Source organism: Amblyomma mixtum, chromosome 7 (genome assembly GCF_055824585.1).
Source record: "Amblyomma mixtum isolate Tamu chromosome 7, ASM5582458v1, whole genome shotgun sequence".
Classification (NCBI taxonomy): domain Eukaryota; kingdom Metazoa; phylum Arthropoda; class Arachnida; order Ixodida; family Ixodidae; genus Amblyomma; species Amblyomma mixtum.
In genome coordinates, this window is record NC_143018.1 from 38,053,925 (window position 1) to 38,126,013 (window position 72,089).

At 47.4% G+C, this 72,089-nt stretch overlaps 1 long non-coding RNA gene and 1 pseudogene across 1 annotated transcript; one reads left to right on the forward strand and one right to left on the reverse strand.

Moving 5' to 3' along the window:
- Positions 1-13,093: 13,093 nt before the first annotated feature.
- On the reverse strand, positions 13,094-38,154 carry LOC149335692 (uncharacterized). Its single transcript, XR_016284089.1, has 3 exons — positions 37,945-38,154; positions 36,545-36,645; positions 13,094-16,536 (listed from the first exon to the last, which is right to left on the reverse strand). It is a non-coding gene; the product is annotated as an uncharacterized LOC149335692 (long non-coding RNA).
- Positions 38,155-53,593: 15,439 nt separating this feature from the next.
- LOC149335693 (uncharacterized) lies at positions 53,594-61,644 on the forward strand (annotated as a pseudogene).
- The last annotated feature ends 10,445 nt before the right edge of the window (positions 61,645-72,089 follow it).

Below are 72,089 nucleotides of genomic sequence, written 5' to 3' on the forward strand. Positions count from 1 at the left end.
TAAATATGTTTCCTTTCACGAAGCGTATACTTCGCTATAAACAGTCTTCGCTATAAACAGGCATGAAGTAGTTGACTGCTTACAAGAATATATAGCGAAGTATACGCTTCGTTAAAGGAAACATATTTATTCGACTCGACGTTTCGATCGGAAGACCGATCTTCACTCCTGAAGAAGATCGGTCTTCCGATCGAAACGTCGAGTCGAATAAATATGTTTCCTTTCACGAAGCGTATACTTCGCTATAAACAGTCTAGCCTGTTTATAACGAAACCATTTATAGCGAAATAGCGGTTATAACGAAGGGATTTCAATTTCCCATTCCCATTTTTGCATTTTCAATACATTTTGGGTCCGGTTTTAACGAAGTAAATAAGAGCGCGTCAGCGGATATAACGAAGAGGTTTAATACCAACCGAAAAAATAATCTGCCAATCAACACATTTTTGCGTCCTTAAGGCGATTTTTTCTGCGAAAATAAGAGCGTAATTCGGCTGGCAGTGTCCTTTCGTGGCGTCGTCTGCTCTCCTGCGGAGCGAAAGGTTGCTTCACTGCATCGCATGGCACGCCGGTCTCGTGTTGCGCCGTCCTTGAACGGCGTCACGCCGTAGAGCGGTAGAGCACGCCGCGCAGGGGAAAAATGTAAAAAAGAACAGAGACGATTTTTTTTTTCGATGACATCGCAGGGAGCGGCCGTCTTGGCCAATCGCGGTTCTCTATTTCTCCCAGGCAGTCGGCGCCACGGCTGGACTGCAGTCTGCAGGAGGTGTGGCAGCGCGCGCTTTGTTTTATGCCGGTGCCGCGGTGCGCAAGGCAGGGAGAAAGCGCGGCAGCACTGTGCATGTTGGAAGCGTGGCTCATTTTTATCGTTATCGCGTATCGTTGTATGCTGTTTATAAGGACAGAGTTATTCGACTTGATCTAGCTGGTGAACGGACAACTGAGCGCAGAGCGCCTCCGACAGCGAATGCGACGATGCTAGTTGTGCCCCTAAGCCGGTCACCTCCGCAGCGGCCATCGCAGCTGTTGACACGCTACGGATGTACCTCGGGAGTCCGGAGTTCGACCAGATCTTTGGTTCGCAGTTGGATGGTATGGAAGCCGCAATCCTGAAGTCCGCACTCGCGAAACGTGTGCAGGGGACGCTGGACGACTTCTTTCAGTGGCAATAAATCGGTATGCCGATGTTTGCATTTTTTTTTCGTAGTCCGCATATAACGAAATAGCGGATATAGCGAAGTGATTTCCGATTCCCGCCGACTTCGTTACAACCGGGCTAGACTGTATGTATATATATATATATATATATATATATATATATATATATATATATATATATATATATATATATATATATATATATATATATATATATATATATATATAGTAGTTGCAGCGGGTCTTGTTGTTCAATGGGCCAGGAAGACTTGTAGAAGAAGGGGTCACAACATTGCAGTTATCTTCATTTAATACCGACAGTTTCGAACGGAGGACCGTCCTTCCTGAGGGGGTCACAACATTGCAGTTATCTTCATTTAATACCGACAGTTTCGAACGCAGGACCGTCCTTCCTGAGGGGGTCACAACATTGCAGTTATCTTCATTTAATACCGACAGTTTCGAACGCAGGACCGTCCTTCCTCAGGAAGGACGGTCCTCCGTTCGAAACTGTCGGTATTAAATGAAGATAACTGCAATGTTGTGACCCCTTCTTATATATATATATATATATATATATATATATATATAAGAAGGGGTCACAACATTGCAGTTATCTTATATATATATATATATATATATATATATATATATATATATATATATATATATATATACATATATATATATATATATATATATATATATACACACGATCAGTCTGTTCTCGCCCTGCATACGTGTACAGTCTGTGTATGCAGAAATAGCCAGAAGTAGCCACAAGCCCGCGTATGGCAGTGCTGGCTACTTCTGCATGTCCACCATACAAATTGTGTCCACTGATCATTAGTGAGAAAATACTGAATAAAGTACAAACTGCTGTCTCACTATACATTGTGACTCTACCATGTCCTAGGGCACTTCTTGGACTGGCTGGAAACGCATCTCTCAGGACATTCAAAGTAGATTCGAAACTTCTAAAATAAGACTAGTAATCAGCGTCATCATCACTTAAAGGTATCCGTAGTACACGCGGGGTAATAGGGCCGGTCATTCTTTCTGAGCACCCCGCCGCTGCCGTCTTCAGTAGACCCCCCCCCCCCCTCCCCCCTCTCCGTCGGGAGTGGTCGGTGGGGTGTGTTCGAAGGAAGTGTCACGTTTCTTGGAACGATGCGCGCGCGCGAAGGCGCCGGGCCGCACAGGTGTCCATCCCCCTTTGGGGCCGATTCGCGCTGGCTATCCAAAGAGCGCTGAGAGCCGCAGCTGAGAGCCACATCGCTGAGAGCCATATCAGATGTGACACAAACTCGCGACGAATGTCTGGTTCGAAAGGTCTGCAGACCTTCTGAAGGTTAAGCACTGCCGGTGTCAGGGCGCTGTTGACGAGGGGGGCAATAAAATGAGGAATAGCCAGCGACAGCACGGCTAGCCAAGGACAGCGAAGGCCAGATTTGAGTGACGCGACTGACCGATGTCGGTGAGGCGCTGAGTAAATAGCCTTGGGCAAGCTAAGTCGCCTAGGAACGCAGGTCCGAGCTCGCAAAGGCTGTCACAGCGGTAACTGCCCGTTTAAGCCTGATAATTCCCAATTCTCGGACGAAGCCAAGGTCGAGGGTCATCGGGGAAACCGAACGCACGTGCTGGCACGACTATATACTTCCATTTGCTTTTTCTTTTATTTTTGCGAGGGAGAGAATGTTTTACCTTGGACGTGCTGGCACGACTGTGTATTTGTATTTGTTTTTGCTTTTATTTTGAGGCGGAGAGAATGTTTTACCCTACACGAGCTGGAGGGCTAGCCATGCTCGCGATAAACCAATCATGCGAAGAGTGTAACATGATTAGATGCTACCACATGTGGGCCGGGCCCTTAGGGCTTTAAAACCGGGCCCCGCAGCCGGAAAAAGGGTTCTGGGCTAAGGTCAGATGCACGCATTTCCGGCTATGCCGAGTAGGGGCCTCCCTCAATGTTAGCCAGTTCCGCTTTTTGTTGTTTGATCTTTTTGCTGCTTAATATGTCTCTAGTGCCTAAACTTGTATGTGATGTAAATTTCTGCACGTAAACTTCAAGTATTCCCTTCATCCCTGCATCGTAATTCATCGCAAGACCGTCTCTCACGAGGCACCTCTGGTGCGAAGAAAACGCTTCAGTCTTCCAGGTCAACAAAGTGTCGCAGTAGGAAGCAGCAGCGTTCCAGAAGGAACCTGCGGAGAGACGGCAGCACGGACCACGGCAGTAGTCGAGCGACGCGAGACTGCATCCGGCCAGGAAAAGCAGCGTGTCGAGGCGGAAACTCGACGGTCACTGGCGCCTCGAAGCAAGGTGACAGCAGCGGGCACAGGACCAGCGGCATGTGACAGCTCATCGCAGCGTGCGGTGAATGTGGCGGTGGCCGCCGACACAAGGAAGCTGGCAATGCGGATCGACGCATCGAAACCGTGAGTTTCCTTGGTCGCATTGCTCACGTCCCTGTGTTCGAGCCGGTAGTACCGTTGAGAGGTACGGAAGGCGGTATGGAGGGTTATCTATGCCGACCCACACACGATGTGAGGTACCAGGTGCAGGTAGCGAAGGCGTGCTTAGCGTACCTCCAGGCCCAACTCGCAAAAGTGAATGGTGGAAAGGCGGTGCTCCGCGAGGAAATACCTCAGGATTTGAAGGTGGTAGTAGGAAAGCGCCAGCAGCTAGAGCTTGAGCTGGCTAAGCTTAAGGAGTCTAGAAGAGCTAGTGAATCAGCCAGAGGGAACCGCTCCGAGTCCCGAGAGGAGAGGCCACCTGTGCTGTAAGGCAAAGGCTTATGCTTGTCAAGCGGAGGTCAAGAAAACAGCAGTCGGGACGCTGAAAGCAATCAGCCTGTATGCGGGAACACCCCTTCGTTCGGATAGGCCGCAAAAAGCGCAGGAGGCGAGTGCCGGATGCCTGGGGTGCTCGAAGGTATCACAGCTTTTCCGCCACCGCGGGCAGCTAGCAACGAAAAGGAGCAGCCAAATTCTGATGATCCGGGGGCAGTAGAGACCAAGTTGTCCGATGGCAAGCTGGACAGCGATCTAATTATTGCAGGCTCGATGACTGATATTGTGACCACCGACACGGAGCTAGTGACAGGAGGAAATCTAATGTTGCCGCAACGGCTCATTGTGTCGGGCATAGGGCAGGAAGTGCCCCGTAGCGTTATTGATGGCAAGAGCCCTTCATACGAGACAGAGAACGGAAGTGGGCCTGCTGGGCCGATCAGGCGGAGCGCCGCGCAGTTGTCGAACGCACCCGATGTGTGTCCGATCAGGTCATTTGAGGACAGGCGATTGCAAATTCGGATCAGGTGACTGCGAGGGAGCTCATGCAGCCACAGACGATGCGACGAAGCCGGCAAGCACCGATCAAGCAGGGAGCGGCAATTTCAAGGATTGCCCGTGCAGGAAAGCTGCAAATGGCTCTCAGCGAGGCAGAGTAGCAGGAGGCAGGTGCGTGGCTTTCACGTTGAAAGTCGGCGCGTGGAACAGTACGTTCCGTGCTGCAGTACGCCAAATCAAGTGTAGAGAAACCGACCGCAGTAGTATGGTTAGGCTGCGCAAGGGCTATGGTCCTTACGCAGCACGCGGTTCGTACTGGCGCGCCGGAGAAAGCGTGCCCTCAAGTGCATCACATGGTCAGGAATTTGGACCCATCGAGGACCAGGACGTCTTTAAGGCGAAAGCCTTTAATGCCTCATGCTGTCGTTAGCAATCCGTGTCGGCTGCCGTGTCGACAGATGTGTCCTCGTTTTGACGGGTGTCCACCGAGATATGTGAGACAGTTACTGCGTAATTTCCTTTCCTCAAATACAATTTTCAGTTTCTTCATTACGGCCCCTCTTTCTTCTTTCACTGCCACTTCCTCCATTCCTGTACGGTGCGGTTAAGGTGTCCACCGAGATGACTGAGAATTACAGCGCCATTTCCTTTCCTCAAAAAGGGTTGCGTTCAAAGGGCAAGGCATCGCGCCGAACGGATGGTGGCGTTCCGTGGACTCCCTGGCAGCGCTACAACACGCTGTCGCGTTCCACTCCTAAAGGCGAAGCTTAAGCGTCATTAATTAGCAGTCAATTAGTACTTAGTCATTAATCAGCAATTAGTCATTAAATAGTAATTTGTCATTACTTCGTCATCAATTATGTTTGACGTCATCCAGTGGTGACGTCACCAGTGTCACATAGGCAAAGTGGTGCGGGAAACGCTTTCGCCTCTGCGCACTTTAGACAGTCAAAGTGCCCCCTGAATTTTTTTATCTTGGAGGGCACAAGCTGTTCTCGCCCTGATGTGGCACCAGCCTAATAATTTGGGTGACCGTTAGGCGTTAATCGTGTTCATTGAGACACGTGGTGGCTCGAACGCACACAGGGACGCTCGGTGCGACTAAAGGCCCATCTCCATGGGCCCATCCGAGGAGCATGAGCGCAGCGCCTACGCGTACCAGCGTCCGCCGGGGCCGGTCTGCGCATGCGCGGGGCGCAGACGCGAGCTGGCGCTGGCGCTTGGCAGATATCTGTCCATGTCAGATATTCGCGCCTCGCTAGCGCCGCGCTCGCATCGGCGCTGGAAGTGGCTGGCTGGTTTGCTGTCGGTGTAACCAATCAGAGAACGCAGTTCTCTCGGCATCCGGTACAGCCCTTCACGCCGTTTTCTTCGCTAGGCTGAGCTGAGCGCGAAGCTCCCACCTTCCTCCCTTCCCTTACGGCGCGGTTGAGGTGTCCGCCGAGATATGTGAGACAGATACTGCTCCATTTCCTTTCCTCAAAAACCAATGTACCAATTCATCTGAGCTGAGCGCGAGTACCAGCGACAGGAGGCGACAAGCCATCGAGTTGCGTATGTTTTCCGACGCTTGCCGCGGTGTGGCGCTAGGCGCGCTTCGCTGCCTGGAGGATTGGTGGCTGAAAAGCAGAGATGTGGCATAAGGTTAGAATAGTAGGAAACCGTAGGCAAAGTTGATGAAGAATCTTAATGAGAATTGCCAACACAGTAAACAAAAAAAATAATAAATAAAGAAAAGCTGAGCATGGTGGCAATTGCCACCACCCCGTTTCAAAGGGGGCGCTCCTATCCATCCATCCATCCATCCATCCATGCCGTGGTTGTTTCTTTCAGTAGGAAGGCATGAAAAAAAAAGGCGAAAAATGATTTGGCATTAGTTTCTCCAGGAAAACTGATTGGAGTGAAATGTACAATTGATCTTCATTTCCAACCAGGCTTCGCTTTATGACTCTCTAATCCGTTGCATAGTCACCGCGATGGAACGATCTCAAGCCGAATCGGTTCGAAAGAGATTTTTTTTTTTTGTACAAAAACGTCTTAGACAATCGCCGCTGTGTCCTTTCGGTGGGAACTTCCGCGTAAAGCTGACTGATGTTCATCCGCGCGGCACTCTGTGGTCAACTTCCGGTTTCGGGTTAAATAAAGAAAGTTCACTCTCATACACTATTAGCAAAAAAACACCCAAAAGGGACTAAATGGCTTGTCCTCTAACGCCCACCCAAAAGGAGGTTTTTTTTTACTCTATATGTATGGTGTTCTTTATTTACTTCCTTATATAACGGAGTTATTTTGGAGTATAAGGGAATAAATTTTTTATTACCCACATATATGGAGCCTAAAATGGCGTCATGTTTATTTATTCTCATTCAGGCTCATTCCTACAGCAGTGACAGCGGCAGAAACGGGCAGTAGCTCTGCTGGCCGCCGGCAACCCAACTTGGGAAACTGCGTTGTCCTAATGTGACCCCGCGTAACGCATTCTTTTCGCCGTCTGCAAGCCCAGCGGCGGCGTAGGCGGGAGTCGTCTGCTTGTCGTCTCCTTTTGCTGTACGAGCTCGTTTGGTTGGCCATGTTCCCAGATAAAGGGATGTAAAATTATAATCAATAGTAGAAAACTGAAAATGAGTCGCTGGGTAGTTTTCACGGTCATACACCACGCTATATGTGACTAAAAACCAGAGCAGAAATGTTGAAAACACCCCTGATGGTAGTTTGGAATGGCCGGGTTTGCCTTCATTATCACTACTTTAGGGCTTGGCTTTTAAATATGGCTGAGGAAAAATGTAGCCTCATCAGCTCAGTAAATAGCTCAGCGTTGACACTATGTTCTATCACAGTTCCATGTTCATGCAACACATAATCTGCTGCAACACATTGCGAGAACCACATGAAAAAAGCCTGTGAGAATTAGGCCTAAGCGGGGGCTGTAACGGGGTGGCGACACTAGCAAAGGAAAGTCAGGTATGGTTAGAGCACTGGAGGCTTCACAGGAGCAATTCAATTATGTATCGTACTGTAGCGGAAAACGGCGGGAAGCCAATATCTTCTACCGCGGCAGACCCCCGTGAAGCAGTAGAAGTGAGCAGAGATCCAGCGACGATGGTAGCCAAGCAGTCTTCACTCACCGCCATTATCCCATTATCAGACGACTGACCAGAAGCAGACGAGACGCTAGGTGGCGGGGCGGATTGCTCAAAATGGTGTTTGTTTACTCCATTTTGGCACTGGTGGAGTTTTTGGCACAATTAACTCCCTTTCTAGACAGGAGTAAATGCAGGTAAATCCTCATTTTTGCTCCATTATTCCCTCATGGGAGTAAAATGGAGGACATTCCACCTTTTTACTCCACATTCATGGAGGAAATGTTTTCACAAATGGAGTAAAAAGGGTGGCCGCTACCATTTATACTCTCTTTTGAGTTTATTTTTATTTACAGTGTACTGTGCTTCGTTGTTAAATATTATTTACTATTGTTAAGTGTGGCCGCCGCGGTGGCTCAGCGGTTACGGTGCTCGGCTGCTGACCCGAAAGACGCGGGTTCGATCCCGGCCGCGGCGGCTGGAATTTCTTTGGAGGAGAAATTCTAGAGGCCCGTGTACTGTGCGATGTCAGTGCACGTTAAAGAACCCCAGGTGGTCGAAATTTCCGGAGCCCTCCACTACGGCGTCTCTCATAGCCTTAGTCGTTTTGGGACGTTAAACCCCATAAACCAAACCTATTGTTAAGTGTCAATCAAATAACCTCATTTGACCACTATTAACCAGAGGAGGGGAATAAGCAAACATTGTTATACGATCACCTCGCCCAACGGCTCACTGCGATAGTCACGGTACATCAGTGCATTGCATTGCATTCTATTGTATTGTATTGTGTTGTATTGTGTTGTATTGTATTGTATTGTATTGTACTGTATTGTATTGTATTGTATTGTAACTGCGGCAGTACGACTCCGCTGCTAATTCTGCGAGTCTATAGAGGCGTCCGCATACAAGGGTGCTCTGGTTACCGTCGTTCGCGCTTATCCGATGCCCACCGTCGAGACGAGCACCCCGACAACAGCAGTTTACTGAATACCTTTCCTCCCAGTTTTCCAACGCCTAGATAACTACAGCAAGAAAGCGATTTATTCACTGTGATCTTTGTTAAAAACATTACAATTCATATCACAGCATTGGCCTTTCTTGGAGGCGGGCCGGTAGGAAACTGCAGATTGGGGCACAGGACACAAGTGAGCTTTCTAGACATATTGCAGCGACTCTTTAGCCGCCACTATGCACGCTCCTAGCACGTGAGGTTAGGGCACAGCCCTTATAAAAATGGCCTATATACAGTATAGAGACTTCTTATATAGACTGTATTGCCACCCTATAGTTATATTTATAGTTGCCTATTCATAGTCTACAGACTGCCTATAAAAAAAGTCCACCAAACGTGTATGCCCATAAAACTATAGATTGCCTATTGAGTCTACAGACTGTCATAGAAAAAAGTCAACCAAACGAGTATGCCCATAAATCTATAGAGTGTCTGTAGCATTTGTGTTGCCTATAGACTGTTCTCTAGGATTTGTCTACAGAGAGTGTTAGACTTTATGAACAGAATTGTATGGACAGTCTATAGACTGTCTGAAAAAAAATTTAAGGGACTAACTGCTGAGCCATAGCTACAGCAGAAAGTTGTTCCGAGTGGACTGGAATTATATTCTCGTTAGAGTCTCAAAGTATACTATATTTAGTTGTAGTTTTTATATCCTAAAGTCTTGTGGAAGGCATAACAGAAGGAAATAGATGAAAAACAGCCAAACGTAAAATGTATCGAGAAAAAAAAAAGGCTGAAAGTAAACAAGCACATCAGCATCAGAAGAGAGAAAAAATTGGCTGGGACTTAGCTTTGGTTAAGCCTGGTAGGTTGCGAAAGCAAAAAGCGCAGCGCCTCCAACTGAAGGAACGCAGTGCGCCGCGTCTAGAGGTCACGCGTGGCTACCAGCCGCCGCTGCGCGACGACTCAAACCGTGTTCGGTAATTTTTTGTTTTGTTTTTGATGTTGTTGCGACTGAGAAAGAAAAGATAATATACAGCTGGTATGACGCAGTGGCGGTCCTAGGGGGGGGGGGGGGGGCGGAGGGGGTGGTCACCCTTCCCAAAAGCCTTTGCACATTTTCCAGAACGTGCGTTTACGGGCTCTCACAGGGCGAGGTGTAATTTTTGACGTAGAACTGCAAAGCTTTTTCGTCTGTGATGCGTGAAGTGGTCCCCTACTTTGTACGTTCACCGTGTTAGCGGCTGTCTTATTTCATACAATTCCACGTTCTACACGTGGCAGTTATACGAACACCATTCGTAGTGATGGTCAAGGTACCGTGTTCGTGCCGTGCCCCCACCATTTTATTGCCTTGGCACCGGTGTGGCGACGACGGCGGTGCCATTCACCTGAGGTTGCGGTGGCCAGCAACCTTGTCGGGGCCGCAAGGAGCCACCAATTCATGTCTTTATCCCACCATGGGACACAGCGATGCCAGCCAGGGGATCATCCCTTTTGCTGGCCTGACAAGGAGCGCCGACCAGCTGCCTTGTCGGAGGGGACGAGAGCCCCTTCCCTGAAATGTGCAATAAAGGCCGCCCACTGATCTATACTAGGTGGCTGGATGCCGCATTCCCGCTTTCCGAGACGAGCGCGAGTGAAGCCACCGGAAGTTGGACGGCTTGTCCCGGAAGTCGGGTGTCTGCTGTGTATTTCAATGCAAAAAGTCACATCTTTCGCCCTTTCGTTCTCAGTTTTTTGCGTTGTTCTCGTGTAATGTCTGCTGTTATATGAAAGGAACAAGCAAGCTGAACGCGATAAATGTGAGCATTGTGTGCAGAATTAACCCTGTAATTTCTGCGAAAGCGAAGAAAACAGGCATGCAGGTCTCACCCTGCCTCGGCAAAGGGGTACGTGCATTAAACACTATGTTCTTGTCTGGTTCTTGTCTTCCGAGCGTAAAGGAGAAGTAATGGAATGACGATGAGGCTAGGTCATCTTAAAACCGAATTTTCGTGCAGCAAAGAAAAGGCACAGCGCGAGAGGAACGACTGACAAGAAAGACGAAGGCTGCAGTGCGCGTGAGAAGCGCTGTTAGAAGTCAACTGCACCAAGCACCACGAATTAAAGCCCATTCAGGCTTAACTTGCTCCAATACGAAACAGTACATGACACGCTCCGTCAAAAAAGCAGTACCATACCTTTTGGAGGCGCTAATGTGAACCAACCGAACACCGTCGACACCTCACAAGATAGTAGCCTAGCCCTCGCTCCGGTTCGGTCTAAACAAATTTCGGTAAAATGGTGTTGCAAAGTAAGCTGCCTGGTGAATGTTTCAAGCTTTTCTTTCTTATATTTATCCCCCATTTATAGCATAACTTGTGCTTGAGCGTGGGAACAAGCATCACAGTAAAGAGCAGAGTTGGCGAAGCTAGGCGAACGAGACGACATCCAGCCAAGTAGACGAGGCTCCATACTTGCTGCGTGTAGCGACGTCCTGTCGTCTGTTAGTGTCGTCCCATTGCGATGCAATGGACCCTTATTTTTGAAACGTCTTTCCCGAAGACTTCGCTGGCCTCGCTCAGCTGACGGCGCAACAGGTAGGCATTGTCATGTAAAAAGACAAGAACGACGAAAAGACGAAATGCTAAGTGGGAAAACAAAACTGGAACTGAAAAACCGTGCTGAGGCCCGAATTCATGCACTGACAAAGGCTGACTTCCGGGACAAGGCCGCTTACTTCCGGTGGCTTCACTTTCGGGCACCCGATGCCGCATCCAGCTCCCCTAGTGGAGATCAGTGAGGCCGCCAACCCCGCTCATAAAATGCCCGGGCAGGTGCCCTGACCCCCTGGAAACGCCGTGCTGAGATATCTCAGCCGACGACCTGTTTTCCCCTAGTATCGAAATGAATATTGCTCACGTAATCGTTAACATTCAAGGCAAGAGTTGTGGTATAACATCTATATCGTTCGCCATTTATTTTATTTTTCAACAACAAAGCGCACAGAAATTTTTGTGTAAATAGAATGAATAAAAAACTCGTTTCTATTTTTTTTCTTTTTTTGGTATACGGAAGCCTGCCCCCCCCCCCCCCCCCCCCCCCCCCTAAAATCACTCTCTGGGACCGCCACTGGTATGACGTCACAGCGGCAGTAGCGCCACAGGTGCGCGGCGCGGCGTAACTGCAGCCGGGCTATCTGAAGGAGCGAGTTGGTCGCCCATATTCACTCCGCTAAAGGTCAAACGTAACTGCGGCCGGGTCACGCGAAGGCTTGAAAGTGCGAGTAGTATTGCTTTCGCAATAAAACAAAATAAAGGAAAAAATGACAGCAATGACATGAAAAAGGTTTCAGGTGCACACATGAAGTTAATACTTCATGTTACGTTAGCAAGTGATCTGCGGCAACGATCGGTGTCTTACGTAGTGACTAAAATAGCAGGCAAAAGGTTCCTCTAGTGACAAGTTCTTGGAAGGACGGAATGTGGATACGTGAATGTGCGCTGTAATGAGACATACGGGATGAGCATACTCTGAGTATGCTCAGAGAGAATGCACGGGGCAGGAGTTTACTATACTTAGAGCATACTCCAAAAGGGCATTAAGTACGACATTGCGGGTTAGTTTCCCGTCCGGTCCGGATTCCGGAGCTCCCGTTCTGAGAATATATCCTTTGCAAAGCTGTGCAATTTTCTTGAATCGTGAAAATCGTCGTGCGTCCACTCCCTTTGAGCAACGGTGTGCATACATCCTCGCCAGGGCCACGCCCCCTCTTCGCGTGGTCAGTCGCGACGCCGTCCTTGCCACTGTTTTGCTCGGCGGCCACGCGCGGCCATCGGGGGAGACGGAAAGGCGGGCGAGCGCCACAGGTGGCCACCGATACTCCGCCGAACCGAAACGTCACCGCGCGCGTTGTCAACGCGCGCTACGTTCCTTGCTCATTTGTTTGTCATCCGTTTTGTGCTGCTTCAGCTTTTCGAGGAGGTGCTTGGTTTCGCCAGTGTACGACGTCAAGCTCGAGCAGGGGATCTTGTATACGCTCGCATGCTTTATCCTTTTTCTTTCGCTGCCTTCCCGGGATCAGCAGAGTGAACAGGAACGCTTTCCTCCACGAGTTTCACCTAATGGAAAGTGTTCGGAAACTGCATGCGAAGAGGAAACTTTTTTTCATATTTTTCAAATGTGAAGAGCCTATCAAGATACCATGTTTTGCAACTAGACGCCTGACGATCCAGAAAGGCAGCGCTCAGTACGTTTGCCACCTCAAGTCCGCTGCCGAAAATCGCTGCTACGTTAATACGCCGCCAACTCGGAAAATGTAACAATTTAGGCAATCTCCTTGAGCGCTAAGGCGGTCCATGTCCCGTGATAAGACTGAAAATAATAAAATCGCTGGCATAGTTTACATAACAGGGCCCTCTTGAAACACAGGAAAGGAAGCAACCGATTAGGGCAGGCGAGGTTTCGTTCTCATCACTGTTCGTAATAACGTGACAAAAATTCACGGACCCCAACGGCTGTGCGTTTTCACCTGCTCATTGCCTCTACAGCTTTTCCATATTCATGGCGCGTGAATGCATGGAGAAAATTTGGTCCTTGACGCACTTCCAGTTGTATGTACATATTAACGTAAACAGCCACGATTGCAGTGCCACACTCTTTTTTTCAACCGCATGTGACAACAATTTTTTCAGATACTCACTTAATGAACGCTGTGGGAGTTGTCTCCTCCGGACGATGATGAAGCCTTTCGTCTCGGGGCACCCGAGGTTCACAGCAAGTCTTCGCACACTGAAAAGGTGGCGGCGTTAAGTGCATGCGTGTCTGTGGCATCAAAGGAGAGTTCAATGCTGCTTACCACTATACACGACGACGAAAATCCGGTCTTTTGTACTCTTGCAATACAGCGAAAGAACGAGGGCCGTCGGTGTCGAGAAAACTGATGCTTCACACACGCACCGACATGTCGGCGCGGCGAAACGGTAGCAGCCAACACTTGTACGCTGCGTAGACAATCAATGATCACCCGCTGCTTCTCCACGTATTGCTGGCTTGAGTGAGACGTTCATTGCAGCATGTTGCTGCTAACGTCGATGATGTCCAGTCTCTTAGGTCACGACAAGCGCGCGCAAAGGAGCGGGCGGCAAGCTGGCGGCTGCGGGGAGGTCGACGTGTCACACACCGCCATGTTGGCTCGACTGAGCTAGGCTGGCTAAGCGTCTCGGAACTGCCGTCGCAGGCGATGCAACACCAAGCGTTCTCCGAACACACTGGAGGCTTCGCAGGCACAGTCCGTGCAGCACATTGCTGCGCAAGGCGGCGGTGATCGGGTGTCTTATAACATGACAATTGTGCTTGAAGCAGCAAAACCAGAGGCGAGAAGCGAGCAGGCAGCGACGAGGGAGCCGTCGTCGTCACCTGCAAGTGCAGCGAACCGGCAGCTGCCACTAGGCGGCGCACAGACACTGAGGAGTGCAAAAAAAGCCTGAAGGAGTATTGAAGCCAACATACTCCTGCTCTGAAAAGTAGTAAAATCATGTCAATGCTTTATTTTACTCCTCGATTTCGCGACGGGTGTAAAAAAGGAGCATTTCCTCATTTTCCGGTCGCACATTTTTCGATAAGGGGTTTACGAAAGCGGACAGTAGCCCTTTATACTCCTATTTGGGCTAAATTGGTTTTCAGTAGGGTTCTCCCCAGACCAGTGTGGGCAGAACTGGAGTTTGGAAGTCGCACACGCACAGGCCACGGGAAGCTCGATGACAGCTCGCGTTCGGTTCTTGTACTCCACGGGGAACCGGCGCCTGATTGTGCAGCGGTAGTCGCCGATCGGGAAACATCCCTGTTGCTGCCAGCTGCACTCGACCATGGTCAGGTTCTCGGGAACTCGGAGGTGGTCGTAGTCGAAGCTGGTTCGGGACGAACACAGCGCCCGCCTGTGGATCTCCTCTGACGGGACACCCTTGGAAACAGCACCGGTCCGGTACTGACAGTTTCGCAGATCAGCGAATGTCTTCTTGAGGTTCGTTAGCGCCTTGTCGGTATGGCGGTGTGGGGCTCCGTGTACCGCTAGGAGCGCCGAAGCCGCCAAGGTGCCCATGAAGAACGACAGTCCAAAGCCGCGTCTTCGCATGTCCAAGACTTCACTTCACTTCACTTTACTCACCTTAAAGACCCCCGTCAGGGGGTATTACATAAGGTGTGGGTTAATATATTCAACAATAATAAATACATGTCATCGCAGTATGACACAAGTGGTTACAGAGGATAAGAATGAAGATGGGTACGTGATGGCGGCGACATCGGCGGGGAGGGCATTCCAGTCCACAATGGTGCGGGGAAAAAAGGAACCTGAAAAAGTGGCAGTGCGCGATAGAGGCCGGGCGATCTGAAACGGGTGTGCAGTGCGGTGAGATATGCGGGTCGGATGAGAAATGTAAGGTGTTTGATTCAGAGTGCTATGGAAAAACTTGTGGAGCAAACACATGCAGGCGACGCGACGGCGATCTTCAAGGCTTTCGAGACCGGAATTATTCTTTAGAGATGAAACGCTGATCGTATATGAATATGCAGAATGAACGAAGCGAATGGCGCGGTTTTGAACTGATTCGAGTTCATTTGTTAGGTATTTTTCGTGTGGATTCCAGATGGGACTGGCGTACTCGAGTTTAGGTCTAATAAGGATTTTGCAAGCTAGAAGTTTCACGTGCTGCGGTGCATGACGAAGATGACGTTTCAGGAATCCTAGAGATCTGTCAGCAGATGACATGATTGTGGTAATGTGTGTTCACCAAGAAAGATCGCTACAGAGTGTTACACCGAGGTACTTGAACGATTGGACGCTTTCTATAGATGAGTTGGCAGCTGAAATAATGGGGTTGCGTTGCGTTGAAATGAGACGAGTTTGCATTTTTTAGCGTTTAGTGTCATTAGCCAGAGGTCACACCATTCATGGACGCGGTCGAGGTCATTTTGAAGAGCCACGTGATCAGAAATGTTAGTAACGGTACGATAAAGTACACAGTCGTCGGCGAATATGCGAATTTTACAGGACATTTGTGGCGCCAGATCGTTAATATATATTAAGAATAAAAGCGGGCCGAGCACAGATCACTGCGGAATCCGGAGAGTGCTTGAGTTGTGACTGTTAATAGAAACAAACTGAGAACGGTTAGCTAAGAATTCTTTAATACAGTCTAGAATATTAGGGTGCAAATTTAAAAAGGATAGTTTAAGTAATAAGCGTTGGTGTGGTACCTTGTCAAAAGCCTTCGCGAAATCTAAATATAATGCATCGGTCTGTAGGTTACGGTCGAGGTTAGCATGCAGATCGAAAGTGAAGATTGCCAATTGGGTCTCGCAGGAGAGTCCCTTACGAAACGCGTGCTGAGCTGGATGAAAAAAGTTGGTAGAATCTAGGAAGTTTATGACATGGGAATAGATGACATGTTCCATGATTTTGCAAGGCACACTGGTTAAGGAGATGGGGCGATAATTCAGTGGAGAGTCCTTTAGACCTGATTTGTGTACCGGAATGACCCTCCCAACCTTCCAGTCATCCGGTAGCATTCCTGTTCAAAGCAATTGCGAATACAATAATGAAAGACATATGCCTGAAATGTGTTTGGTGTTTTTCAGTATTTTAGAGTTGATTTCGTCCACTCCAGCAGCTGATGAAAGTTTTATTCTGTCAATATGGTTAGTTATGACTTGCACTGTGATGTCAAGGGGTGGCATTGTTGGTAGACGACGCCGAATAACTGGTGAGCCGCGAAGACGAGAACCATGATGACTTCTCAGGAATCGGTGAACGGGCTCGCCGTCAATCTGCCTAGTCGCTTTACTTCTGTGGTCCGCCATTGCCTCGCTCACCGTTCTATATGAGGCCCGAAGTGCGAAGGAGGGGAAAACCCTTAGGTGTCCTCCACAGGAATCGGATGCACCGGCCGAGATCCGGTCCTGTCCTGACGTCGTCGCACCACGGATCGCATGACCCCTCGCTGAGCGGGATAACGACCAGTGCGGAGCCGGCGCTGTCAGGGCGCCTTCGGCGGCACGCTGCGCCGACTGGGGCAGAGAGGAGGATGTGGGATCGTCCCGCCACGGCAGCGCCCTCTATCACGCGCGTCAAGGCTGGCAGGCCGGCCCGGCTCCGAGGAGCGCACCTCCATCGCCATGACGCTACCGCTCTCAGCGCTGGCATTGGCTGCCGCTTCCAGTCGTTGCGTTTGCCGCCAGCGGCCCGTCACTGCCATCTAGCAGGTTGGACGCGGGCAACGAGCTGCGATTGGACGTTGCAACGCCGTTCGCAACTGCGCGCAGCAGTGAATCGCGCTCGCTTTTCGCACATGCGTCCCCGCCTTAAAACCAGCCTGGTTCCCTCTGCGCGAAGACGATGTACAGCAAAGTATGCGGCCTCACCGCCTCCCCTCTCTTTCGAAGAGAGCCCTTTCCTGAAAGCTGGGGACAATCGTTTAGAGCTACGCTGGCTTCGCATAGCCCAAGCAGGTAGACTGTGCGTAAAGCGAGCGTGACTCACTGCGGCGCGCCGTTGCGAACGGTGTCGCAACGTCTGATCGCCGCTCGTTGCCTGCGTCCAACCTGCTGGGTGTCAACGACGGGCCGCTCGCGGCAAACGCAGCGACGGGAAGCGGGGGCCGATGCGAGCGCGGAGATCGCCAGCGCAATGAAGACGTCGAGTGCGCTCCTCGGAGCCGGGCCGGCCTGCCAGCCTTGATGCCGGCCGCCGGCGTCTGAAAAACGCGATAGCATTGTTTGTTCACGTTCATAGCAAGCCCAGGGATAGATGAATGTAAAAAATGCATCATTTCAGACGATCGTTGGCCAATACCGTGTTGCTGGTCGAGGTGATGAGTGCGATACAAGAACAAGCAAACTTCATCCTAGAGCCGCTTTGTTGCTGCGGCCTAATGCAGTTCGCCTGCCGTCTGCTAGCTCCGTTGCTGAAGGCGTCGCGGAAATTTAACGTGTCTTTTAGTATGGGACGGCTTCACAATAAGAGGGTGTCAGTGTAGCACCTTTACTTGAGCGCTGGCCAGTCCCGAAGCACACTCAGCGACGGCATCGATGCGAAACGAGTTAGGCTTAGTGACGACCAGGGCAGTCAAGAAACAGCGCGCAGTTTGTCCCCCGGCGTTCCCGCAGGCGGCGTTGTTGCCGAAAGCGTCACTCTTGCACAGGCATTAATATCCGGTGCATGTGCTTTCATACTCATGATTGTATATCGTTTTAAAAAAGCAGTAAGTCAGCAAAGACAGGTTGCATGATGGATGGTGTGTCACTCCTTTGACCAATCGCAGCTCAGAACGAAATCAACATTTTTACTCATCACTCTAACGAACATACCAGATGCATTAAAATTATTTCGCCTATAATGTCTGCTTATGAAGACCCTTTTAGTAAAGCAGTAATAAAAGCTTTAAAAGGAACCGTTCTGCTTCAAAGCCAGCTTAAGCTCTATTCGTTAGCGCTGTCATTCATTTTCTAATAGCGTGAGATATACGCCAAGCCGCTTACTTCCCCCGTGTAGTTTCGAATCACGTGTGCTGCTTTTCGAGGAAACCCTTATGTTATGACACGTGTTCCTCACAATGTTCACTGAAATCAGCGCTACACTCTCTCATGAGACAATCAGCCAAATCGCACCTTGCACACGTCAAGAATGTCCACGATAGTGCGTTGCTGGTTACAGTCGCTCGAGTCTTAAATGGAATATTAGCGTGATGTCAAACGAATAACAGAAAGGGTTCAGGTTAGCATGCATGCCAGTTAATAAATCGAAATCGGACGAACGAGCGAGATTTTTGACGCAGTAATTTTATGTTAACTGAAGATATATTGTAAGGTCTCGAATAAATTGCACTCTCATGTTTCTGCTCCATTTCAACAAAAACGAGCCCCACTCGCTGATAAATATGTCTCTTCATCGCTAATACTAACAACGCAGAAAAACAGAAATGCAAGAAACTAGGGAAAGCATAATTCTGCACCTGAACTGCATTGTAAACGTGAGCTGAACTGAATATTCTATATAGCATATACGTACTTTTTTGTTTTGAGCACTTTCACTATGACACGAACCAGATCTCGGAGTCACAGATTTCCTGATCTACTATGAGATCTGAATTTGTACATAAGCTCGGAAACTCCTGAACGCGGCATAGAAGACATTTCGACATTTCCTTTCCAACAAGTTTACGGATCCTTTCTCTCGGCACGAGATAGCGAAGCCCACAGTAATCAGTTTTCTAGATAGCTGCATTTCCTGGTCATGTTTTGGCGCGTACAAATGTTTCACATAGAAGCCGATCTATTTCAGCTTATTTTAAATCGATAAACTGAGAGCGAGGCGACCAACGCAATTTAAGTCTATTACGAACTTCTCTTGCAGCTGAAATTGTGTTGCATGCGTACAAGAGAAAAAATTAGCGTGAACTCAGTGTACGTGTACGTAACTTTTAGCTTTTTGGTTGTTTCATGCAGCTTTAATGCAGTCAAGTAGTATTGATAGGCAGAAATGTAGTTGATTGCCTCCAATTTTTTTTTCGAATTGTAGCACTATGAAAGCATCGAATTGAGCAACAAACCGGGTACCACAGGGCCCGAAGACCCAACCTCGAAAATAAATCAAAATATGGTATATAAACAGACAGATTTTCCTAAATCATCGTAAGCTGCTTCGGATGATTGATACTTTTATCTTGTACGACAAAATAAAATTGAGCTAAAGGACACATTGTATCGCCCCGATGAACCGATCTTTAACAAAAAAAATATATTCAGCTGTGGTAGTTGCCTATATTGAATAAAATGAAAGTGCGTACAGACGAAATCGTCCGAATCACCTGCCGGTTGAAGCGACTTAACGGGTGCTGGGACTGGCATAGCGCTGCCAGTACTCAATTTATGCTTAGTTGACCAATATATGAAAATATTTCGGAAACTTCGCGCCCACTCGAGCGATGAGAACTGCTACATCAGCAGTGGTCGACTGCCGTTTGAAACCCTCTTCGGCGCCATCTTCAAAAGTTCTAATGTCGTGAACCCCTTTTGTTTGCCTAAAACTTCTAATCACTCTGTGCGGCTTCAATAAATCCATACTTCTATACAGCTGTATCTATTTCGCTTGCACTAAATTAATTTGGAACTTAGCAGGTTCTTTGGTTTTTTCGGATTCTCCTAACACGTGCGGCCCCATAATCAAAAAGAAAGCTGAAATATCATATCAATATTACAAGCTCTTATTGTATCTGACGTGGAATCGGTAATGCTCTAGCAATTACATCGCTTTTTCGGCCAGTTCTATGCATGACTTAGAAGTACAGGAAGTTGATTGAGATTTATTTAGCAGCGCTTTCCGTATGCAGCAGCAAATGAGAGCTGACGAGAACGTACTACGCTCCGAACGATGCTCGTAACTTTACGCTGCAGCTACTCTGTAAACTATTCTGTTGCATACACCGCAGATTTACGGCATCGTCTGCGTCATAGCCGGCTGCCCTAAAAGCTTCGGAAGCATACTGCAAGGAGCTCGTTGCCTCCGAGAATGCAAGAGCTGTGATCACGCGGAAAGCGCTTGAAAATACGTGCCACATGGGCATGAGAGGCGCATGCTAAAAGAATGTGAGCAACCCGCACATTGCAAGCATCATGGAGGAAGGAAATGATCAAACACCGAAGGATGTTGCGCCGCACGCGAGCGACGTGACCTTGGAACACTGCCGGTCGCGAAGCGACAGGAGGGCGCCTATTTGTGCACCACGCACGACCGTATAAAGGCGCAATGTGCCAGCATCTTTCCAATGCTTTCTTTCGCTGCAGGCTCTGATTCTTCGTCTCCTGTGCGCAAGAACATTGCCGGTCGTCTCTTCAACGCAACGTATTTGCCCCTGCTTACAACCATTCAGTCAGGTAAGTCCAAAGCACAGTCTCCGTTCCGAAAGGGACGAGTAAATTAGTGTGCGCGCTTCTGTGGCACGTACTGCGCACAGTGCTCACATTTACCGCAGCACGGTATCTGATTTTCATTGGACAGTAATCCTGTTGTAATTTTAGCGTTATGAGACTACTCCTCCTGCCAGGTCGCATTTGTAGGGGAGAATGGACGGCGTCAAATTCTTTTTTACCATGGAGTAGAGAGCAAACGACAAAACAGTAAATGTGGAATGTTGATAGACAAGAAATTAGCAGCTCATTTTTGCTCTGCGTTTCCTAGAATGCGGTCAATTTCGCACACACCTTGCAATATTATTTGCTAACCCAAAGAGCCACTTATCATACGAACAGTTTCACTGCATTCAAATGGCAAGATGCGCGTACTAATGGTGTTAAGTTGATATGTAACTTGCTCTTCACTCAGGCTCAGCACTATTATGATGAAAAGTGGATTTATTTAGTTCTTTTTACTAGTGTAAAGGTCAGCGCTAGTTGGGGACCAAACATTAGATCACAAAAGCGTACAGTCTATGTCGCCTCTTTTTGTGCTCTTCTATTCTCTTAGCTCAATTGTGAGATGAAAGTGAGACTATGTTAGATTGAACTGGAGAATATGCTAGTCTCTAAGCTTTTTCTGTTATGGACAATAAGAATTTTGTCTGGACTAGTTGGTTCATTGTTTATCATTGACAGATTACCACAGCGCTATGGAACGCGGACAAAAGACGACATGCAAGACAGGACAGGCGCTGTTTTACCAAGGCTATAGCCTTATTGAAACTGAGGCTACCAAAAAACTTAGTCTCACTCTCTCACAAGGATTTTGCGCTGAATTGAACTAAGAGAACACAAGAGCACAAACAGAGGTGACGTAGACTATACGCTTTTGCACGCAAGACAAAACAAAGAATGTTTTACCAAAGCTATAGCCTTCGTAAAACTAAAGTTACAGGGCCGGCCCTGTCTTGCCTGCCTTCTTTTTTCTTTGTTCCATAGCGCTGTGGTAATCTGCCGACGAAAAAAATTCTGTTATGAATATTGTCAGTCTCGTAAGCAGTAACAGTATGGTTCTTTCCTCTTTCTGCAGTTGCTGTTAGAAAATATGTTAATTATGTCAGACACTTAGTGACAATTCACTGCTACTCAGCCATTGTGCTGTAGAAGTTTGGCAAGGCTTACTGTGCCAGCGGCTGTCTGGTATGAACTAATGCACTGCGTCAATTACGTCTCTTGTAAATAGGTGGCAAGTGCTGTAATGGATAAAATTTTTATTCAAAAGTTGTAGCTTCTCATTTTCAAAATGTTCATGTTGTTTTTTGAGCATGTGTGCTGCTATTGTGTGGTTTATTGAACATATAGTTTGTGAAGATAGAGATTCTTGGGCTACCCGAGTGTGCGCCTGCTTCAGCCTTTTTTTTTCGTTAGAGAGACCTCCCGTGGGGTGTCCGCGCGCGGAATGCGAGCAGCCGCGCTGCTTGTCCTTCCTTGCAAGGGAAGCTCTTTCGAGAACCGCAGTAAATCACCCTCTCTTCCGTTCTTCCCGCTTCGACCTCGAGTCCCCATTGGGTCACTCCGAGTGACAGTTGGGGGCGTTGCTTCGGAGAGAGGTCCCGAGCGGGAAATGAGCGGGGAGATCGCCACCGACTCGGGCAGCAGAAAGATGCGTAGAGTATGGCTCCTGGGTGCCCCGGTCTCTGCCGTGGTACCAAGAGCGCGGATGTTATGACGTGCGCACCTAGTACGTATGTTTGAGTCCAGGCCCGAATCTCCGGAGTCCTGTCCCCCGCCTCTGCGGCGCTGACGCACTCCGGAATCGGGAGGGCCTGATTTGGCTGGATCTCCGTCATCGCCGGCCATTGCCGGTGACGGCGCGTAATGAGCCATCGACGTGCGACCTGCGTCGTCAAGATGTGCTCCGCGTATACCCCATCCTCCCTCGTGTTGTGCTGCACGCGAATTAATCCTTTGATTAGCCGTGCGGCATGCGATCGCCCTTAGCTGGGCTGTCACGCGCGTATATAGTATGCTTTGCGCGCGCTGCACCGCAGATCCGCTTTCAAGTGCTGCGGCTGTGCTATGGGCTGTACCGAGGTCTGGGGATTTGTGCAGTGTTATGTAATGCAGCTTACTGTGTAATAAACACTTGTGCTTTCGAATAACTGCGCCTTCCTTCGATGCAAGAGCGCAGGCGTGTGCCAAACGCTGGCAGTGCCCTCAGCCCGCTCTGTCCCGAACCGGCGATATGTGGACGAAGTGCCACCTAATAAGCACAAGTTCACTTTGGAACTGGCGTCCCATCAAAGATATCACTGACCGTTACACTAATGCTATCAATGGCGTCTCTCTTGCAGTGCACCTGGCAGAAGGAGGGATGCAAATGTGCGCAAGCACTGTCACTCCTAGCAGCAAAGTTCAACCTGGCTTCTTCAAAACCGCACAAGTGGTCGAGGCTAGATTTGTGTGGTATGTATGTTATTATGCTATTGTCACATTGGTCCAAGTTCATCATTGCTTGATGTCCATCAATGAACATAGTGTGCTATTTTGTGCAGCTAAGGCCATTCTTATTACACAGATTTTTGGAGCTGTTCACTGTTTTCGAGTACTTTTTTGGGAAATAATTTTTGAATAATGCTTTGGTTAATTGTGACGTCTTTTTATTTCGTAAAGTGTGAAGGACTGTGTACGGGAGGCCTAGGCATGGCCCAAAAGAACTCTCTCCATCGACTAACACCAGAGACACTGTGTCTGGCTCAAAATTATCGCCCTGTCCCGTCAGCGAAGGCGGTTGTGTGGAATGCAGCGGGTGCAACACAGAGACGTGCGAAATAGCCAGAGGGCTAAGGAGGAGAGGCCGCGCGGGGAGCCCTGCGCGACCACACGCATCCCTGCGGCCCGTTTTGCAGCGCGTCCCCAACTCCCCCCCCCCCCTTTGGCGCAGAGACAGGCACGTTTGTGCGTTTGTGTGTGCACGCATGCGCGCCTGCAGACGGCCTTGTTGCGAGGTACGGGCTGTGGACTCGGAGAAGGCTAGGAGTTGGGTCTTTATTAAGGGAAGTTAACCCAAAAGAAAAGAGGGCCCCATGCCCTTGGAAAACAGACTGTCTCCCCGGGCAGCTGCTCTCTTCCGCTGCTAAGGGAGGACTCCCTTTGTCCGTTGACGGCCAAGTTTTCGAATGCCGTGGTCGCGTGTCCAAGCCGCGGTTCTTGGAAGAGACCACCCCGGGTTCCGATGCGAGAAGAGAGAGGACAGCCGTGACCCTCATAAATATGTCAACTTCGAGAGGAGTGCGTCTTCGGCTGAACATGAGCTCCGCGTTCGCGAAGAGGCCGGCACCCTGCGGCGCGGAGGGTAGGCCGGAACGCTCGCGGCACAAACAGCTTCCCGGAGTTCGCGGGCCCACTGGCCTGCATTGTCTTGCAGCGCGACGGCCTTGCTAATGGCTCGAGGTGGCGGGGGAGGCCGGCAAGTTAGCACCAAGAGGGCTCCCAGCAGAGGAGGCGAGGAGGACACCGAAGGAAAGAAAGGGAGTCCTCAGAGAGAGGCGTTGGAGACAGATGAGAAAAAGGAGAGGACGGGCAGAGACGGGCGAGGTGGACGGAAGCGGATCGCGCTGGTCTGTAGTCGGCGAGGCCGGACCCGAGGGCATCCGCTGCAAACTGACCGCCAGCCGAGACGCCCAAGAAGCCGGACGCCACAACCCGTCAGAGTACCGCCAGCTGAGACGCCCAAGAAGCCGGACGCCGCAACCCGTCAGTGTACCGCCAGCTGAGACGCCCAAGAAGCCGGACGCCGCAACCCGTCAGAGTACCGCCAGCTGAGACGCCCAAGAAGCCGGACGCCACAACCCGTCAGAGTACCGCCAGCTGAGACGCCCGAGAAGCCTGACGCCACAACCCGTCAGAGTACCGCCAGCCGAGACGCCCAAGAAGCCGGACGCCACAACCCGTCAGAGTACCGCCAGCTGAGACGCCCGAGAAGCCTGACGCCACAACCCGTCAGAGTACCGCCAGCCGAGACGCCCAAGAAGCCGGACGCCGCAACCCGTCAGAGTACCGCCAGCCGAGACGCCCGAGAAGCCTGACGCCGCCACCCGTCATAGTCACCGAAACGTGGGGCCATCACCAGGCTGAGCGCCACCCCCGCCAGAGCAGCCGAGAGCGAGGCACCTGCTGGCCGGACCACACCGACGCCTAATGCAAGACAGCGGTGAGCGGAACTCCCAGTTTCACCTTCAGGCAGAGTGTAAATAAATTAGGTTGACTCGGAGGCGTTGTGTGTTGGCTCAATTCTCCTCGCTTCAGCAGAACCCGTAGATAGCAACAAACAACTGTGTTGCATTGTGACTGACCCCCGACAGGCGGGAACGTCACAAGTGGTGGCAGCGGTGGGATGTTTGCTGAAGTTGTGGTGCGAGACCATTAACCCTCGTACCGGAGGAGAAAGGGGCCAACATGTCGCTACAGGAATCACCGAGTCTTCCCGAGGGGGTGATAGGAGCAAATCAGATGCTGTTGGGAGCTGTGATTCCATCATTCACGGGGGGTGATAACGGTCCCAAAATAAGGGACTTTCTGAAAATTTTAGAGCAGGTCGGTAATCTGGGCGGATGGCAGGAGAAACAGTTAGTCGGGATGGCGAGATGTAAGATGGTCGGGGCTGCTCTGGACTTTGCATGGTTGGATGAGGAGGTGGCAGGCGTGACTTCGTATAAATCGTTTAAAGCGCTCGCGCTGAAACGATATGATACTGAGCCGGCGTGCAGGAAGTTTGAGAAGTTTCTAAGCGCGAAGCAGTACACTGATGAGAATGTACGCTCGTTTGCGAGCCGCTTGCGTAGGCTCGGAACGGAGGCTTTTGAGGACGTCGATGGCGATGACACGTCGAAGAGAGAAGCGAGGCGCGAAATCCTTGGGGAGCAGCTGGCCTCTATTTTTCTGAATGAGCTCCGCGATCCGGTAAGGAGATTTGCTCTATCGCACAATCCCAAGACATTCGAAGAGGCAGTGGAGGTAGCGTCTAGAGAAGAGCAGTTAGAGGAAGTGACGAGCACGAGCACCGCGACTGTCCGACTTGTAGAAAGCAGAGAGGAGACGGGTGATTTTCGTGAACGTCTGGATCGGCTGGAGAAGCTGCTCGAAGAGGTCCTTCGGATACGTGAGGGCCCTCCATCTGGGCAGGCGCGAGAATTGAATCGACGCGTCAAATCAATCGCCTGCTTCTCGTGCGGCAGGTTAGGGCACATCTCACGTTTTTGTCGTCTGCGTCAGATATCGCACGGGCATATTTCAGGGCGCTTGGACCGCTCCGAGCAGCGTAAGAAGGAAGGCGAGGACAGCCCTGAAGGTATCGAGGAGCTAGATAAAACATCAACTGAGAGCCGTCACGAGCGAGGGTGTTCAGAAGCAGTAGTGAGCCTATGCACGGACAAAGCAGAAGGAGTTCGCGAGCCAAGGGAGGCCAATCGCCATTCAGACGCGCTCAGCAGCGCGGCGGACGCAAGGCTAACCGAGGTTCCCCCTGTGATTGAGCAAACCCGCCTGTTCGAGGAGCAGAGGAAAGATTTGTCTGTGCTAAAATTGATAAACGAGTGCGACAGCTCAGAACGAAGAGAGTCAAGATTGTATCATTTGGACTCTTGTGGTTTACTGCGTTTCAGAGACAAAGCGCACGGTGCCTCAAACCGAGTAGTTGTCCCTTTGCTAATGAGGAGTGAAGTTGTGAGGTTATGCCACGATATGGAAGGCGGAGGACATTTAGGATTTCAAAAGACCCGCCGGGCGGTTAGCAAAGGCTATTTCTGGCATGGACTGAGACAAGATGCTGCAGAACACTGCAGAAACTGCCGGTGGAGAAAGAAACCGAGGGTGAGCGAATTGCATGGACCACCTCCTGATCTTAGTGTGACTTAGGGGAAGTCTGGGAGTTGCCACGACCATTGAACGGTGCTCATGAGTTCTGCGGTTTCGTGTTTTACATATAGAGGGCGGAGTTGTCTGCCATGTGAAATTTACTCCTCTGCCTGGGGGGACTGAGGGTCCGCCCACATTGTGCAGTGTTGTGAAACCAGTGCTTGTGCGCGAGGACGATGTTTAGGAGCTTTGTCGTACTCGAAATATGACTGCTGCCATAAGATTGAGTTGCGAACTTTGCGACGTACTGTTGATTGTGAAAGTGTGGTGACCACGAATTTTCCGTAGAAAATTTCTTTATAAGAAGAGGGGGTTGTGAAGGACTGTGTACGGGAGGCCTAGGCATGGCCCAAAAGAACTCTCTCCATCGACTAACACCAGAGACACTGTGTCTGGCTCAAAATTATCGCCCTGTCCCGTCAGCGAAGGCGGTTGTGTGGAATGCAGCGGGCGCAACACAGAGACGTGCGAAATAGCCAGAGGGCTAAGGAGGAGAGGCCGCGCGGGGAGCCCTGCGCGACCACACGCATCCCTGCGGCCCGTTTTGCAGCGCGTCCCCAACTCCCCCCCCCCCTTTGGCGCAGAGACAGGCACGTTTGTGCGTTTGTGTGTGCACGCATGCGCGCCTGCAGACGGCCTTGTTGCGAGGTACGGGCTGTGGACTCGGAGAAGGCTAGGAGTTGGGTCTTTATTAAGGGAAGTTAACCCAAAAGAAAAGAGGGCCCCATGCCCTTGGAAAACAGACTGTCTCCCCGGGCAGCTGCTCTCTTCCGCTGCTAAGGGAGGACTCCCTTTGTCCGTTGACGGCCAAGTTTTCGAATGCCGTGGTCGCGTGTCCAAGCCGCGGTTCTTGGAAGAGACCACCCCGGGTTCCGATGCGAGAAGAGAGAGGACGGCCGTGACCCTCATAAATATCTCAACTTCGAGAGGAGTGCGTCTTCGGCTGAACATGAGCTCCGCGTTCGCGAAGAGGCCGGCACCCTGCGGCGCGGAGGGTAGGCCGGAACGCTCGCGGCACAAACAGCTTCCCGGAGTTCGCGGGCCCACTGGCCTGCATTGTCTTGCAGCGCGACGGCCTTGCTAATGGCTCGAGGTGGCGGGGGAGGCCGGCAAGTTAGCACCAAGAGGGCTCCCAGCAGAGGAGGCGAGGAGGACACCGAAGGAAAGAAAGGGAGTCCTCAGAGAGAGGCGTTGGAGACAGATGAGAAAATTCAGGGGGCACTTTGACTGTCTAAAGTGGGTAGAGGCGGAAGCGTTTTCCGCACCACCTTCGCTGTTTCTGTGACACCGGTGGCGTCACATATAATTGACTACTAATTACTAAGTGATGACAAATCACTAATTAATGGTTAGTTACTGATTAATGCCTGAATACTAATTAACTGCTAATTAATTACGCTTAAGCTGCGCCTTTAGGAGTGGAACGCGACAGCGCGTTGTAGCGCTGCCAGGGAGTCCACGGAACACCACCCGTTCAGCGCGATGCCTTGCCCTTTGAACGCAACGCTTTTTGAGGAAAGGAAATGGCGCAGTAATCCTCTGTCATCTGGGTGGACACCTGAACCGCACCGTAGAGGAAGGGAGGAAGTGGGAGTGAAAGAAGATAGATAAAGAGGAGCCGTAATGAAGAAAATGAAAATTGTATTTGAGGAAAGGAAATTACGCAGTAACTGTCTCACAAAATTCATGGGGGGGGGGGGGGGGGGGCACTTTTTTGACCTAAAGTGTGGTCACTGATGCCCCTAAGAGTGGAACACGACAGCGTTTTGCAACGCTGCCAAGGAGTCCATAGAACCATGATAGAACGCCATCGCCCATTCAGTTCTACGCCTCGCTCGTCAGTAAATTGGTTTTTGAGGAAAGGAAATGTATCTGTCTCTCATTTGTCTGTGGACACCTAAACCTCGCGGGAAGGAATGGAGGAGGATGAGAGTGAGTGAAGACACCGTATTCACTAGACGCGCCTTAGTTCATTCCAAACCATCGAGCTGGCATGGCGGAGTGGATAGCATGCTCGTCTCTCACGCCGAAGACCGGGGTTCGATTCCTGAGCTCGACCAATTTCTTAATCGGTTTTATTTATTTATATGGCCTGACTAGTAAAGCTAATTAGGCTAATTGGGTAATTAAGCAATTAACTACGCTCAGTCCCACTTAATTGGAGCATCACTATACGATCCCGTCAAGTGGTTGTTGCATGGTTACTAGCCAAAGTACAATTGGCCCCGTTTGAAATTCGCGCACTGTGACGTCACGACCGTTTCCACCAATTGAAAAGCGTGACAATTTCTGTCGACAACTGCTGCTTACAACGATGAGACATTAAAGGCTTCCGCCTTAAAAAAGGAGAGGACGGGCAGAGACGGGCGAGGTGGACGGAAGCGGATCGCGCTGGTCTGTAGTCGGCGAGGCCGGACCCGAGGGCATCCGCTGCAAACTGACCGCCAGCCGAGACGCCCAAGAAGCCGGACGCCACAACCCGTCAGAGTACCGCCAGCCGAGACGCCCAAGAAGCCGGACGCCACAACCCGTCAGAGTACCGCCAGCCGAGACGCCCAAGAAGCCGGACGCCACAACCCGTCAGAGTACCGCCAGCTGAGACGCCCAAGAAGCCGGACGCCGCAACCCGTCAGAGTACCGCCAGCCGAGACGCCCGAGAAGCCTGACGCCGCCACCCGTCATAGTCACCGAAACGTGGGACCATCACCAGGCTGAGCGCCACCCCCGCCAGAGCAGCCGAGAGCGAGGCACCTGCTGGCCGGACCACACCGACGCCTGATACAAGACAGCGGTGAGCGGAACTCCCAGTTTCACCTTCAGGCAGAGTGTAAATAAATTAGGTTGACTCGGCGGCGTTGTGTGTTGGCTCGATTCTCCTCGCTTCAGCAGAACCCGTAGATAGCAACCAACAACTGTGTTGCATTGTGACTGACCCCCGACAGGCGGGAACGTCACAAAAGTATCAATGCAGTTTCTTTTCAACGAAAGTCGTCTGGACTTTAGCAAAGATTACATATTTGATGGGTGCTGCCTACAATTAATGTCGCCGGAAAAGTCAGAGAGAAATCACGCGCAGTTATGGTAATGCTCGGCGTTGTGGCATACTACCAAGATAATATGACTAGCACCGTTTATGAATGTAAATCATAATGTGATGCGCAGCTGTGTGAGGCTGTTAATCTTCTTTGGCCTGTTCACACTTCCTTTTTGAGCAGGAAGGTGATGTTCACTGATGGGAACAATTTCCAATAACTCATATGAACCAATATTAGTTTTATTTTCACATTGTAGTGAACATAAAAATTAATTCAGCTCATGTGGCCTGCATGTGACAGCAGATATGGAAGGCAACTATTTTAATAGCCATTCTTGCATGCTGTCAGTCAGTGTTTTCAATTTCATTATGCTAGGCATCTGAAAAGGTGTTATACAGTGAAGTCCGGTCCGTAACCAAAGCTTTTTGCGCAGGCATAATGTAGAGGTGTAGTACGAAATAGGCTATGAATGTGAATAAGAGTTACCTTTATTGTAATTTGGTCCATATATTTTGTGTGCATGATATTACCTCATTACCACATGAGTGGAGACAACTCTTCAGATGTGTAAGTTGGCCTTGCTATTACTTCACGTTTAGTCCGAAGCCTTTCCTTGTTTTCCAGCAGTGGTACACTAAAATTTATACTGCATACCTTTTGTGTCATGTCAGAAATGCCATCACAGGCACAAGCTTCCTGCTGTTTATTAATAGGAAATCAATTTCACAGGTAATATATGCAGGGAAATCTGAGCACGCTGAAAATTAAAGCTGGCAGTATCACTCATTGATGCTCAGATAATCACCTACACTTCTCTTTTAGGACGAAAATTCACACTACGGGCAACAAAACATATAGTGGCATCAGAGACCAGAGCCATATTGTTAGCAAGGGTTCAATGAAACCTTAACCACTCTAAATATGGAGAAATAAACGCATGAGAATGGAGAGACGTATTTGTTAAATTGCATTTCATTTTTTCACCTTTTAGTAGCTTCATTTCTCATGAACGTGTTTTTCTGTTTCTTGACATGGCCCTCTCACTAGTCTGACTTCCAGGGTGCCTACAGCTTGACCCTGCAGCTGGGAGCAATATCTGGATTTGTCTGATTCCTTAGTGATTTTTTTTTGTTTTGTTGGCCACAGCATTAATTTTTTCCTGAGAAACCACTTATGAATATTTCAGCATATGTGAGTGATTAAGTAGCTGCCATTTAGGGCATGTACTGTTTTTCCTGCATAGATTTTCTCATTTTTGTTCTTCTTAATAAACATAGGCCTGCACTTGTGGCATTACTTTCAAGCGTCTCCCTTTATCCCTGCCTTTTGTGCAGTTTACATTTTTAGACCTGAATTAACTAAGCCCATGGCCACGCCATACTGATGTTTGTGGTTTCAAAATTTAACACGTTTTCTTCTCTTTGCGGGCTAAATACATGGTACATCAGGCCCCCACCTGTATGAAGAAGACTGAAAGGGTCATTGCTGTGATATGGTGTAGCATGTGGCAAAATAAATATGATGGTATGTTTCTCCGATTGTTTGATGAATCCTTTGTGTACATTCTGCAGTCTTACCTGCACCTGAACACAAGATGACACAGACCATCTCACATGAAAGATTCGTCAGAACATTTCGGCACTGCCTGCACTTCCAGAAATTCTACGGCTTACACCATATGGGTCAACTCTAGTCCTGCGTTCGGACGCTTCAGGAGGGCATATATATATATATATATATATATATATATATATATATATATATATATATATATATATATATATATATATATATATATGAGAGAAGCCAACAGCCACAGAATCCAAGGGGCACAGGGGATTTTTTTAATTTATCTATTTATTTTGTGGTGTTGATCAATTTATAATATTAGTTAATATGTTATCGCTTAAAGCTAATTGATTAGAAAAGCAGAAGAAAAAACAACCACATGCCGCCGGTGGGATCCGAACCCACGACCTCCGAATATATATATATATATATATATATATATATATATATATATATATATATATAGCGTATCTATGTATCAAAATAGCGCATAGATACGCTTCGCAATAGGGCAGTACATTGTACCACTAGAAGGGTAACTTTATCCATCATGTGAGGGAATGCGCTTGCTCCACAGGGGTGCAAACTGTTTATGACGGTATAAGTTTACCCTTTGACAAAGTAACTTTGCGCTTCTATACATAGCACACATTTACCTACTAAAGGTGCAAACTTGCAACCTTTCATGCTAGAATATGCTTATGCTGTCCTCAAACTAACACTTACCCCTTTTAGAAATGTGTAATGTTATACCTGACTGGTTTAAAGTTACTCTTCTTATGACAGTGCAAGTTTAGGCTATTAGAAGCGTAACATTACACCGTGTGCAAGAGCATAAATACTTATAGTCTCCAAGAAACAGCGTTACCTTACCCCCAAAAAGGTGTCAGCTCAGCGACAAGTGGCTTACCGACCAAAAGGACTAAGATCACACATTTTTTTTTAGAGTGATCTACAACGTACAGGGTTGGTCAAAAGTTTCCATGCCCCAAGGTCCGGTTTTGAGCCACGTCAGTCTCGCAGCTCAATATGTCTTCAAGGGATAGGAAAAGCATCATTCTCGCCTCTAACAACCTTTTTAGGTTCATATCGGTGTTTGGGGTTCGACTATTACGCCTCTGAGCAGAGTCTGTGGCCTGGGAACTTTTGACCAACAGGTAGCGGGGGAGAATCCGCGCGAGGTATAGTTACAAACAGCTAGTTCACGATCGATGCTTTTACTTCCGTTTGGAGTAGGCCGCAATGTTTTATATGTGCACGATGCGTTGGCGACAGGGGTCATGCCCATGGATAAACATAACGCACTAGCATGTACTAATATGTGTTGAGAAAAGTGTTGACAAGTGCTGAAAAATAAGAAACGATCGCGTTGCATAGCGGCCTCCTGACTCGGAATACCCACCACAGAGGTGCGGGGCGCGCGACAAGAATACGCGAGGAAAAGCGCAAACTCTGAGCCTATAGGGATCCTTTTCCCATGACGCACCCGTCGAAAGTATGAAATATTGCACGGGCGGTACTCAACGAACACTTCCGAACAGCGTTTTGAACAGAGCGAAATTGCGGGCTATCTGGAAAGAACTGGGAGGACTGGGAGACCCTGCTGTGCTCGAAGGACCCGGCCGTGCCAACAATGACCACCGGCCGGGCCGCCAGTGTTATGGATCTTACGGACATAAGCATTTCAATGTAGTGGGATTGTGGGGCCTGGGTGCCCCGAATTATTTCATTCAAGCAAACTTTTCTGTCTTTCTATTTAAATTCGAGGAGCCAAAAGAAAGAAAAAAACAGAAAATCTAGCGTTTTTTTTTTTTCGTAGGCTTACTGCAGTTCCAAGTCTGCATAATAAATGTGCCTTTCCGCTTTGCTAACTTCAGTGCTGGGTTACCAGCCCCTTCTAGAGAATAAGGTACGAGCTGACAAAATAAAAATACAGCTAAATATAAACATTTTAGAGATAAATTTTAGACTTTTTTATAAATACTGCGTATGTGCATTATTTATTTTAAATTTCAATTATGCAGTTTTCATATTGTGGCTAATTAATTGCTTACTAATACTGGTTTGGTTTATGGGGCTGTAGAGGGCTAGCATGCGCCATGTGTGTTTATTCCCCCCCTCCCCCCTCCTTTCTTCGCGGCTAAGGAAGGGGGGCTTCGTCGTCGAGCGGGCCCTGGGGTGATATGGGGATGCGCGCGGTCTCATTAGGAGCGCCCATCTTTCTGTCGCCTTTGGTGTCGCCGCTGCAGAACCCGGAGAGCCCCCGGCGGAGGGGGGGGGGGGGGCTGCGAGGAGAGCAGCAAGGCGGGCTCACCCAAGCCTCCCATTGTCCCCTTTTGGGGAAGGACGCGTGTTCCTCGCCTTTGTGCCAGTGCACAAAGAACCAAGAGCATAAAAAGGTCAAGCCGCCGTTTCATCTTACGCCGACAGCTCACCGCGGCTTCACAAACACCATTTGCGGCCCAATTAAGTTTCGGACGCTTCGTTCGGAGGTTCGACCGCTTTTCTTTTGAGAAGAGAACACTGCCGAACGAAGCGGGGTCCGGTGCGTCCGGATGAATGGGAGCTGTGGGCGGCGGTGCAGCTGGCTGGCGTCCGGGATAGCCCCGAGGCTCGACGACAACGCGGGCTCAAGAAACGGGCCGCGCGCAGAAGACGCCGCCGCACAGGACGAGCGCTGCCACCTGCTTAATTGGGGACAGTGGCGGCCATCTCGACTTATGTCGCCGCCCCGACCCCGGAGTACAACTGGTGGCTTCGGCAGTCCATTGTGATCCGACTCTTATCGGAAAGTGGATCTGCGCTCCCGGGCGATGTTTGCGACAGTCGCAGCTGGGTTGGGGCCGACAATTGCCCTAGTGCCGGGAAGCGTCAAGGTCACGGGTACTGGGGAGACAGACGTGGGAGTGTCTTGCTATGTTGGTTTGTGTGTTTTGCTTCTTCCTCCTTAGGGGAGAGAGTTGGTCTGATATAGTGGGAGTGTTTTGCTATGTGGTTTGTAAGTATTTTGCTGTTCTTTCCATAGGGGAGAGAGTTTGTTTAATACGGTGGAAGTGTGGGGCGGGGCACGTAACCCAGGGGGCCAATCCGTGTGTGTGTGAATTCTCGGAATGTACTATGTTTTAAGGGAAAAAGATGCCCTTTTTACAGTATGTACATTTGGGAGAGAGTTATGTGCCTTAAGGAAGTTGGAGGACGGGCCACACGGCTAATAACCAATCGTGTTAAGAGTTTGACACGATTGGATGCTGATGAATGTGGGTCGGGCCCATGTGTCTTTAAAACTGGGTCCCGGAGCCCGGAAAAGAGGTTCTGGGCTACGGAGTTAGATGTAACGCATCTTCGGCTATGCCGAGTAGGGGCCTCCCCTAAATGTTAGCCAGTTCCATGTTGTTGTGGTGCTCACTGCTCAACTTGTATATATATGTAAACTATTGTATATTGTGGGTTTCTAAGTGGACACAGGCCACCACCCACCGCGGGTTCGAGCTTCGCGCGAGCCAAGGGCCCCGATCAGCCGTCACCACACACCACTGGGACACCGATGCAGCGCACTCAACCTCCGCTGGGAGGAGAGCGATTCGCCGCAAAGAAATAGGCCTCCAAGTTCACAAAGGAGACGTTTATTCACATCGTCCTCCAGCTGTACACACACACTCAATCGTCACCCCGTCCCGGGGCGCGCGAGGAGCAAGGCTCCGCTGCGCGCACGAAGCGACTCGAGTAATGCGCGCCGCTGGCACGCCGCTGCAGGAGAATGTCCCCGCGGCAGTGCTGTGATCTCTCTCTCGTGTCGGCCGTTGGGCCGGTTGCGAGAGAGAGTGGGCAATCAACGCAAGGTACGCCTGTCAGAGGTCGCTGGACCCCGCTGGACAGGCTCGAGCCGCTGCAGGTCAGAGGACACGTGCGGGCGAGCTCGAGTATGCACTGGTCCGAACGGCAAAGGCCGGCACGGACAAACAGTAACGTACGCACCTTACGCTGTCTCGGAGGGATCTCTCTCTCTGGGCCCCGCTCGGACGGTCGCGCCGTGCGCGGCCGCCCGTAGCGAGTCCCGATTTCCCGCCAAAAGGCGCCAATGGCAAAGGCCGTTGGGGAGCCGGGGCGGAGCTGTGGCCAAATGACAGTGATTAGTCACCTAGCCGCCTCTCCACCGCCTGAGGCGGGAGCAAGGGAAAGAGGAGAAACAACGCGGGAGGCCGGCTAGCCGCGCAAAGGCGACGGCGGAAAGCCAGATTCCCACAATATAAAGCTTCAAGTTATATCCCCTGCAAGTTCTCTGTTGTTTGCAAGTATCATCTCCTATAGACCTTCAGCCTTCAAGTAATAACAAGCCGTCTCCGACGGGGCACCCCTGGTGCAGAAGAAAGAAGAGAAAAAGAACCTATTCGCTTTTGCTATCAGAAGGAAGCAAGAGCGAAACTTTACTGGGGCTTAACGTCCCAAAGTGACTAAGGCTGTGAGAGACGCTTTACTATTCCTACTTCTCCCTCATAACCCATCTGTTGCTTCGTGACGTTGAACGCCACAGTTTATAATGTACTTGAAAGAAGAGGAAGAAGAACGTAAACAATATTTATGAGACGATCAACGAAGGTACTTGACGCAGTCGGTGGAAATATATTTCTGCAGCAGACCCAACGTCTCACGGATGTATATAATTTTTTTTGTTGTTCGTTCGGTGTCACGGGATCGCCGTTAGCGTCTTTTTTTTTGCTTGCATAGTACCCTCTTTCTCTTTTTTTTTTTACTGTGTATTCTCTGAGCTTGACCGGATTTCTCACGTGAAAGTGCAGCTCTTGACTCTATAAAACCATACACCCAGAGATTCTGGAGAAGTGCGTTTTTTTCAACCGGAAGTTGTTTATGAACTCAATGTATTTTCGCATATCATAAGATTTCGCCATAACAATCAATATATCCGCGGATCCCTGCTTGTCACGCTTTTCTGCTATTTATTGCCAAAAGTTCACCCTATTTGTTTGCTACGACAGTCATATTTATAAACGGTGCGATCGCATAACGAATATTAGGCAGTTAGATTAGACTTTAGATTAGACTATTCCCATCGAAATGTTCTTAACAGAATCTTACAGTATTCCACCGCTAACTGCCAAACAATTAAAATTGATGTGCAAAAAATTAAAGGCGCACTTATGAGCCTCCTTAAGTGGGGAATTGCGATAGCAATTCGAGTTCCGTTTCCTCCTCCGTTACTTTCTAATGTAATCATTCATGGATGGTAGTTTTTATTCAGTCAAGTACTTAATCAGTTAAGTTGATCGTGTAATTATTACCAATTAATTTCTGTTTAATCATTCATCAGTTGACACCTCCAATTAACAGTCACTCTTATTCGTTAGTTATTAGTAAGTAAAGTCAATTAATAATAATCTTTAGTTATAAATAAAATTATTGCACTGTTATTTTTATTGTCTTCTTTTCAAGTCCGGAGGAATTCCTGGTAATTCATCAATTTCGCTAATTACTCGGAGTAAGTGGTAAAATGAATTTGGCTATTATTTAAGTAATTTATTTATTCGGTAATTCGATCATTTAAACTTTCAATTCAATCGTTATTGACCACTATAAATCACACTTACTCTCTTACTGGATGACGACAGTTGATGAGGACCCTTCCTGTCCGCAGCCCGCTCTGGCACATCCTGTCCACGCCGCTCAGGAGGAAAGAAATGCCTTCGCACTGAAATGCAGGACTTACAATAAGTGACCGCAGCACCAGACATGGCTTCAAACGCACGAGAGGGCGAGAAAGGAATTTCAATGAGAGGAAAAGGTGGAGAGGTCGGCCGGAGGTACCATGTGCGCTCCGGGGCTGATTCATGGGTTTTCCCCAAGTCAGGTCGAGTAACGACGTGTCGGCTAAAGGATAATTGGCGCATGCTTGAACACTCACCCATTCCCTCGACATCCCGTAACTGTCACGTGAAGACGTGGACAGGAGGCTCTCCTCGGTAATGAACGCGCGCATGCATACGCTCGGGAAATACCTTTCAGAGCACAGACGCAGCCCACTTGCAACACCCAGGGTAGCGGGGACGGCGTCCCTGACTACCACGCGGTCACCACTTACTGAAGCGAGAGTAGGATCCGAAGTAGTTGCTCCGAACGTTCGCGATCATGTCGCTCTTAGGTGGGCAGCGCAGCCTTAAATTAAGCTCACACGAAACGCCGCTGACACCGTAGGTCAGGTCGTTTGCTGACCTCGCGGCCCCGATAAGGCATCGGACAGGTTTGCATAGGCGGAAAACTTTCTACAAACTTTATTCTCAAGGTGACTAATATTTTCAACGCATTTCGTTTCTACCGTCACTCAACAGACTTCGCACTTGCTTGCCCGAAAAAATGAATGAATGAATGAATGAATGAATGAATGAATGAATGAATGAATGAATGAATGAATGAATGAATGAATGAATGAATGAATGACGATGCTGGTCGATGTTTGCTTTTCAATCGTTCATAACCACAGCGCGACGAACGGGACATAGGAGGGAGGAACACGCAAGGGCACAACACAGTGCGTGTTCCCTTCTTCTATGTCCCGTTCGTCGGGCTGTGGTCACGGAATACCGTCACCAGCTCGGCCATCCACTTACCTCGTCGATATTCAGTCTTGTTTTGTCCGAACCCCCCTATATAGCGTGGCTATATTTGAGAACGGATCCACGACGCGTACACAACCAGTCGGGGATCGCAACATGTTCCCGTCGTTTACGTCACACGACACAACCGTTGCACACCCACTGAGCCGCACTTGCCTCGAGAACGGTCAACCAGCACACAAAGAGCAACCGACGACAGTACGAACCAAGCATAGACGCGCTGTACACCACGCGTACGCTACGTCCTGGCATCGCTTGGAAGCGCGCGACGTACAGCATTCATAATGAGCTAAACATGGCCCGCGGCCAGCGTACCGACCCTCGCCACACGCGCCGTGCAACGAACGGGCAAGCTGCAAGCGCGTACGCGCGCTCACCTGTCTGGCCAGAAATCGCCTGTCTAGTTTTCCTGTCCTTGATCCATTGACGGCCGTACGTTGTGTACGGTTCGCAGACCGAGCGTGCGCGATGGCGCTGGGCGTCTGTGCTTGGTAGGATAATCATCTCGCTGAGAGGCTTGCCCTTCCGCCGGTGACGACGTGTTCCTGACTGCTGTCGGCGCGTCTGCGGCACTCGCTGCACGCCACCTTTCGGCGCAGATTGCGTTATAGTAGCACGCCTGCCGTTTACGACGTAATCGTGCCCGCGTGAAGATCCTGCGCCGGTGTTTCTTTCGTTCTTGCCGCCAGTTGTGCAAGTGCCTCGACACCACGGAGCAGCAGCAGTGGCGAGGAGTTGCTTCCCTTGGCTTCTGTTGGCACTTGCGCGTGTGTGGCGTTCCGTTGTGACATTGACCTTGAAATTGCAGCGGGCATTTGAACGGGGCGTAGCGGGTGTATTCGAGGGGAACAGCTTACCGGCGTTTGGTCGACAGGCGGTGCGGCACGCATGGTAGTTGGAGAAGTAAGCCGACGTGCGAGCTAAAAGTGGCGTGACCTACTGCTGACGTCACGCTTGACCCTGCAATAGCGTAAGTTTATAGTAATTCTGAGATCCGCGCTCATTTCCATGGTCAACACTCGTGTTGTGTCTACGGCGTGACTAAGGGTTATAGGTTAATCATATGCCCTCAAATGTGTTGTTACTTCATACCTCCATCTACTTTTTCCTGTCCTTCTCTCATAGACTCGAGATGCTGAATAAGTCTAGTTCGAAGCTTCAGCCTATGGAAAAGAAGGGACGACGAACGAGCAGGGCACACACAATGTTAAATTCCAACCACATTATTGGGAAAACACTAGGCTATTTATACATTCCAGATATGACTGACAGTAAATAAATTCGCGTAATTTGTTTAGTGTTTGTCGTAATTTTACCCTACTGAAATATTATCTAAATGTACGAGATTGTTGCCATATAGCACTGAACAATGTTATCATAATGTTGTGTAAGTTGCGTTTACATTGTATGGTGTGCTGGAACGTTGCATTATTGTTTAAACTTAACAAATAAAGTTACATGTTCTATGAAAAAACCGTTAGTATAACATTCTAAGTAAATATTATTCAAATGCTCACTTTAACGTTACTATAATGTTATAAATGAACAAATAATGTTATATGCTGTATAATATACATTGGTTTAGCGTTACAAGTAAACATTGTTTTATATGGCCTTATAAACGTTAATATAGTGCATGAATCATAACAACATTAAATATATTTCAAGCACAAGGTTCCAGAATTTTTCCGACTGTTCTTGCAGTAAACACGTTTTTTAGTTAGCAGTACTTCGCAACTGAACTTCTTAGATTGCGCTTGCCGTAGATTGCCTGCACAGCCCCATTATTTTGTCACAATGCTTTGCTTATTGCCTGTTCGCCACTATCGCGCATGCGAACAAACAGCCCCCCCCCCCCCCCCCCCCCCCCCCCTCAGTGACGCCTATATAAGCTTGACTCCATGCTATCTGTTCGGAGGTGTGTGAGTAGCTGTATTGTGGAGCTCAATGGTCGCCTTCGTTGTTGGTCCTTTATTTATTTATTTCAGATACCCTGATAGCCCAGCGGGCACTGGGACAAGAAATGGGAATATATTCACGGGTTACAGCCCTACATATTGCTCACTGCACTGAGCATCACAGATTTCAGCAACTGGGCACCTCAGTGGAAGGCTAGAAGAAGAAGAAAATAAAATGACAAAATAGAACAAAAAAAAACAAGACAAACTACAAATCAGCAACACAGAGTTTATGTGGCACTACTAACCGAAGGGCACACATGTCATGGTTGCTGAACCCTTTTCAGTAATGTTGCAATCATACTACACTATCGTTGTTTAAATGTTTCATAGTGTTAAGTGAACGTTATTCTAACGTTTATATATGTAACATTAAACACGTAATAAAAAAAGGACATTTAGAACATTGAAGTAACATTTGACCAAAACAAAAATGTAACATTATTTTACTGTTTCAGTGCTATCTGGGTGATTGAGTGATTGATATCAAACAATAATTTTATTGAGTGCAGAACATTCGAGCCAAGTGTTCGGCAGCTTGCTCTCTAGACGAGAATTTATTTTGGAGCAAATTTCAACCCACAAATCGTTAACAAAAGCGCATGAAGTTACCTGGCGCCGACTGAAAACACTCTCCCTTCTCAGTCCGGCAGTGCTTGCCCTCATGTATATCCCGGCCAGTACGACCCAAACTGCCATATATGTGTTGAAAGGGCCACATACGACCACATTCTGTGGAACTGCGCAAATGATACGCCTCCGGCGTATAGTTGGTATACAGCTCCCTTCTCCCGAGCGGTGGGAGGCCGTGCTGGACAGCTCGGACCCCAAGACTCAAGTTCGGGCAATCGAGCGGGCCAATGAGGTCGCCGCCAGCCATGGCCTAGTGGTCATGTAGCACGTGTCTCCTGCAACCTGCTCTCGACGCAATAAATGTTTTGCAATCCAATCCACTCCGCTAACGAAGGATTTAGCGTGGCAATTTATAGAAGTAATACATACAACTTTGCAGCTGATTTTGTAGTACATTTCAGCAGTATATGCCGATTCCTGTTAAGTAGTTTTTGCAGGACATTTTTTGAGGAATTTTCCTTACTATAAGGTTATATTTATGAAGTCCAGAGGAGTGTATTTCACTTGATGAGGAAGCCCATTTGAAATGCAGTATTCCAATGGAAGCCTCATTATTTTTATTGGGTGCAGAACATTCGAGGCAAGTGTTCGGCAGCTTGCTTTCGATTTTACAGAGGACCAACGCCTTGGCCCCTGTAGAAAATAAGAGTGTCTTGACACGCGCTGTCTTTGTATATACAAATGAAACCAAAAGGAATGAAAATAGAGATGCCACACTTGAAAGCAACTGGAAACCTTGAAATGCCTTGCTCTCAACATACAGGCATGTCATGCTATCGCTCGTTCAAAGGCAAGACGTCAAAGAAGGCTCCTTCTGAAAGAAAGAAAGATTAGAAAAAAATAAGCGCATGACAGGAATTACACCTCTCAGCTTGGAAGTATACGAAGTGCTTCAAGTGTGTAGAAGTCAAGTTCACAAAGCAATTCAGAGTACACTTTTCGATAAGGTAGGTATCGTTGAAGTTTAAAAGTTTTTCATAACAAAAGATTAGCTAGTAGAACATAGTAGGTGATAATCTAGCTAATACATATCTGTACTCTGTCGGATGACAGCGTCTGAACGCGTTTTTCAGGTTATCACAAATTCCAGAGAGCCGCTTTCGTAAGCGTTAAGGCAATACGCAAATGGAAAGCAGCATCGATTGGGAACCTTTTCCCATAACGCATAAAACTGAAAAAATAAAATGTTCTTCCTGAGGCACTTGCGCATTCGCGCTGCATTTGGCAGCGCGTTCCTGTACTGAAGGAGGCATTGCGATATAATTTTCTTTTTCACTTGTCAGAAGGTCCCTCACGCGTTCCAGGCACCATATCAGAACCATTATTGAAATCACAATATGCAAACAAAAGACAGCGCCTTGCACGCACACACTGAAATCTTACATGCAATTTCCTGGACGGGACAAACGCAGCCAAGCATTTTCAGGGTGTCATCACTCTTTATACGGATCAAAAGCAGGAAAAGGGTGACTAACATAGCAGGTATTGGTCGGATGTTAAGGGGAATCCCCTAACGTGGAGTAGAATTGTAATAAGCGAGTAATCACTTAATGACATCCACCAAAGCGTAGCCATATGGCTACAAAGGATATCTTTCTCAAATTCGTCCTGGAATAGTTCGGAATAAAAAGCTACCACCAGCCTCTCCCCTCCCGCCGCTACACTCTAAACACAGTAACCTTTAAAGTAACTTTTGGACGTGAGTAACTTTTGTCACAAAGGTTACAACTGATGTTTTTTGATGTTTTCATTACGTTTTCTTTATTTTTGTGCAGCCCAAAGGCTAAACGGCCAGAAGTCAACCGTTTGAAAGGTTACGATGAAAAAATTGCCAAGTAACCTTTGCGCAGTAACTTTTGGTCAGCACGGTAACCTATATGCGTCGTCAAGCCAGGAGATATGCACATATATACGTATGCTGCTTTACGTGCGGGAATGTGCTTTTCGGATGCAATGGGGCTGCGGTTTCGACCGCAAGGAAGATGCTTTAATATGCCGGAGTCATCAAAGTAAGCTATCGCATGAGCCCGATACTGCTGTTTTGGGTCGCAGCTACATTGACTCGCGTGTTATCAGATATCTGTCTTCACATTTACCAAAGGAGGCTGCGAATGCAATGCAAATGCAGTATTTTGCGGCTGAATATATATGAGAACACATCTTGAATGTTCGATTCCTATCGATGAGCTTTGCAAAGAAACCCAACATGCTACTTCTCTAAGTATGGTCTGTACCGATTTTATTGCGCGAATAAAGTTAATAAACAAATATTTCAAATTACATGTAATTTCTCGATCACTCTCATTGAACCTATTTCTCATCTTTCTCGAACCGATACGCGATAACAACGGTCGCAATTAATAGTAAAAAGCAGACATATGGAAGGGCAGCACCTGGGAAGGCGACAGCGGACGTAACCGCATTTGCAGGCCGCCGAATGCGCGATTCGACTTCTCTTCATGTGGCTCTCTACATACGCCTCCAATGTATCATTTCAGGTGGCAAATATATATCACAAATCAAAACGTAATGCGCCCACGGTACGAACGGCGGCGCCTGTAAGAAACGAGTAATTGGCAAAGAACTACTCAAAACATGGCATGACGGCCGCTCCAGTATGCGTGAGACGCGCATGCGCAGACGGCCAGCGCTTCACCCAATGAAAAGCGGCGCTTCTGTTTCAAAACGCTTGGCATCGTTGCACGCCGGCAGGCACGTCGGCAAGTCAGGACGGCGGGAAGGCTCGGACGTTGCAGCGTTGTGGAGGCTGCTTTGTTCTTGGAACCGAGAGTTGGAACCGTTCGTGAGCCACGCCGTCTTTTGATGGCGTTTCTGCAGTGGTTTGTTTGGGGTAATGTCGCTAAGCAGCAGGGACCTGTGGGGTACGCTGCGCGGCAGATGCAACGAACCTCAATGTGACTGTAGACGCTATACGTCTTTGTGTGCTCGGCAGACAGCTCCGCGCCCAGCGCTATTCGTTGCGACTACTGCAATCACGTTCCAGGGGTTCATGGAAGAATAACGGACTTGGGTGAGTGTCCTTTTTTTTATCATATGCACAGTAACGACCTGCGAAGTCATTTATTTCATGCTTGTCAAAGTGCGTATTTTCTTTGTTTGCCAAAGCAGCTTCATTTCTAAGCCTCGTTGAGTGCACTTCAAAGCGAAATCTGGTTCAGTAGTTTGACTGCCTCATTCACCTATTGCGCGGGGTTTCGTGCCAATAAGTTTGGTTATCCAGAGTATTGGATTTAGACTATTGTTGCCGTATGTCATTTGGAGTCAGCGATAATACGGGGCAATCCAGCGCTAATTCTTGATCGTTTGCATGCGTGCGCGCTCGTTTTTTTTTTCTTTTGCACGCGTACAAGAGAGCATGCTTAAAACGCACGGCAGTACTTATTAATTAAGGATGCGATTTGGGCGAGTTGGTAAGCAATCTTATGACGCAATTCCACATCGGCGCTGGACTCCCGCCGAGGCGGCGGCAGTCGTCTCCTCGACTTAAGTGGCGATCACGTGAATCTGGCTCGGTGCGCCGGTCGGTCCCAGTGCCTGCCTATCCTCTTTCCTCTCTTCCCGGCGCCGTCTGGATGCCGTTTGGGTTTGTGATGGTTGTTTTTCGCGAGTGCGGCGCGTCGACAAATCAGCGTTGGCGGCGGGAAGTGTAGCGCAGGGTGTGTGGTGCGCAGTCGATCTAAGCGGACGTGTGTAAGACAGTGCGAGCCCTATTGAAGTGCGCTGGCAAGAATTAAGTTGTAACTGCAATATATTCGTTGTTTATTCTCACAATTTGTGTGTGCGTCGAGTGTCCTTACTCGCTCCCCCTCCCGTTTTGGTCATCTCTAAAAGTATTGATTCATAGTGAAAACAGCGCGGGTAAACGAGACGAGCAAAGAAAGACACAACACATCGTCTCGTTTTCCCGCGTGGTTTTCACTAAGACGCGGTACTTTTGTTTTGAATCTGAATTCTGGAACTTTGCACGTCGTTTCATTGATTATCAATTGATTGGTGCGCCATACGATTTTGGCAATACAACTGGGCCAATTAAAAAAATTGGCTGTGGTTTGACCAATGGCCATCTCGAGTAGAATTGCGGAAGCAACAGCGCTGCAATCGCAGCAGCGGCGCTGCGATGCGGTAGGCACTGCGATGTTCTTTGTATACCATGTTTCACTCTGACGAGAATATCAGCCATGCTTTAAGTATGAATGGTTGCTCACTGGCTCTAATTTAACATTCCACAGATCCCAGTGCCTGAATAGTTGCAAGTGACTGCACCTCATGTATATACCTGTACTGAGTGTTTACGCTGGAAGTAGTAAAGAAGTGATCTCCATCAGCAACGGCAACCTAGAGCGTGCCCTCATCTTCTGCCTGGTGACATATTACACATAAAACCTCAACTATCCACCGGCATTTTCCGCCATACTCATCCTGCTGCTTGGTTTGGTTTTGGTTTTGGGGGGTTTAACGTCCCAAAGCGACTAAGGCTATGAGAGACGCCGTAGTGAAGGGCTCCGGAAATTTCGACCACCTGGGGTTCTTTAACGTGCACTGAGATCGCACAGTACACGGGCCTCGAATTTCTCCTCCAAAGAAATTCAGCCGCCGCGGCCGGGATCGAACCCGCGTCTTTCGGGCCAGCAGCCGAGCACCATAGCCACTGAGCCATCGCGGCGGCTAATTTTCTGGAAAGATATGTGTTTCAGTTGTTCACTTTCTAATATGTTCAAGTATGTTTTCTACAGCTAAATTGAGCAAGTTTTTTTTTAACTGCAGTACAGAAGTTGATGCACTTATGCGAGTGTTGTCAGGCTTATAGCACTGTTAATGTTACAAGTTATTGGTCACGTCATTGTGCATCTTTGTTAATGAAGTGACAGGAGGAGTCACAAAGAGCTTTTGTTTATATAATATAGGCAAGTTGTGCTGAATTTGCTGATGTTATGTACCCCTGAAAGCTGTTAGGTACATGTATATCTCTGGTTGCTGTTTAGCGAAGATGTTTAGATCGATTGATTGTTGTTTACGTTTGTATGCGGCCGCAAGTTTTAAAAGAACTCATGTTATCTGCACTGCTTGGACCACCTTTCTTGATCTCTAATTGTATAGTCATATTAATCTTGTGATAATTAGAAGTGTGACCGTGTGATTAGAAGTGTGATAATTAAGATATGTGAACAAAATATTGCCTTCTCTGATATTTTTGCCGTTTATATTTTGTGTCTGTTGTATCCCTTACACAATGTCAAGTTGTCTTGGCACTTGGTCTTGAATAATAGAGCTTATATGTTGTTCTTTTTGGTACTACAATTACAGTGCCTATTTTTTTATTTACATTGAAATAAGAGGATATGCTGTAGCCAAGCTCTACTCGAAGTGAGACTTCATCTGAGCATGCTTAATTGAGTTGCTTGTTCAACATGGTTCTGTTTGGCATGCCAACAGTAATACTGTAATATGGGCCCATATTTCAAAAGTTCGCAAAATTGGTTCCTTGAACATATCTGCATCTGTTACATTCCTTAGTTTTTCTTTAATGTAGACAATATTTGGGAAGTTCTGTTGTTTTGTGTTTCCTGTAGTATTGAAGATGTTGGAGTCAATGAAAAATTTGCCTATCATATGCCGGTGTTTGTCATTTTTCTCCTTTTCTAAAATATTCTTTTCTTTGGCCAATTTTTGTTCCGTTAAATTGAAATCCAGCAGAGCTGTGTACTTCATCACCTTCAGCAAGTTGCAACGACATTTTTGCCATTTTTAGGCCAGCCATTGTGGCGCACAAAGGTTACACATTTTGGAGCACGTAACCTATGGCTAACTGAATTAAGTATACCTTTGTAAAGGTTACAGCGCCAAAAAAGTTGCGTAACCTATGCGTAAAAAGAAGTAACCTTTACTATTTGTAACTTTTACAAAGGTTAAAAGTGGAAAGGTTACACTGTGTAACCTTTAAATTATAGGTATACTTCAATGCGAAAATGTGCACCTTTACAAAGGTTACCTAAAGGTTACCGTGTTTAGAGTGTACTTGCCTTCTGTTATGCTTTGCCCTCACATTCGTGGCAAATGTTAAAAGCTAAACTTTCGACACAGGAAAACACGACGTTTCGGAACCTTGGTTCCTTCACCAGCTGTAACTGCGGGGGAGTTGCAAATTGTCTTTTTTAAGCCTTCGGTTAGTCACCCGCCGGGTCACTGGACGTAGACAGTTGATGTAATGGAGGGTAGGGTTTCTACGGGGAGGTTCCGCCTAATATGCCATGACTCTGAATATGTCGTGTCTGCTGAATGTGCCATGACTCAAGTAAGAGCCTCCTGCGCTGGCGCGGCTCTGTGTCCAGCACAAAACTCAGGGTTGGCTTCCAAATTTAGGTAGACCACCCCCAAAGTTTGGCACACTTGGGCATTTTCTGCGAACATTCTACTCCTTTTTAAATCCGATTAAAGAGGTGTTACGCTAGGAAAGAAAAAACTGATAGCAACAACCGTGACAAAACCCAAGAGGAAGTTATAGGGTCTTAGCAATTTGGTCACCCACAGTCAAGGCTATCCTAAAACAATAGCCTGACTAATATCAGTCTTGAGTATAAATACAGTCAGAATGTGATACAGACAGACAGCTTTTCAGATGCAATGTTCATTACAGATGAGTCGTGTAGTTTTACACCGAAAAAATAAATAAAAACCACGAATAAGCCAGCTGTGGACATCTGTCACCTGTTGGGTGCAGTCCTCAAAACAAAACACAGAAAACAAAAACATACTTAGGGAAATGGAACAGCTCAGATGTAGGCCTATAGTTTTTGAGCGGATGATGTATTCAACAAAAGGCCACGCGACCATGCTCAACTAAAGCAAATGATCACAAACTGTAGAAATGAATACACAAAAATGGCATGCATTGATTATTTACAATACTTGAGGACATTCAGGCAACACTGGAAAGCACTGTAGTGATTAAAAAATGAATGATTTATGTGAATGCAATATGAGGTGTTTTCCGAGAATGTGGCATTGATACATCTCACATGGTGGAAGTGTAACGGTTCAGCAAAACAACAAATAAGCGCATATTGTTAGACAAGTTGCATTCATAAAAAAAATCTAGGTTAAATCTAGCTCAGGACACTTGACGCATTACTGCGATGTGCACCATCACCAGAGGTTCGAAAAATTCACCGCACCGCGGATACCGCTGCACGCATACCAACACTTTTGCTTCCACACTTGCTAACACATGCACACACATTGTATGCATCAGCAGCCGCTATTATAGCACAATGCAACGCATAACGACGCAAAATAATCAGTGAATTAAGTGAGATTGTCAGCTTTGTGATGCGCTTGCATGCATTTTCAGTATACACAGTCTCTTGGAAGAAATGCACAGTGCCTCGCAGAGGTGGGCAGTCTTTGTCGGGGTAAAGTTCTTGCGGCCGGTGTTGTGCAGCCACTTTTTTCTTCTAATACTGTCTTTCTTACCGCTCGGACTCACGAAAAGAACAAAGCATTTTTCACGCTGGCTTGTGCACTGAAATGCGCACAAACTCGGCATAGTGCTGCCCTAAAAGAACGCGAGTAACACCAAGTGCCAGCGCGCAATGCTAGGGAGCTCGGTCGTAGCAGCGGCGGCTGCCTAGAAAATGGCGCCGACGAAAAATGAAACCACAAAAAGAGCGAACTTTTCCCGCGCTTTTCCCGGAGACCGCCCGCGGAGCCAATCACCGTTGAGAAAAGCGCCGATGGGAGAGGTGAGAGAGGAGGTTCGGCGAGTGTGCGCGGCGCGGCGGCATAGTTCACAGAAAGACGTTTCTAGCAGTTAGGGATATTCTCACAAATATTACACTGCAACGAGAAATAGAACTGGTATGGACTCCTGCCCATTCAGGCAACCCAGGGAACGAAGCAGCCCACCAACATGCTCGAGGTTTTGTCGGCCGAGCGGTGGGTTCTCGTCCAGGGGGATCCGAGATGGAGGCAGTGATTTCGTACCACGAAATTACCCAATTCTACAAACTCTCTAGAAGAATCTATCCTCCCCCGCACAAGTCACTCTCCAAACACCAAGAGGTGGCTTGGGGAAGACTTCAAACCCATTCTTACCCGAACCCGTACATTTACGCCCACATCTACCCCGATCTCATAGACCCCACCTGCAAACACTGCGGTAGCACTGCCACCCTCGATCATATGCTATGGGACTGCCCGGAGGATCCTCCTCCGGAAGCTCTTATAGAAGCTCCCTCACCAGACGCCTGGGAAGAAGTGCTGCGCAGCTCGGACCCCGCCGTCCAGGCAGGAGCCATCGAGCGCGCCGAAGAGGTCGCCGCCAGCTATCAACTAACGGCCACCTGGCCCTTCTGCTAAGCGTCCAGGAACCCTTCTTTTCCGACAATAAAGTTTTCTCCCTCTCTCTCACAGAAAGACGTTACTTTTACCAGCAGCGAGCCCGCCCCGCCATCTGCGGACAGCTCCGCGCACACCCGTGCGAAACTCAAACGGCACGACGCGCAGGGAGTGTCTTCTCCTCTCGCAGGGGAGGATTCCGAGCTGAGGGCCGATGTTAAAAAGAAACTGAAATCGAGTGCAGTTCCAAGCATCTTTGCACTTCGAAAACCAAAGACTCCACGGAAGGCACCTTATCCTCACCTCCATTGTTTACCGGCAAGCCACACGGCCTTTTTTTGCTTTTCAGAGCCAGTTACTTGTAGACATCATTCCAGATAGAAGACGAGGCGATCGAAAGGAGGATGTGCGAGTGTAGGCGCCTTACAATTTTCGCTGCTTCACCAACACACTTTCTCACTTTCCGCTCATCACACGATAACTGCTGGTACTGTTCTGAACAAAAATTACGAAATCGTCCAGCTTAGCTGAACTTAAAACTAGTTCCAAGCCGACGGCGACGGCCACTTGCTATTCCGACGCGACTGCAGCTTCCTGAGCGACTCCACGTACAGCTGGGACCAGGATTAAGAGGAAAGCGGAGCAGCCGCCCCGCGGCCGTGACCGCCTTCCTGGCGCGTCGCGGTCCTTCTCCGGACTTCACCACGAATCAAGAAACTGCCCTCCCCCCCCCCCCCCCATTTATGGAGGGGGAGGGGGCCTTGCCGCTGCTGTAGGCCGCATGATGATGAGCTTATGGTTTAGGTGTGACCCTGGGGCGCGGCACTTCCGGGTGCCAATTCCCCGTCTCATCTGACAACGCCAAGCAAAGCGCTATCGGGCAAGGGAAGAGGAGAAGCGATGGGGGAAAGAAGGCCGCCAGGAAAACCGGGTATAAGTCGGTTTTTTATTTAGTTATTTATTTATTTAGTAATACTGCAGGCCAATACTTTGGCCCAAGCAGGAGGGGCATATCACAAACAAGAAAGCACAGAAAAGCGTATACAATGCAACATGAAATGAACATAATGCACAAAAAGAAGCACAAATGAGAAGGTCAACATCGCTAACTTGCACAAAATTATTTTGCAATGCAGCCATGAAATCGCTAGACTGAAATACACTAATGGGAAGTGAATTCCAATCGTTCACCGTTCGAGGGAAAAAACTGTACTTGTAAGCGTTTGTTTTCGCGAAGATCGGTGCAAGCAAATACTCATGACTGTGTCGTGTTCTCCTCGTAGAAGGCCGACATACGGAAGCTGGTAGCGTCATATTATTTTTTCCAGAAAGAGTGTTATGTAGTAGTACAAGACGATTAATTTTTCTGCGTATTTCGAGTGTCTGTATTCTATTTTGTAACATTATTGAGGACGGCGAATCCTTCCTGGCATATTTCCCGTATATAAATCTCACTGCTTTTCTCTGTACTCGCTCAAGTTCTTTGGTGTCTTTCATGGTATGGGTTCATTGGGGTTCATTGTATGTTCATGGTATGGGTTCCCATGGGTTCATTGGGAACCCACCCAGAAAAACCAGGGAAGGGTGCGGTGTGGCGGAAGAAAAATAACAGAAAAAAAAAACTAGCGTAAAGACTTGCCACTCTTCTGGCGTTTCTCCCTGCGCATTTTGTTTTTCTTTTTTTGTCTCTCGCTCGCTGAATCTCATCGCTAGCCCAAAGCGTATTCCTTTCAGAAAAACCTCAAGCTACCGTCTCCGTTAGAAAGGTTCTGGTCGATTTCTAGTTGCTTTCCCTTCGTGGTATGATGAAGGCCGGGGCCGTTGCCGATTGTCGTGTTCGTCGACCAAGCGACGCCAGGCCGCTCCGGCAACCCTTGCCTCCTCCGCGCATACTCGCCGCCCGCTTCCCAGAAACAAGCGCGGGCCGGCCGCTCCAACAAAAGCTAGCACCCACAAAAGCTAGCAGGCGTCTCCCCCGACGGCATCTGGTCCCCACGGCCCCGTCGACTGACGCATTCCCCATTCCCTCAAACCGTGACCGTCTGCATTCCACAGCAGCGAAAGTGCATTCTTGCATACTCTCTCTCTCTCTCTCTCCCTCTAAAGAAATAAACCCCCAGTCTCTACCCAGCAACCGCCTTGAGAGGTTCCTCGCATGCGGGGCTCCCACGCCCCGAACCAACACCACCATTAACACCGATGGTATGTGTAATCCGCATTGAGCCAAGTTGCGTTGTAACTTTTCAAGTGGAAGTGTTTTTGAACTCAGAGGTGGAGAGTGCCTGCACGAAGGTCGAGAATTTGCTGGGCTTTCATCGGCGCGTTGCAACAGGCGGTGGCCAGTGGACATTAGACACGTTTAGCAACCCGAGTACCATGTTAACGTTAGCGTTACCGGAGTACCGAGATACCTCCCACCGCCAGTGCGCATGCGCAGATCGCCTTGACGGCGCCAGATGGCGCCACGTACCCGGCATCTGCACGCGCGCCTGCCGCATCGGGACCAATCAGCGCGTGCTCACTGGCAGTGGGCAGGATCCCGGTGCTCCGGTAACGGTAAAGGTGACATGGTACACGGCATGCTAAAGGTGTCTGCAAAAGAAGCTGTTGCAACGAACGACGGCACTAATGAAGCTTCTGTACACTGTAAACAGAGTAAGCCCAAATAAGAGTATAAATGGCTACTGTTCGCTCCGACTCCGGCAACCGGCTGCAAGTAGTAAAAATGGTGAAATCCCCCTTTTGTACTGCCGTCACGAAATCAAGGACTAAAATAAAGCATTCACATGATTTTACTACTTTTCCAAACACGAGTATGATCGGCTTCAATACTCCTTCGGGCCCTTTATGCACTGCTTAGTGTCTTCCCGCCGCCTAGTGGCACCTGGCGGTTCCCTGCACTTGCAGGTGACGACGTCGGCTCCCTCGTCGCTGCCCGCTCGCTTCTCGCCTCTGCTTTTGCTGCTTCAAGCAGGTCTGTCATAATTCAAGACACCCGATCACCGCCGCCTTGCGCAGCAATGTGCTGCACGGACTGTGCCTGTGAAGCCTCCAGTGTGTTCGGAGAACGCTTGGTGTTGCAACGCCTACGACGGCAGTCCCGAGACGCTTAGCCAGCCTAACTCAGGCGAGCCAACATGGCGGTGTGTGACGCATCGACCTCCCCGCAGCCGCCAGCTTGTCGCCCGCTAATTTGCGTGCGCTTGTCGTGACATGAGAGACTGGACATCATCGGTTCCATCGCGGCCTCCTCATAGAATTTGTGGAGGGATCAAACGCAAGAATAATAACTGCATTGCCATTGTGTATTAGTTAACGCTACGCACTGTCAGACAAGTGAAATATGTTATTTTTAAATCAAAGAATGCATTCGTACGTCTTAAAAACCATAGCAGATTTAACTGATACCGATGCTTCCATGTTTTTGCGTATTTAATAAGTAAAAAAAATATCGCACGAAGTCTATAACTATATCAGTCCGAAACCAGCAAGGCTGTGCATGCTGCTGATATGAAAAACGTAAAGGCCATGAAATTAGCAAGTATAGCGGACAAATATTTTAATGAATCTTTGTCGTTCAAGAACCTTTAAATTTTTGTACATATGCAACGGCCACGAGTAATTGCACCGATATTTTAGTCGCAACAAAGAGCATATGCATTAACGAAGAGTTCTGCAAAATATCCATTAGAAGTGCGAGGAATGGAGTATTGGAAATGCGAAGGTACAACTTGATAAAGTATAAAAAGTGTCAGTGGAAACAAAGTCACTGTATGTATACAAAAAAACCTCGCAACAAGATATTTAAATACATGTATGTCTCCATTAAATCTACGTTTCTAAGCAAAAGTCACTCTATATAATGCATCAAACAAGGCGAATAAACACCTTGGGCAATCACAGATAGTAAACTTTACACACGAAAAGACAGACGAAGAACAAAACTATAATAGCTGAAGTCGCAATATGTACTTGGGCCATGCTGCGCTCGCGAAAGCACCATATGGTTACAATAATAGAGGAACAATGCAGAAATCAATACGAAAGTACGTATTTTTTAAGTGCCTCCGCGGCGACAATTATTCTGCACCCATAATTACAGTAGGGTGTTCCTTTGGTTCAAAGAAAAAGTAAAAGCAGTTAGCTAAAAACGAAATAGAAGGACAAACGAAAGCTACGAATGATGCCGCAAGCTGAAATAAGCAATAACCGAACGTGCATGTTGGGAAACGCCGCGTAGGCAGGGCTTTCAATAAGCAAAGTCAGCCTTGATCGGTTATTGATGTTCTCAAAATTTTCGTATTCGCATGGTAATTTTTACCATGATGCTAACTGATGCTTGTGTTACGTCACTCGAGGTGCATGGGCGTTGCCACGAAATCTTACCCGAATTAGCAATGTTCGCGCCAAAATGTCTTTTCTAGTCTGAAAAAAATTACCGACGATTACGTTACTTCCTAATGCGAAATTTGAGCGCAGCAAATAAGCTGTTTCACCTTTTCGATAGTGAGTCAACCCCAGCTGCGGAGTTGGTTTCAGGGACAACGCCGCCGATGCCGACACAAACAATATGATACCCTCGCTTCCACAGCGCTAAGAACCAGGTCTAGCCGTGGGAAGGTGATCACGTATTCGTCGACGTGCCGGGGCCTACGTGAAATAACCGGCGCGTCGGCAACTGAAGAGCACCCTATCCGCCACACAAGAACAGGGGGGGACCCTTTCCTCCTCTTTCTGCATGGCGGCGACGGTGTTCTATGCAGTCACGTTATCTTGACTCTCTAGCGGCGTCAGCGGCATCCAGCGGTATCAGTCGGTCGCTGCTAGCGCTGGGGGGATGAAAGGGGGGCGGAGCTGGTTACGAGGCCGACGACGACGCGAAACCCAGGAACGGACGCCAAAGAGCTGCGCTCTAAAAAAGACATTGTAGGTGACGAAATCCAGAATGACTTCCGGCGCCGGTGGTTCTTTTGGTCAGCGGTGCGTGAGAGTTCTAAAAAATTTAGGGGGTGGGGGCTGAAGCCCTATAAGCACCCCTCTGTCTACGCCCCTGCTCAAGCCGTCATTACGTCCAGGAGCAATGGCTGGTCAGTCTATGTCTACGCTGCATACAAGTGCTGGCGGCTGCCGTTTCGCCGCGCCGACATGGCGATGTTTGTGTGACGCACCAGTTTTCTCGGCACCAACGGCCCCTCGTTCTTTCGCTGCATCTTCATGCGAACTTGCAGGAATACAAAATTCCAGATTATCATCATCGTGTATAGAGGTGAGCAGTACTGAATTCTCCTTGTATGCCGCAGACGCACATGCACTTAACGCCGTTCCCTCTTCAATGTGCGAAGACTTGCTGGGAACCCCGGGTACGCCGAAACGAAAGGCTTCACCCGGAGGAGCCAACTCACACAGCGGTCATTAAGTAAATATCTGAGAAATTTGTAGTTGCATGCGGCTGAAAAAAGAGTGTGGTAGTACAGTCGTGGCTGTTTACGTTAATATGCACATACAACTGGAAGTGTGGTTGGTTTTCCTGGAAACCAAATTTTCGCCTTGCATTCACGCCACATGAATATGGAAAAGCTGTACACTCTAAACACGGTAACCTTTGGGTAACCTTTGTAAAGGTGCACATTTTCACATTGAAGTATACCTATAATTTAAAGGTTACACAATGTAACCTTTCCACTTATAACCTTTGTAAAAGTTACAAATGGTAAAGGTTACTTCTTTTTACGCATAGGTTACGCGACTTTTTTAGCGCTGTAACCTTTACAAAGGTATACATCATTGAGCTAGCTATAGGTTACGTGCTCCAAAATGTGTAACCTTTGTAAGCCACAATGACTGGCCTAAAAATGGCAAAAATGTCGCTGCAACTTGCTGAAGGTGATGAAATACAGAGCTCTGCTGGATTTCAATTTAAATGGAACAAAAATTGGCCAAACAAGAGAATGGTTTAGAAAGGAGAAAAATGACAAACATCGGCATATGATAGGCAAAATTTTAATTCACTGCAACATCTTCAGGACTAGAAAGAATACAAAACAACAAAACTTCCCAAATATTGTCTACATTGAAGAAAAACGAAGGAATGTAACAGATGCAGGTATGTTCAAGGCACTATTTTTGCAAACATTTTGCAAAAAAAATCACAATAAATGGGCATGCAAGGCACTAAAATATGGGCCCATATTACAGTATTACTGTTGGCATGCGAAACAGAACCACGTTGAACAAGCAACTCAATAAAGCATGCTCAGATGAAGTCTCGCTTCGAATAGAGCTTGGCTACAGCATATCACTCTTATTGCAATGTAAATAAGAAAATAGCACTATAATTGTAGTACCAAAAAGAACAAAATAAAAGCTCTATTATTCACGACCAAGTGCCAAGTCAACTTGACATTGTGTAAGGGACATATCAGACACAAAATATGAATGGCAAAAATATCAGAGAAGGCAATATTTTGATCACACATTTTACCACACTTTTTAAAGAAAGATTAAAATGACTATACAATATGAGATCAAGAAAGATGGTCCAAGCAGTGCAGATAAAATAAGTTCTTTTAAAACTTTCGGCCACATACAAACGCAAACAACAATCAATCGATTTAAACATCTTGGCTAAACAGCAACCAGAGATATACATATACCTATCAGCTTTCAGAGGTACTACATAACATCAGCAAATTCAGCACAACTTGCCTAGATCATATGCACAAAAGCCCTTTGTGACTCCTCCAGTCATTTCATTAACAAAGATGCAGAAGGACATGACCAATAACTTGTAACATTAACAGTGCTATAAGCCTGACAACACTCGCATACGTATACATCAACTTCCAATACAAGCGCAGCAAAAGACGAGGACACAAGAGACGAGAGACGAACACCACGAGCGCTAACTTCCAACAAATTTTATTCTCCTCAATCATCGCATTTATACGCCAGAAAACAGTAATCACACGTGCGAACAGTATCAATTTCTTAGAAAAACGAGCTCTTTATCTGAGAGGAGAATGGAAGGTGTGCTTACACACGAGCATTATGACCTATTTGTGTTTTCGGCTTCAATGATTTCGCGCGTTACCCTTTCTCTGCTTTTTCCTATTACCAGACTTTTATCAAAGAAAGGCTTACAGGTTTTCGACTTGCATGCGAGAATGTGGTCAACCAGCGATCCGCCTTGCCCGTTTCTGACGTTGCGAGCGTGTTCCATTAGGCGCTCGTTCAGACGCACGCAACGTCAGAAACGGGCAAGGCGGATCGCTGGTTGACCACAGTCTCGCATGCAAGTCGAAAACCTGTAAGCCTTTCTTTGATAAAAGTCTGGTAATAGGAAAAGCAGAGAAAGGGTAGCGCGCGAAATCATTGCAGCCGAAAAAATAAATAGGTCAGGATCCTCGTGTGTAAGCACACATTCCAGTCTCCTCTCAGATAAAGAGCTCGTTTTTCTAAGGAATTGATACTGTTCGCACGTGCGATTACTGTTATCTGGCGTATAAATGTGATGCTTCATGAGAATAAAATTTATTCGAAGTTAGCGCTCGTGGTGTTCGTCTCTCATCTCTTGTGTCCTCGTCTCTTGCTGCGCTACAGTGTCTTGGAACTATGTACCAACAAGCCCAAAAAGCCACGCTACATCAACTTGTGCAATGCGGTTAAAAAAAAAACTTGCTCAATTTAGCTGTAGAAAACATACTTCAACATATTAGAAAGTGAACAATTGAAACACATTTCTTTCCAAGAAATTAGAACAAATTATTCTTTTTCAAGAGCATGAACAAGCTCTTAAGTCGGTTCGTCAGTCCACGTGGCACCATAAAGTGTCTGGCAGGGCAATATTCCGCAGCAGGATGAGTATGGCGGAAAAGGCCGGTGGATAGTCGAGGTATTTTATGTAATATGTCACCAGGCAGAAGATGAGGGCACGCTTTAGGTTGCCGTTGCTGATCGAGATCACTTCTTGATACTTCCAGCGTAAACACTCAGCGCAGGTATTTACATGAGGTGGAGTCACTTGCAACTCTTCCGGCAGTGGGATCTGTGGAATGTTAAATTAGAGCCAGTGAGCAACCATTCATACTTAAAGCATGGCTGATATTCTCACCAGAGTGAAACATGGTATACAAGAACACCGTAGTGCCTACCGCATCGCAGCGCCGCTGCTGCGATTGCTGCGCTGTTGCTTCCGCAATTCACTCAGGATGGCCATTGGTCAAACCACACCCAATTTTTTTAATGAGCCCAATTGTACTGCCAAAATCGTATGGCGCACCGATCAATTGATAATCAATGAAACGACGTGAAAAGTTCGAAAATTCACATTCAAAACAAAAGTACCGCTTCATAGTGAAAGCAGCGCGGGAAAACGAGACGAGCAAAGAAAGACACAACACATCGTCTCGTTTTCCCGCGCTGTTTTCAATATATGAATTAATACTGTTAGAGATGAACAAAACGGGAGGGGGAGCGAGTAAGAACACTCGTCGCTAACACAAATTTGTGAGAATAAAAAACGGATATATTGCAGTTACAACTTAATTCTTGTTAGCGCACTTCAATAGGGCTCACACTGTCTTACGCACGTCACCTTAGATCGCTCGCGCACCACACACCCTGCGCTGCGCTTCCCGTCGCCAACGCTGATGAGTCGACGCGGCGCACTCGCGAAAAACAACCATCACAAACACAAACGTCATCCAGACGGCGCCGGGAAGAGAGGAAAGAGGATTGGCAGGCAATGCGGTAGGCACTGGGACCGACCGGCGCACCGAGCCAGATTCACGTGATCGCCACTTGAGTCGAGGAGACGACTGCCGCCGCCTGGGCGAGAGTATAGCGCTGATGTGGAATTGCGTCATAAGATAGCTTGCGATACCAACTCGCCCAAATCGCATCCTTAATTAAAAAAGTACCGGCGTGCGTTTTAAGCGTGCTCTCTTGTACGTATACAAAAAAAAAACGCGCGCACACGCATGCAAACGATCAAGAATTAGCGCTGGATTTCCCCCGCATTATCGCACCTGATGACCCCAAATGACGTACGACAACAATAGTCTAAAACCAATATTCTGGATAACCAAACTTATTGGCACGAAACCCCGCGCAATAGGTGAATGAGGCCCTCAAACTACTGAACCAGATATTGCTTCAAAGTGCACTCAACGAGGCTTAGAAATGAAGCTGCTTTGGCAAACAAAGAAAGTACGCACTTTGACAAGCATGAAATAAATGACTTCGCAGGTCGTTACTGTGCATATGGTAAAAAAAAGGACACTCACCCAAGTCCGTTATTCATCCATGAACCCCTGGAACGTGATTGCAGTAGTCGAAACGAATAGCGCTGGGCGCGGAACTGTCCGCCGAGCACACAACGACGTAGCGTCTAAAGTCACATTGAGGTTCGTTGCAGCTGCCGCGCAGCGTACCCCACAGGTTCCTGCTGCTTACGACATTACCCCAAACAAACCACTGCAGAAACGCCACCAAAAGACGGTGTGGTTCACGAACGGTTCCAACTCTCTGTTCCAAGCACAAAGCAGCCTCCGCAACGCTACAACGTCCGAGCCTTCCCGCCGTCCAGACTTGCCGGCGTGCAACGGTGCCGAGCGTTTTGAAACAGAAGCGCCGCTTTTCATTGGGTGAAGCGCCGGCCGTCTGCGCATGCGCGTCTCACGCATACTGGAGCGGCCGTCATGCCATATTTTGAGTAGTTCTTTGCAAATTACTCGTTTCTTATAGGCGCCGCCGTTCGTACCGTGGGCGCATTATGTTTTGATTTGTGATACATATTTGCCACCTGAAATGATACATTGGAGGCGTATGCAGAGAGCCACATGAAGGGAAGTCGAATCGCGCACTCGGCGGCCTGCAAATGCGGTTACGTCCGCTGTCGCCTTCCCAGGTGCTGCCCTTCCATATGTCTACTTTTTTACTCTTAATTGCGACCGTTGTTGTCGCGTATCGGTTCGAGGATGATGAGAAATAGGCTCTATCTGAGTCATCGAGAATTTACATGCAATTTGAAATATTTGTTTATTAACGTTTATTCGCGCAATAAGATCGGTACAGACCATGCTTAGAGAAGTAGCAAGTTGGGTTTCTTTGCAAAGCTCATGGATAGGAATCGAACATTCAAGATGTGTTCTTATATATATTCAGCCGCAAAATACTGCATTTGCATTGCATTCGCAGCCTACTTTGGTAAATGTGAAGACAGATATCTGATAACGTGCGATTCAATGTGGCTGCGACCCAAAACAGCAGTATCGGTCTCATCCGATAGCTTACGTTGATGTCTCCGGCATATTAAAGCATCTCCTTCGCGGTCGAAACCGCAGCCCCATTGCATCCGAAAATCGCATTCCCGCACGTAAAGCAGCATACGTCCTCTATATGTACATATCTCCTGGCTTGACGACGCATATAGGTTACCGTGCTGACCAAAAGTTACTGCGCAAAGGTTACTTGGCAATTTTTTCACCGTAACCTTTGAAACGGTTGACTTCTGGCCGTTGTAACCTTTGGGCTCCACAAAAATAAAGAAAACGTAATGAAAACATAAAAAAGCATCAATTGTAACCTTTGTGACAAAAGTTACTCACGTCCAAAAGTTACTTTATAGGTTACTGTGTTTAGAGTGTACAGGCAATGAGCAGGTGAAAATGCACAGCCGTTGGGGTCCGTGAATTTTCGTCACGTTATTACGAACACTGATGAGAACGAAACCTCGCGCCTGCCCTAATCGGTTGCTTCCTTTCCTGTGTTTCAAGAGGGTCTTGTTATGCAAACAATGCAAGCGGTTTTATTTTTTGGAGTCATAGCATAGGACATGGCGACGCATTAGCGCCCAAGGACACTGCCTAAATTGTTAGATTTTCCGGTTTGGTGGCATCTTAACCTATAGCTGCGATTTTCGGCAGCGGACATGAGGTGGCAACCATACTGAGCGCAGCTTTTCTGGTTCGTTAGGCGCCTAACTAAAATGTGGTATCTCAGGGTACCTCGATGCGCGTGCCCCCGCTTAGGGTGAGTCACCCTTTGAACCACTCGGCGCCGCCTAAACCTGTTTTCGCGCACTTCCTCCGCCATTGTGTTGCCCGCGTCGACCTCGCCCATGGAGGAAGGAAACTTTTTTTTTTCCTTCATCCATGACCTCGCCGTTCTGCTGTCGTACGGGCGTCACTGCTTCGTGCCTGCGTTCGCGCGTCTTTCATCGCCATTCAGTGCCTGGATGTTCTGTTCCTCAGTACTGCAACCATGCGAGAAATGGTTAGAGGATATTCCATCTTCCGAGAGACCTGAAAAGGAGGCTTCTGGGGCTGATCCGGATCAAGCGTGAGAAGTGGCAACTGACGAACCCTTCATGCGTCTGTATAGTTTAAGTCCCGCATGTTGGTTCAGGGCTGTTTTTGTCAAGATTTGCCGCTTTTGCGTTTAGTCAGCTAAGTGTGGTACAACATTTGTATTCGTCACATTTCATTTCCGCACTATTCGTCTTGCTCAGTGTAAAAAAAAAAAAAAGCATGCTTCAGTGCCGAACGGGCCATTGCCTGCCGCTTGCCTGTTTGCATCCGATATTGCATGGCACAGTGTTTTCGCTCGTGAATGCGTACCAAACGTGTTTTTGCCGCTTCTGTTCGTTAGAAAATAATTGCCTTTACGAGGCGCTTGCCAGCGAACCGCGGCCGGCATGAATCAAGGCACAGAGCACGAGAACAAGTGAGGGCACATAAGCTGTGGCAATTACTGTGCATCTGCGTCGTCTAGGAACCAATACGGATTAATTTACTTACAATTTTTTTAGTTTTTCACACGTATGCTGTGTTGGGTAGCTTGCGCTGTCTGTCAGCCCGATGCTTCGTCCAACGACGCCGCATTAGGTCAGTAAATGAGATTAACAGAATATGTTGTTATGTGTAGATTGAGGTGCTCATTCGGGTAATTCGACTGATATATTTGTAATACTTAGTTTTCTTGCGTGTTGTGCTCATTGTTTTCATTCTCGAGCAGGAAATGTGGGGCTAATTCTAATAACCAATTCATCTGCAAGCTCATTTCGAAGACAAGAGCTTCGAACAAAACCGCGCGGACGGATGGAAGAAGCCCAATGCTGTCCCAACGGTGTTCCCATTCAAAGGTCAGATACCCCCCTACCTTGGCGTTTGTTGCCATGTTGCTTGTCGCCTCGTTGTCTACATTTGAAAATGTTACGTGATGAAGTGGTTGGTGCGCATGCTTTAAATTTTCTGGCGCGTCTTCTATGGACTTTTTTCAAAACTTTGGAGGTCAGCTTCTTGGCACAGCAACATTCCTTCACCATAGCCACCAAACCAGCTTTGGAGTTAGAAAAAGATGCAATGCTGCAGACATATACAGCGTGAAACATGCCGCATTCATTTCCTTTACACGACACGCTGTCGGGATAAAGGGATTACCACTAGCTTTGCCTAGCCACTCTTTTTGTTGGAGGAGGGCGGAAAACAGCTGCGCCTGACGTTTACGATGCGCCGCCATAGTGAGGAGTCCTTTGAAATGCAGAAAAGCTTACTTTCGGAGTTTTGCAAAAGCGACACTATTTTAAATACGTAATGTGCTATTTTCCCTTATTTACCTGCTTCCAGAATTTCCTAAAGAGCGAAGGCCACCAAGGGACCGAAGTGTGCACGTGCCTGCATTATTCAGTGATGACGCTGCCGCACAAGGTTGTTCACCAGAAGTGAGAAACGTCCTTCCCTTAAACACGCAAGAATATCATCCAGCAGGTTCACCGTCAGACGGATTGATAAATGACACATTGGTGGGTACAGAAGAGTCATGCTACTGGGCAACTTACTTCGACCATCACGGATGTACGGCCTCAAGAAACTGGAGTGGTTCGTGCGACCCAACCCCTTGATTCTGAAGCAGCAAAGCTTAAGAAGAAGATAGTAGATATCACAGCCGCCAATAATAAGCTGAAACAACGCCATAAATAATCTAAGAACGCTGTAAAAAAAACTACAGAAGCGGAATAGCAAGCTGCAGAAAGAGGCAGCTAATTTCTCAGGAAATACGAAGTTTTTAAATGAAGTCCAAATTCGTGCCCTTTCTCGAAACAACAGACGTGGCAATTCATGGTCAGCGCAAAGAGTAAAACAAGGCCTAAAAATTAAATGTGCTTGTAGAACCACTGGGTATGAAACACTCAGAAAGATTGGCTACCCTCTCCCATCAAGCAGAACGTTAGCAAGAAGAATTCAGAGTCTGAAGTTTCTGCCAGGTATCCTGCATGAAGTGATCGACGTAATGAGGTTGAAAGCAGAAGGAATAGAGGACATGGAAAAAGACTGCCTTCTATTTCGAGATGAATTGTAGATAGCACCCGGATTTGAACTCTATCTTGGAAAGACGTGCTTATGGGAGAAACGACCTTGCCCTCGAAGCCTAAGAGGCAACCATGCTTTGGTGTTTATGCTAGGTGGGGTAAACCAAAGATGGAAGCAAGTGATAGCCTATGAATTTACGAATAGGCACGTGGACAGCTCTGTACTCAAGACATATGTCCTGGAAATAGTTCAGGTATGCAGCCAGAATTCTCTGAGAGTACGCGTAGTCACCTGTGACATGGGTGCAGCAAACCGCGCTATGTGGACAGAATTCAACTTTTCGAGTAACCGCCATTCGACAACTTCGTGCTCAATAATGCCCCACCCAACCTTAGACGGGAAGGAACTTTTTTCATCTCTGACCCAGCACATGTCCTTAAGAACCTGAAAGTACAGCTTCTAAGCTCTAAAGACTTCATACTCAGTGATGATACAGTAAGCAAGAGCGGATCGACTTCCTCGAAGGTGAAACTAGAGCATGTACGTACAGGCCGCCTTGGATTATCATGCTGCCAATGAGCTTAAGGTAGCACCAAATTTATCAGAAATCCACATTAGTGGTGGACACTTCACCAAGATTAAATTTGGAGTCGCTGTCCAGATCTTCCGCGGAGCCCCGCCAGCTACTCGGTTCCTAATAAAAGAAGGAGCGATTGAACCAGAGGTCAAAACAACAGCGTGGTTTACGGAACTCGTTTCTAGGTGGTACGCCCTTATGTCATCGCGTCATCCTACCATGGCGCTAAGCCGCAGAAGCATGACTGAATATTGCCACGTATCATTGCAGTGTTTGTTCGTTCACGCTCAAGGCAGCAGGAAAGGGTCGTTATCACTTTTGTTCGTGGCGCGAGAAGCGACCAGACTAATCTCGATTGTTCGCAGCCATGAAAGGCTGCATCTAGGTTTTTCCAGATTACCGTAGATGATCTTGACCTGTTATCTGGAAGTTTCCTTGCCGGCTTTCCTTACACACTGCGTATGGCAACAGACACGATCAGAGAACTCAAAATGGGCGCTAGATCAATGTGGAAGCCATCGCAAGCAGAGGATCTAATTGCAACAACGGCTTTCCTTCGCCTTCGAGCGCTTCTTGGCAGTGAAGGGTATGAATTTCTTCCGACGAGCAGGCTGTCGCCTAGAAAACCTTTTTTCTGTGGTGCGGCTCATCAAGCCAGTGCCCACTGCCTGAAGTGTGCACTTCGACTCATCAGCGTCAGCCACTTTTTTCATACTCCCAGGTCGACATGTTACGAACTTGACGAATGTGAATACCTTGTCGATCTGCTTGCACACGCCCAGAAGGAAGGTACGGAAAACGCAGTCGATGAAATCAATGATTCGGAAATCCTGTCTATTGATGAGCTCACGTCACCCGAGTGCCGTATCTTGTCTTACCTTGGCCGTTTCATTTTGAAAGGAATTCTAAAATTCATAACCTGTGCGCAGTGCAAGGCTGCTCTCCTTGGCAACCCTGACAATGAGTACGCTTCCTTCACTGCACTCAAGGAATACGTCAGGGATGGACAAAACCTTATATATCCCAGCAGGGTTGTGATGAAAACATTGAAAAGCTATGAAAAGTATTTCACCGCCGTGAATTCATGATGCACTGGTACATTTTTCAACATGAGGTCGCCACTTCGTTCTTTGATCGCATATTTTGAAGAGATACTCAAGCCCTCTCTGAAGACTTGCATGGCTCACAAAAAGCGAATAAGAAAAATGTTGACTGCTGCGTATGCTAGAGTGAGGCTTCGAATTCATCTTCGCCAAATTCCGAGCCCTCATTCTAGTGGCCACGGAAGCAAAACTTGCGCTGGAGTCAGCCTTGCGTAACCTAGCCGGAATATGCATGCTCCGCGAAATTTTTGCTTCGAATCCTGAATTCTGCATATATGCATATATGCAATCACAACTGTTTTGTCAATTACAGTCATCTGTATAACATAGATGTCTACTTTTAAAAAGGTGGAATAATGTACATGCTCCCATAAACAGAAATAATGGTAACTTTAATGTGTGTTTTCATAACCACTGAAAAAAATGATTTCATGTTTGCTTGGGCAACAGTTTACGTGTTTCTCTAGGTATACACGTACCGAGATGAACAGGCGAGGGCTTATATTTTATTACGGTTGCTGATAACTTTTTTTGTTTCTTCAAAACGTGCGAAACCAAGACGCAGTGTCATTCACCGCATCTCCTTAGTTTTCTTACCCATATATTGCACTCACTTGTTTTGGGATATTCCCAGCTAAAAATTTAAAAAATAACGTCAAACAAGCTTGGACAGAAATCACCCGATCGGTTTCAGCAATTTTAATAAACTCGGTAGTTTGAAATTAAATACAAAAGAAGTGAACAGAATTAAATGCTTACAATTCAGGAGGTGTAGTCAAATTAATTTTCAAACTATCCCCCCCACGCAGTGGATTGTGGCATTTTTCAAGCGTTTTATTCACCCGGAGATTAAACATGCATAGGAAGGACAACACAAACGGGTCTGCAAATGCCCGCGGTGGTATGCAAAATATGCCTTGACATAACCGTCATAGAGATTTAACTCATCAGGTGGTAGCTTTTAATTCCTAACGAATTTAATTCCAAGACGAATTTTTCTTTAACTGCGTAATTTCTGAGAAACCTGTATAGCTTTAGTTTGTAGTAATATGGCTACGCTTGGGTGGATGTCAATGAGTAATTACTCCCTTATTACAATTCTGCTCCACGTTGAGGGATTCCCCTAAACATACATCTCACCAATGCCTGCTATGTTAGTCACCCTTTCCCTGTTTTTTACCGGTACACAGAATGACGACGCCCTGGAAATGGGTGGCTGCGGGATCTTCCATCAAGGAAATTGCATGTAAGCTTACACTGCGTGTATGCAAAGCGCTGCGGTTTAATTGCACAGTCTTATTTCAGTAATTGGTTCTGATATGGTACGTGGAACATATGAGGAACCTTCTGACAAGTAAAAAGAAAATTATATCGCAATGGCTCCTTCAGTGCAGGAAAGCAGCCAAAGGCAGCGCGAATGTGCCAGTGCCTCAGTAAGGCCATTTTATTTTTTCAGTTTTGTGCTTTATCGGAAAAGGTTAACGATCGACGCTGGTTTCCATTCGCCGTATTGCCTTATCGTTTACGAAAGCGGCACTCTGGAATTTTTTCTTCAATGAAAGCCACGTTTAGCCGCTGTTGTCCGAGAGGGTACAGATGTGTACTAGCTAGAACATCACCTACTATATTCTACTAGCTAATCTTTCGTCATGAAAAACGTTTAAACTTCAACAATACCTACCTTACTGAAAAGTGTACTCTGAATTTGTGTGTGAACTTGAATTCTACACTTGAAGCACCTCATACTTCCAAGGTTAGAGGTGTAATTCCTCTCATGAGAATATTTTTTTTATAATCTTCCTTTCAGAAGCCGCCTTTGACGTCGTGTCTTTTAACCAGCGATAGTATGGCATGCCTGTATGTTGACAGCAAGGCATTTCAAGGTTTCCTCCTGGCTTTCAAGTGTGGCATCTATATTTTCATTGTTTTGGGTATTTCAATTGAATATCCAAAGACGGCGCGGGTGAAGGCACTCTTATTTTCTACAGGGGCCAAGGCGTTGGACCTCTGTAAACATCGAAAGCAAGCTGCCGGACACTTGGCTCGAATTTTCTGTACCCAATAAAAATAATGTATAAAATCAATCACTGCAATTTCATTGACACATTTTTCCTGGAACACAAAGCTCTAAAATGAGGCTTCCATATAGAATACTGCATTTCAAATGAGCTTCCTCGTCAAGTGAAATATACTGCTCTGGGCTTCATAAATGTCACCATATAATAAGGAAAATTGCTCAAAAAATTGCCTGTAAAAACTACTTACAAGGAACAGGCATATACTCCTGAAATGTCTTATAAAATTGGCTGCAAAGAAGTATATATTACTTCTATTAATTGCCATGCTAACTCCTTGGTGAGCGGATTGGATTGTAAGACATTTATTGCGTCGAGAGCAGGTTGCAGGAGACACGTGCTAGATGGCCGCTAGCCCATGGCTGCGGCGACCTCACTGGCCCGCTCGATTGCCCGCACTTGAATCATGGGGTCCGAGCTGTCCAGCACGGCCTCCCACCGCTCGGGAGAAGGGAGCTGTATACCAACTATACGCCGGAGGCGGATCATTTGCGCAGTTCCACCGAATGTGGTCGTATGTGGCCCTTTCACCACAGTTATGGCAGTTTGGGTCGTACTGGCCGGGATATACATGAGGGCAAGCACTGGCGGATTCAGAAGGGAGAGTGTTTGAACTCGGCGCCAGGTAACTTCCTGGGCTTTTGTTGACGATTTGTGGGCAGAAATTTACTCCAAAATAAACTCTCGTCTAGAGAGCCAGCTGCCGGACACTTGGCTCGAATGTTCTGTACCCAATAAAAGTATTGTTTAAAATCAATCACTGCAATCACACAGACAGCACCGGAACACTACACTAATGTTACATTTTTGTTTTGGACAAATTTTACTTCAATGTTCTCAATGTCCTTTTTCTTGTAACGTTTTTAATGTTACATATATAAAGGTTAGAACAACGTTCCCTTAACGCTATGAAACATTGAAACAACGGAAGTGTAGCATGAATGCAACATTATTGAAAAAAATTCAGCAACCTTGACATGTTTGCCTGGCTCATGACAAGTGCGCCCTTTGGTTAGTTATTTTGTCACAAAGCAAAGCTGGCCCGAAAGACGCGGGTTCGATCCCGGCCGCGGCGGTTGAATTTCTTTGGAGGAGAAATTCTAGAGGCCCGTGTACTGTGCGATGTCAGTGCGCGTTAAAGAACCCCAGGTGGTCGAAATTTCCGGAGCCCTCCACTACGGCGTCCCTCATAGCGTGAGTCGCTTTGGAACGTTAAACCCCACAAACTAACTAACTAACGAAGCAAAGCTTTGTAACAAAATAATGGGGCTGTGCAGGCAATCTGCGGTAAGCGCAATCTAAGAAGTTTATTTGCAAAGTACTGCTAACTGAAAAACACTTTTACTGCAAGAACACTGGGAAAAGTTCTGCAACCTTGTGCTTGTAATACATTTAATGTTGCCATGAATCAAACTCTACGTTTGCAAGGCTATACAAAACAATGTTTATTTGTAACGTTAAACTTATGTATATTAAACAGCATGTAACATTTGTTCATTTACAACATTATAGCAACGTTCAAGTGAGCATTAGAATAATATTTACTTGGAATTTTCAACTAACGTTTTTTTTTATTGAAGATGTAACGCTATTTGTTCAGTTTTAATATTAATCTAACGTTCCAGCACACCATACATTGTAAACGCAACTTACAAAATATTATTATAACATTCTTCAGTGCTACATGGCAACATTCTCGTACATTTCGATATTTCAGTACAGTTAAATTATCAATGATCCATAACTACAGCGCAATCGACAGGACAGAGATGAAGAAGGGACACCACACAGCGCTGTGTGGTGTCCCTTCTTCATCTCTGTCCTGTCGTTGGCGCTGTAGTTATGGATCATCGAAAACACCAACTCGCCCAACAAATGCTTTTGTCGAACTTCATTTCTCGTACAAAGGGCCTTTCTGCATGTGATATTGACCCTCTTCGTTGTGTACCAGAAAAAAAAAAACAGCGCTGTGTGGTGTCCCTTCTTCATCTCTGTCCTGTCGTTTGCGCAGTAGTTATGGATCATCGAAAACACCAACTCGCCCAACAAATGCTTTTGTAAATTATCAAAATATCGAAATGTACGAGAATGTTGCCATGTAGCACTGAACAATGTTATAATAATATTTTGTAAGTTGCGTTTACATTGTATAGTGTGCTGGAACGTTACATTAATGTTAAAACCGAACAAATAACGTTACATGTTCAATAATAAAAAAAAACTTAGTTGAACATTCTAAGTAAATATTATTGTAATGCTCACTTAGAATGTTCTACTAACGTTTTCTTTTCAGTACAGGTGAATTACGACGCCCCATAAATCAAACCAAACTCAGTTAAATTACGACGAAAAGAAAACAAATTAAGTTGATATATTTACTGTAAGTCATATCAGGAATCTGTAAATAGCTCTGCGTTTTCCCAATGATGTGGTTGGAATTTAACGTTTAACGTTAAAAAAAAGGAAAGAAAGAAAGAAGGAAAATAAGGAGGAAAGATAGAATGAAAGAAAGAAAGGAAGAAAAAGAAAGAAAGAAGGAAGGAAGGAGAGAAAGGAAGAAAGAAATAAGAAAAGAAAGAAGGAAAGGAAGAAGGAAGGAGAGAAAAAAAGGAAGAATGAAAGAAAGCAAGAAAGAAAGAAAGAAAGAAAGAAAGAAAGAAAGAAAGAAAGAAAGAAAGAAAGAAAGAAAGAAAGAAAGAAAGAAAGAAAGAAAGAAAGAAAGAAAGAAAGAAAGAAAGAAAGAAAGAAAGAAAGAAAGAAAGAAAGAAAGACAAGAGCCAGAAGCATCTAATAGCTCGATAAACCGCGATACTCAGGATGAGGATATCTCGAATCTTGTTTCAAAATATCTCAATGCCTATTTTAGTTGCGAAGCAAGAATTTAGCCCCCCCAAAAAAGAGTAAAATTGTTGATTTTTTTTTAAGTGAATTTTCGGCACTTCTCTTGGAAAAACTTCGGATCAAACTTATCGAACAGTTGCCTAGTAAGAGGATCCCTGCGTTTGTAGTGTATCAGTTAAGACCGACGTAAAAGGCTAAGTGATAGCCATAGTTCATCGATCTTTTTCATAGCTATTAGTAATATCGCTGTTACTTCAGTTACAAATGTTGTTGCTATTATTGTTGCAGACGTCAGGCAGAATGAACACGGAACACTCCTATACGTGCTACAATTATGAAAACACGCAAGATTGCACATACTAACATGCAAGCGCTGCACATCTGAAAGACCGACTTGCATTGGTTCCTTGGCGTAAAGGGGATATGAATGACGACCCGCCCCGGTAGCTCAGTATCGGAGCCAACGGTCGGGCTCGTACCCGACCGCCGCGGCCGCATTCCGATGGAGGCGGAACGCGAAGAGCGCCTGTGTGCTTGGCGATGTTAGTGCACTTTAAAGATGCCAGATGGTCGAAATTATTTCGGAGGCCTCCACTGCGGCACCTCTTTCTCTCTTTCTTCTTTCACTCCCACCTTCCTCCCTTCCCTTACGGCGCTTATCAAGGGTCCATAGAGATATGCGAGGCAGAAACTGCGCCATTTTCCTTCAGACGACACGTCGTTACTCGACCTGATGGATGGATGGATGGATGGAAAACTTTATTACGCAAGCGAGTTTGGACCGTGCAAGGTCTCAGCGCCACCGCAAAGCCCTCCCATTACGCGCATGTGTCCAGACCACGTAGGGCCATGGCACTGGCACCCTCCCACAGCGAAGCTGCGTGTACGGGTCCTGCGACGCAAGGAGGGCCTACCATTCCTCCCATGTACCGATGGCGGGCTGTCCCTGCGGGGGAGGATCGGCAGGGCAGCCGAAGAGGATGTGGTCCAGGGTGGCGTGCGATTCTCCGCAGAGAGTGCACTCTGGGGAGACATGGCGGAAGTAGGATAGACGTTGAGGGGTAGGAAGAGTTCGGGTTTGGAGTGGCCTCCAGAGGATTTGTTGGGAGTGGGATAGGCGGGGGTGGGGAGGGGGTTAGAGTCGACGGGCAAGGCGTGCTTGTTGAGTCAGTTCTGAGAACGTGTGTGCCCGCTCCCTCGCGAAATCCCGTCTGGGGCCACCATTTGCCCGGCAAATAAGTCCTCGGGCTATGTTATCGGCGGCCTCATTTCCAGGATTTCCAGAGTGAGCCGGCACCCACACGAGCTCAATACGCCTATCGGAATTTAGGGTGCACATTCTCAATATCTGCCACGCGGGGGATGGACGCGTCCGCGGGCGAAGTTGAGAATGGCTGTTTTGGAATCGCTAACTATATAAGCCGCATTGGTTTCGGCAATGGCTATTGCTACAGCTGCTTCCTCTGCTTCTTCCGAGGTACAAGGGAGGTCTATGAAATGGGTAAGACGGAAGGGGGGGGGGGGGGGGCTGCTGTATGGTAAGCCACAGCTACTGAACGGTCTGGACCACACGCGGCGTCCACCCAGCGCACATCCTCTGAAGTGCCATATTCTTTATGGAGAGCTTTGGCTCGCGCGACTCGGCGGGATTGATGCTATTCAGGGCGGACATTCTTAGGAAGGGGTGTGAGGATAAGTGCGGTGTGTATGGCGCGAGGGAGAGAGATGAAGTCTGTAGTGTGTGCGGGTATGCGAATTCCCAGAGAATCCAGTATACATCGTTCGGTTTCCGTAGCAGGTTTCCAGACGAAGGTACTGTGTGCAGCGTTGTGCATCTATAAGTTCTTGTATAGTGTTGTGCCTGATCGACCTGACTTGGGAAAAACCCATGAATCAGCCCCGGAGCGCGCATGGTACCACCGGCGGACCTCTCCACATTTTCCTCTCATTAAAATTTCTTTCTCTCTCTCTCGTGCGTTTGAAGCCATGTGTGGTGCTGTGCTCGCTTATTGTAAGTCCTGCATTTCAATTCGAAGGCATTTCTTTCCTCCTGAGCGGCGTGTACAGGATGCGTCACCGCGAGCTGCAGACAGGAAGGGTCCTCATCAACTGCCGTCATCCAGTAAGAGTGTAATTATCGTTTATAATGATCAATAATGATGGAATTGAAAGTTTAAATGGTCGAATTACCAAATAAATAAATTATTTAAATGATAAGGCAATTCATTTCACCAATTACACCGAGTAATTAGCGAAATTTATGGATTACCAGAAATTCCTCCAGAATTGAAAAAAACTAAAATATCAGCTGTATCATTTGATTAATAATTAAGAAAATAATTAATTGCTTTACTAATTATATAACTAATCGATTAAACTGATGGGTTAATTGCAAGTGATAACTAACGAATGCTTCGTTAGAAATTAATTGACATCAATTACTCGGTGGACTTAACTGATTAATTACTTCACTCATTAAATAACTACCATCCATGAATGTTACGTTACTAAGTAACAGAGGAGGAAAAAGAACTCGAAGTGCTTTGGCATTTCCGCACTTAATTGCACTGCCCTAAGAAGAGTGATCTTAAACCAGTTAGGTATAACATTACACCTGTCTGAGGACAGCATAAGCCTGTCCTAGCACGAGAGGTGCGAGTTTGCACCTGTAACAGGTAAATTTATGCTATGTCTAGAAGTGCAAAGTTACTTTGTCAAAGGTTAAACTTATACCGTCATAAACAGAGCAAAGATTGCACCCATGTGGAGCAAGTTTATACCCTCACGTGATGGTAAAAGTTGCCCTACTAGTGGTACGAAGTACTGCCGTATTGCAAATGGTATCTATGCGCTATTTGCTGGTATATACAGTATATACTGTGCACACAAGCCTACTATTACCCTTCTGTAAAGTAAACCTGCTCACTGAACGCAGGACTCGAGTTGACCCATATGGTGTAAGCCGCAGAATTTCTCGAAGTGCAGGCAGTGCCGAAATGTTGCACAAATCTTTCATGTGAGATGGTCTGTGTCATCTTGTGTTCAGGTGCAGGTACGACTGTAGAATGTACACAAAGGATTCATCAAACAATGTGGGAAACATACCATCATATTTATCTTGCCATATCTTACACCATATCACAGCAATGACCCTTTCAGTCTTCTTTATACAGGTGGGGGCCTGATGTACCATGTATTTAGCCCGCAAAGGGAAGAAAACATGTGTTAAATTTTACAAGCACAAAGCTGAGTACGACGTGGCCATGGGCATAGTTAATAAAGGTCTAAAAATGTAACCTGCACAAAAGGCATGGGATAAAAGGATACGCATGAAAATAATGCCACAAGTACAGGGCTCTGTTTATTAATTAGAACAAAAATCAGAAAATATATGCAGGAAAAACAAAACATGTCCTAAATGACAGCTGCTTAATCACTCACATATGCTGACGTAATCACAAGCACACTGGTTTCTCACGAAAAAATTAATGCTGTGGCCAACAAAACACAAAAAATAAGGAATCAGAAAAATCCAGCAATTGTTCCCAGCTTCAGGTTCAAGCTGTAGGAATCCCGGATGCCAGACTAGCGACAGGGGCGCGTGAAACAGAAAAACACACGAATGAAATGGAAGTTGCTAAAAGGTGAAAAAATGAAACGCATTTCAACA